The sequence below is a fragment of the Quercus robur genome, chromosome 5, assembly GCF_932294415.1.
Source record: "Quercus robur chromosome 5, dhQueRobu3.1, whole genome shotgun sequence".
NCBI classification, from domain to species: domain Eukaryota; kingdom Viridiplantae; phylum Streptophyta; class Magnoliopsida; order Fagales; family Fagaceae; genus Quercus; species Quercus robur.
In genome coordinates this window covers 16,505,918-16,578,006 of record NC_065538.1, presented here as the reverse complement: position 1 = coordinate 16,578,006, position 72,089 = coordinate 16,505,918, and the positions used below count along the sequence as shown (strand labels likewise).

The following is a 72,089-nucleotide window of genomic DNA, read 5'->3' as shown; positions in this document are numbered from 1 at the left end:
AAGTCAAAATAGAAGAAGCAGCATCTTTGTCATCACTGTGGAGCAACCAGACATACTTGACCTAATTCCTATAAGTGGCAAGCCACTCAATAGAGCAATAATATGATCTCATCAGGAAACCAGAATCAATTTCCATCCTCTTTTGCTCCTTTTGGAGATCTACTCAAAGCCCTTATGTTCCTTTCGAACTTGAACGGTTTCAATTCTTCCCCCTCATCACCGGATCAAGGGTTCGCCAAACAGAAAGGTTCTTCCAAAGTGTGGAAGAAAAAAGGCTCTTCCAAAGTGTGGAAGGAAAAAGGCTCTAAGTGATTCTGTCACTTTTCTCTCTCTCCCTCTATTTTTGCTTGCATTACTTGTGTGTTTTGCTTACTTGTTTTGAGTCAATCTAGTTTTATGCTTTACTTTGTTTAACAAGTTTTTGTTTGTTTGTTTTTTATTTTGCTTTATTTTTGTTTTTCATAAAAAAAAATTGAAAAAAAATCAGAAAAATACAAAAACAATGTGTGTTTTGTGTACATTGGTACTTATGTACCTTGGATGACCATTGAAACAAAGTTTTCTAAATATTGTATCTTTTGTAGCTTAGATGAACATCTTTATGCACAACTAAGCAAGTAAGCTTTGTGGCTCGTGTTTATGATGAGTAAGATTAAGTAGTCACTTGTACTTAACACTCGTATCACTCTTTTTGACGAGAAGTACTAGAAAATCATAAGAGAAAGGCATAAATAACCATCTCACCACTGTTGCCCACCAATCATGAAATGACATATGTATGCTTTGGCATAGCAAAAGTGCAATGTCAAAAACTTAACATCATTGGGTATTTCTTTCCTCTCTTTTTTATGCCCATGCATGATATTCTTTACAAAAGGAAATATGCAAAGAAAAATAAAAGCAAAAATAATCAAAATGCTTTATATATGATTGCAAGCATGTCTTCTAGGAGATGTGGGAGTTATAAGATGTACCTCGAAGGTGATAGTCCCCATCAAGCAGTTATGATTGTGTGTGAGTTAAAGTGATTTTCTCATATCTCAAATTGTCATAATATGTAGACACTTACGCAATCTTGTGATGTTTTTCACACACAAAACGCAATATTCTTTGCTACTTTTGATACATGTGTAGGTACAATGTAATTTGGCCATCACAAGGAATACATGTGTTAATGTATGCTCACTAAACAATCTTGACTTGTTTTTGAAATATAAAATTGGTTAGACTTGTTTAGTGTGTGTGTGTGTGTTTTTTTTTTTATCTAAATGCTTGACATTTTTTTGTTGAGAGATGTTTTTGAGAACTTAAAATGTTGTTTGGATCTTTGGTTGAGTAGCATGCTTGATTGCAATCATATATGTGTTTTTCTCTTCTTTGAAAAACTATTTTTAAGCAATCTCGACAGCTTCTCAATAGCTCTCAACATCTAGGCTATCTATCGAGTCTCTTGAACTTCCTTTCTTGATAGCTGTTATCGCAATTTCGATCCATCGAAGTTTTGGAGATTTTATCTCGATAGTTTCTCGACAGCTTCTCGATCCATCGAGGAAGTTTCTGTATGCTCGATAGATGCTCAATAGCTTCTTGATCCATCGAGGTTCTTTTGCCGTGGACACCCCTCAATAGATGCTCGATAGCTTTATATGTTGAAATTTAAATCTCGACACCTTTCGATACCTCTCGATGCATCGAGAATCGTAGATTTCTATATAAAGTGTCAGCGCGTTTTCTCACTCATTTCTCTTGATCTCTCTCGACTCTTTCAGACTCCTCACCTTCCCAAACACCTCTCTCTCACTCTAAACTTCTTTCCCACTCTTTTTTCGGCCTCAAGAGAGATTTCTTTCACTGGTAAGATCTCTTTTCTCTCATCTTATCATGCATTTCATCTCTTTTGACCTAACTTTTGGGGTTTTTGGAAAAATTTTGGGGTTTTTAAAAATTGATGAAGTTTTTATGAAATTTTTGGGGTGGGTTTTGTTTAAATGATCATGCATTGTATCACATTTGCATTTTAACAATGTTTCATGCATTATAGATGTGTGTTTATTATGTTGAAAGCATGTGTACTGGTAGGATTGAATTGGGTTGAGCCCATGATGTTTTTAATGTTGCATGTCACATGTTCATGCATACGTACCAATATTGTTTCTATCTTATTGATATTAAACTGTTTGGTGCTTTTTTGCGTGTTTCTCTCTCTCTCTTTCTCTTTCTTTTGGTTAGTAGCTCTATGACACCTAAACGAAAATCTGCTCCGTCCTGGAACCCTCTTTGTTCTAGGGCATCTACTTCTATTGATCCTACCTCCTCACATGTCAGGTTCCGTGATGATAAAGCCCGTAAGGACGTTTCAGAGAAATTTTCTCGATGAGGCATTCATTTGGAACACCAAGTCATTCTATCGGACTTTTCTAATACTGACCTTACCACTATCATCTACAGTAAGGGTTGGGAGTCACTATGTGGCATTCTGATCACTTGTCCCTCCGTGATCATACAGGAGTTTTACATGAACATGCATGAATTTGATTACTCTATACCTCATTTCTTCACTCATGTTCGGGGTACGCGCATTGTAGTCACTCCGGATCTTATATCCAAGGTGCTACATGTACCAAGGGTAGCGCATCTTGACTACCCTGGCAGTGATCAACTTAGGACTATGTCCAAAGACAAACTCTCGTCTCTCTTCTATGAGACACCATCATCTTGGGGTGACCATCAAAACACCCCTTGCACGGGCTTTGCAAAAGGTCCGTGGTTCCTTAAGATGGTGATGACATTTGTTCTTTATCCCATGTCTCATGATAACTCCATTACTAAGCCTCATGCTCGATTTTTGTTGTCCCTCATTGAAAGGATTACCATAGACTTTCCCTTTCACTTCATACTCTCCCTTATAAATGTCTATAGCGATACAACGATCCATGATAAGCTTATCTTTCCTTCGGCTATCACGCGGATCATTCGCCACTTCTCTGTCTCCAATCTTGAGTCAAATCACTTCTTTGTCACAGGTGCCATTGATGCGACGAACGTTAGACAAAGCGAGGCCCAACTTTAATCGAAGCAACCATGGACCGAGATGGTGGCTCCTCTGGCCTCTTTCACTCCATCCACATTTGCTCCTCTAGCCTCGAGGTGGTCATGGCGCAGCTTCAGTGCATGGATGCTCGCCTTGACACACTCAGTGATGAGTTGTGTTAGGTGAACACCTATGTCGGTCGTATTGCACGATGGCAGGCTCGCCTTGGTGGCTTCATGGCGTCTCCCTCTCCTTCTCCAGAGGCTTTAAAGGACGAGGATGATGATGGTGACTCCAACGATGATGAGGATGCTGAGGATGAAATGCTAGCTCTTCCGGTGACGACGAGATGACTGCTTGAGTTACTTACCCTTTGTCATTCGTGACAAAAAGGGGAAGTAGTTTTGGGTATGAGAGTAGTCATGTACTTAGGAGGAGAGTTAGTATAGGAGATATCTTTGTTAGGGGGAGTGTTTTTCTTTTTGAGGGATGTAGTGAGAACCTTTTGTATCTTTTCTTTTCTTTTCTTTTTTTATAAATTGTTTTTACATTGTGATAGCAAACCTTGTATTCTTCTTGATATATATATATTGAGATTGTTATTACATTCTTTCACCTGTCTCTACATGTGCTGTTTCTTTTCTCTCTTTATGCACATGCTTCTTATTATTTGTATTCAATTTTTAAATTTCTGTTTCACACTAAGATGCCGTGATGAGTTTTGTTTAAAAGTGTTTCAGAAATACAAGTTGTCAAAGTCTTCCATACCATGAACTCTCTTCTTGCAAATTTTTTTAAGAGTTTGTGTTAGGATAGATTTTATTGTATTTAACAAGTGAGTATGAGTTGAGTGATTTATGACTTCTCTCATATGTTCATTTGTTTGTAGTGGTTTTGTCATAGATTACTAAAGGGGGAGATTGTTAGGACATATATGAATCATGTTAGGAACATATGTCAATATAGAATTGGTTAATCCTTTGACAAAACACACTTTACTTGTAATTGGGTAGATCTAGGATGTGTTTAATATTTGAAGGAACAAGATTTCAAGTCCAAGTGTTAGAGTCATGCAAATCTATCCAAGAATCAAGTGAAGAAGTGCTAGATTTTAAAGCTCGACAGCTAGCTCGACAGATAGCATCTATTGAGGTTTAAAAGGCTATGTAAGCCCAATGCTCGACAGTTGCTCGATAGATAAGCTATCTACGAGATTTATGAAAATCAGATTTTCAATTCTGATTTCACACCAATCCATGTATACATGTTTAGGTTTTTTTTTTTTTTTTTTTTTTTTTTTTTTTTTTTTTTTTTTTTTTTTTTTTTTTTTTTTTTTTTTTTTTTTTCTCACAACCCTAAACATATATAAGGATTATCTTAGGAGCCGTCAAAGGTTGTGCAAATGTGAGGCAAAGTTTGTTCTTGCAAATTGTGACCAGAGTCAAAATTTGCCCTAGTTCATCTTTCTCTTGAAAAAGCTGCTGTGTTTATATGTCGTTGGATTTTGTGACCAAGAAGCTTTGTGATTTTCATCGTGTTGATGAACTGAAGAACTTTGCAGTCAACATCTTTGTCAAGTTGGTGAGTAAGCCACGTACTGGGATCCACGCATCGATTGGTTAGTCACGTATTAGGAGCCGTGCATTAAAAATGAGAGATTATCACTATAGAACAAGTCCAATTGGGTATTGGGGTAAGGGTTCAACTGTAGGTTAATATAAGGTACTAGGGATTCCTTTACTTATAACCGCTTGTTATGATAATAGTGAATTCTCAGAAGTGGTGACCTTAAAATCACCCGGAGAGGTTTTTGCCTTGGAGGTTTTCCTCATTCGTAAACAAATGATCGTGTCAACTTTATTTTTCATTGCATATTAACTTAGTTGGTGATTTGTCCTAGTTCATCTTTCTCTTGAAGAAGCTATTGCGTTTGTACGCTGTTAGGTTTTGTGACCAAGGAGTTTCATGATTTTCATCGTGTTGATGAACTGAAGAACTTTGCAGCCAACATTTTGCTTAAGTTGGTGAGTAAGCCGCATACTGGGATTCGTGCATCGATTGGTTAGTCACATACTGGGAGTCGTGCATTGAAAAGGAGAGATTGTCACTACAAAACAAGTCCAATTGGGTATTGGGGTAAGAGTTCAACTGTAGATTAGTATAAGGTACCGGGATTCCTTTATTTTTAACCGCTTGTTGTGATAATAGTGAATTCTTAGGAGTGGTGACCTTAAAATCACCCGGTGGGATTTTTGCCTTGGAGGTTTTCCCAACTCGTAAACAAATCACCGTGTCAACTTTATTTTCCACTGCATGTTAATTTAGTTGGTGATTTGTTTGTGCTACCATACGTTTTGCATGTTAATTGAATTAATTAATTAACTTGGCTAAATCAATTAGTTAATTTATCACAAGGGGTCAATACATTCTTTGCCTATCATTATGACATGCCATTAATTTTAAATTGGTTATAATTATAACTAGTCGCTAACCCGTGCTATGCACGGGAAACTTCAAGAAATTTATTTTAATATATTATATGTTTTTTTTTTTTTTGCCTCTATTAAGCACTAATAAATAAAAATTGTATATTTGAACAAATAAATCAAGGTTTATAATAACAATTTCCACATTAAAATTGCAATAATATAATATCAAAAACTTACATACAAATAAATACAAAAATAATTTGTTTATGCTTATATGCTCCCACTTCTCATGGCTGGAAATCTTCATTATTGTATACAATTGTATCTTTGTATGATGTAACATAAAGTTAGAGCAACATAAAGTTGTTTTCAGGCCCCCGGCAGTGTTCTTTCTTTTCCATGGTACCCTAGATCTCCCAAAAGTGCAACTTATATGCCTTGAAAAAGAAAATAACTTATTAACTTCCTTGACAATAACAAAGACCACCACATGAAAATGTCCACTTAATAGAATAAGAATCATATTATTTAGTTTCACTAATCCACCATTGAATTTCGTAACTCACATTAAAGATAACACCAAAGACTTTAAATCATATATAGTCCATCGTTTCCATCATGAAAATCAAAAGATATGAGCATGTGGTTTGAAAATCATCATCTAAAGCATTGCATTGTCAAATAAGAAAAAGAATATATCAAGCATTGAACACACACTTAAAATGGAATGTAAAAACCTGGTCCTTTTTTAACTTGATAAGTGTAGCTCTTTTATCTAACTTCAACATTAAAATTTGCAAAATAGGAATTTAATATTTTTTAAAAAAAATTATATCCCTGAAATTATTATTTAATGGGCAAAGAGAAAGCAAAGATTTAAAAAAATGCTTTCACATCTATCTTCGACATTAGTCTTTTCTACCATCCACACAAAGTCAATCACAAAGCTATCATGCATGAAAATGTTTGTGGAGTGGTGTCACACCATTGGCATAAATGATATGCATTTCAAAGTGTTTTGATTATTCAACCTTCCATCAAACCCCATCTATTCTATAGATCATCATGTACAATTCAAATTCCCATTCTCACTACTTTAAAGTAGCATCACATCAACAATAACAATATTAAAAAGTTAGGTGATATGATTATGAATCTTTAGTACTCTTCTCAAATACTACCAATATGCATGAGTATTCATTCATCTGATAAATAATTTAATATGCATATGAGTAATCAAGTTAGTATGTGGAAACTTAATATGACATTTTTAATTTGGTACGTGCAAACATGTAAATATGACATTTCAAGTTTAATTTGCATTCAGCAGCGTGTGATTGTAGAATCCTTAAAAGTGATGTGCACAACTTTTCTTTTTCATTTTTCTTTTCCAGCTAAATGTGCATTACCATTGTAGAATTTTTGCAAAGTATATTAGAAGATACTGTAAAACTGGAGGAAAAAAAAAACCAAAAAGAAATTGAAAGAAGTTGGAAACACACAACTAAAAAGAACGGTCAATTTGATAAATCACTCATTATATATTTATAAATTCATGATCAACTGTCTATTAATTGTAGATATCAAGAAGCCAACTCTATCTCAAACTGACAAGTTTGTCTTTGTGTGTTTAAGATTAGAGATAGTCCAATTGTACCCTTATGGCCTGCACAATCCTGATGAGTAATGCCTACTTAAAATCCAAAAAACTCAACTTCAATTTCTTTACAATTAAACCTAATAGTAATCAAGTAATTGAATAGCTTTGAGACAAAGTATACCTGTAACTAACAGTCTCAAAACTTGTAAAACATAAATCACATCAGAATATACCTAATTAATTATACAAAATGATCCACGATTAATGAATGCACATAATATCAAAAACAACAATGAGGACAGAACCTCTGTGTGGATGATCTGGAAATCCAATGGAAGGAGTCACTGCAATCCATATCAATAAAAGAAATTTGAAAATTTAATACCCAGAAGATAGAAAGTCAAGAACAAAATAACCATGAATCAAAGTTGAAACCAACCAACTGATAAAACAAATAAAATAGCTATATAAAGATTCTTGAATCCCAAACACACTAAATAAAAACCCAAAATTATTTATAATTTGAATCCTACAATTTCTCACTGACCAAACAAAAATCATTATTATTATTAAAAACCAAAGCAATAACACAAAAAGAGAGAGATGGGATGGAACATAAATTTGAACATCTTCTTTGAGCTACATGTTTTATGTTAATTTAAAATTTCTAAGATTCCTTGAATTTCATATGAAAAGTTGCTAGTCTCACATCAAGGAATTTACCAAAGCAATAACACAAAAAGAGAGAGATGGGATGGAACATAAATTTGAACATCTTCTTTGAGCTACATGTTTTATGTTAATTTAAAATTTCTAAGATTCCTTGAATTTCATATGAAAAGTTGCTAGTCTCACATCAAGGAATTTACCAAAGCAATAACACAAAAAGAGAGAGATGGGATGGAACATAAATTTGAACATCTTCTTTGAGCTACATGTTTTATGTTAATTTAAAATTTCTAAGATTCCTTGAATTTCATATGGAAAGTTGCTAGTCTCACATCAATGAATTTAGTATTTTGAACATAATGTTGTAATAATGTACTGAAAATAGAAATCATGAAAATGAAGATAACTCACCATGCACAATTAGCTAACATTACAGCAACCTTATTTAGCTTGGCTGGAATGAAATTGAATTTCCACTAATACAATCCTGGCAATAGAGTATAAAATATTAAAATATCAGCAACTAAAAAGTTCATAACTTTAAAATTTGGAGTTAGAAGATTGCATAGCAAAGATCAGTTGCTAAAAATAAAAATGCCAACCAAGAAGAAACTTAAGAGGGAGATCATCATTGAGCCGCCCCTCTTTTAATGAGCTAAACTTTGAACATGACTTCTACCTTATGTGCAAAAGGGCTTTTACAAAGTATAAAATAATTATAAACTTGAGAAGGATCTTAAAAATAAAAAATATGAATGAAAATACAAGCAAAAACACCTCAAACACCTCATATGCACTATGCAGAATCCCATATGCAGAATCCCACTGCAGACATAGCATCAAACACCTTACAGGCACTATTATAGACTCTTTTTATCATTTTGTCAAATAAAGCAAAAACTGATATTTAAATTGCCACAATTAAAAGCACAACCACCATTCCAAATTTGAGAGATAAGTAGGATAATTAATCGATATTTAGAGTTACCCATGACTGGATTAGACTTCATTGTTTCAACAGGGTATATCAATAGTTAAAAAAGATGTTATGTCTCTATTGAGAATAATCTAAAATGTCACTGTTATACACGCACAAACTGCTATTCAGCAATCCCTTTGCTAAACTTTAAAGGATCAAATCTTGGCAAAGTAGAAAGCAAAATTTGAATATTTTGTTGGAGAGAAAAACAGAAAGGAGAAGATTCTAGGAAGGATGGTAACTTGGAAAATTAGTTCCAAATACTGATGCTACAGTCAAATATTATAAAGATCAGTCATAAAAGAACACAACTCTTGCGACATCAAAAGACAAATAGTTTCTATTTGGGGGAGCTATCCCTATGATGTTCATGATTGGGAAATTAAAACAACTATTCGATGACACCAAATCCATACTATATATAATCCTTTTCTACTTGGGTTGTGAGGAAAATTCACTGTACCATTCAATTAAACATCTTCAGAAAACAACGGTGAAAAAAAGGGGCAAGCTTTTTCATCATATATAGCAAATTTAATAAAACAATTTGTCAACAGCAACATAAATCTATAATATAAAGAGCTAGAATTTCCCAATTCAATATAATTGAAGAAAGAAAACCTTGGATTTGAAGTGCAACCGCTGGTCAGCCTTGCAAGCCGTCAAGAATTCTAGCTTTTTCATCATTGTACCAGTTTCCTTTCCTTGGTTTGTCAGATGGAGAGTAAGGTGAGCTCTAAGAGGTAAAGATGATGGGTCAATCGTTTCCCAACATATCCGACCGGCTTTTCCTTCTTTCTCATCCTAAGTTTTGGATTTTGATTTTGGATTTTTGGGGGAAGGAGAAGGTTTTGATATTTGGAGAGAGAGGGTTTCTGAGGAGAGAGAGGAATGGTTGTATATGTTGCCCATGGTTTTGCTTTTGCCGTGGTTTTGATTAGAATTTAGGTTTCTAGTTTTTTGTTTTATCGGGCTTTAGGAAAAAAATAATCAAAATTTTTTGTTTTTCTTTTTGGTTTTGCTTTTGCCGTGGTTTTGATTAGAATTTAGATTTTTAGTTTTTTGTATTATCGGGATTTAGGAAAAAAATAATCAGAATTTTTGTTTTTTTTTTTTTTAAATAATGCTAACGTGGAAAATTGTGGGAGCTTAAAAAGCTTCGGTTTTATATATATATAGACTAATTGGAATCAATTGTTCATAATCACATATAGTTGAACTTAATTTATGATAGTGCATCTCGGTTGTTAAAACTTGATTTGATGATAACTTTCAATTTGATGGCCCATTTAAGGCTTATGACCAATCAATTTGATCGTTACAACATCAAGATCATTTCGGTAAAAAAAAATTAAGGGTTTAATGGTAATAATTAAGATACCTATTTTCAAGGTAAAATTACTCTTTTACCCTTCATGTGAGGTTAAATGCAGGTTGTAAAATGAGGTGCCAACAACTTGATGCTAACTTGCTTGCACATTGATCGACATGTTGTCAGAATTGCTCATTGCGTTGTTGCAAAGTTTGGACAAAGTTTACTCCCACCTAATTGGATTTCATCCCTCCTTCGGAGCTGGAAAGACTAGTTTATGTTAATAGTTTTAAAGTTAGCTTGTATCAAATTGCTTTTATCCTTGTTTTTCTTTTCATTGTTCTCTTTTGAAAGTTCAATAAGTGTATAAAATACCTTGAACGTTTAGACCCCCAATTTACAAATTACCAATTCAAGCTTAATATCAAAAAATTAATGCGCAAAAAATGAATGTAAGCTTAATACAGAATTGATAAACAATCTAAACCAAATAAATTCACATCCACAACAAAAATTAAATGGAAAAGATTAAGGGAAGAGAGATGCAAACACAAGGACAACACTCGATGTGTTATCGAAGAGGAAACCGAAGCCCTAGGCGTAAAACCTCTACGTCGCCCTCTAAGCGGTAAACAATCCACTAAAGAATGTAGTTGGGATACATGAACAGTAAAAGACCCTCTAAGCCTAATCTACCCAATGTACCTAAGCCCTCCAAGCTCCTACTCCAACGAGGTTACACCGAACCTATTTCTTCTTTAGCTTGCCGAATTCCGCTACTTGACCATAGCATCTACCAATATGAAATTGATCCCTTCTTAATTGCTTCCCAAACACCAAATGGCCTCCTCACAGATATGGGTATGGTGAGAAAAGGTTTTGGTAATGTACCTCTCAAGGATTTGACAATGGAGAGGAAAAGAGTAGAGGAATTTGAAGAGTCTCTATATGAAGATTGTGGATGAATCAATCTTGTTTTTCTCTAGGGTTTCTCTCTCAAAATTCTCTCTGGAAGCTCTCTCAAAATCGTGGGTATAAGGGTATATATATAGTAGGGTGAGAAGGAATGTGAAAAGTCAGTTTTTCCCAAATAGGGTGTTCTAGCGACTTGACCTCGCAACTGGGTTGAGTCGCGAGTTCAAGCCGCGAGCTAACGACCTGGCCAGCCTAGGACTTTTGTCCTGTAGTGCAACAATTGGCACGACTCTTCAGCTTTTGGCATGCTTGGCACGTGTGCAACCTTCTGGCGGCTTGCAAGCCGTGAGCCACTCACGAGATCCAGTCGCGAGTCCCTGCTTTTTTGCACAATCTTGAGCATTTTTCACACTCTCTCACACACACTACCCTTACATGATTCCCACCTAAATACAGGGTTACTAATTGCTAAAATACAAGAAAATTTGGCACGGAATAAATCCAACAAGATTGTTGATAAAATTCAACCTTACAATCTCCCCCTTTGGCTATTCCATGACAAAACCCTAAAACAAACTCTAGACTTAATATGTGAGTTGGGAACAGTTGAACAAAACTCACTCACACCTAACTCTAGAATCTGATAAGCTCTTGAATCATATGAACAAGTAACTCCTGAAACACAACACAATTTGATCATTGTATGCAGAAAACTTGTAAGGCGTATGAGGCAAGCACAATGCGATCAGGTAAAATGGAATGAGAAATAAACCGTGGCTTAACCAAACAGGCAATCACTATAAAATAGTGACCACAATGCTCATTCACACTTGGAACGAATATCCGGACATTCAAATTAATAAGCTTAAAACAAATCACTTGCATTCCCAACACTCAACCAATGCACAATACTTAAAGTATATGCATCTAGGAACAAAATCCTACTAGGGCACAAGAGTGAAAATACTTAAAGAAAATGCATAACATTTAGCTAGAAGTATAGGCAATAGAACATAAAGGCTGCATAGCATGGTACAGACCATAAAAGCCTACAAATTTATGAAAACAAACTCTAAAAGCTTACAAAAGCAACATGGGCACAAACAAAAGAAATACTAAATAACAACTTTAAATATTAAGAAACTAAAGTATCATAAGTGTTTTAAAACATATCCATGAGTTTAAAACCAAAACAATAAACTAAATGTTTAGACACATCAAACCCATAAACTATAATAAACATAAAGTAAAACCAAAACATAAACAGCTCCCCCTTAAAATGACACTCCCCTTCAAGAGCTGTCCCTCAAAAGTTCTCCCCCATTTTGACCGGAATGGCTAAAGGGTCACTGCTGGGTGCTGAAGCTGTCAAACTTGGCTGAAAGTATGTTGAGTTGATCCTGAACAACTGCCATCCTGTCAGTATGCTCATTCTGGACCTTTCTAAGTCCATCAATCCTCTTTAGAATGATCTAGAATGCATCAGGAGGTACCTCTGATGAGGTTGAAGCTCCGCTCCTCTTGCCACGGCTTCTGGGTGTTGAAGCTTGTCCTATAGTCACTGTCTCAGTCTCCATTTGGTCACCTTCATCTTGATCACCTACCTCTTCATCACCTGGAAGACAAACTTGAATCCTGATGATGGTTAGCTTGTTGATGGCTGAAGGTGTAGGCATGGGGCTGATATCTTGAGGGATTTCAATACCCTTTGCTCTGAAAATCCTCATAAGAAGGCTAGGAAAGATCAGCTTGGGCCTAGAGGTGGTTTTAGTCTCATCCACAATAGTGTCAAAGATGTGAGAGCTGATGTCAATGAAGATTTTCTCCTTAAGTTCCATGAGGAAGATAGCTCTGGCATTGTTGATTGTAGTCAGCTTCCTCATAGGATACAGATTGAACATCATAATGGTGGTTAGACACCTCATGTCAGCTGGAAATGCGGTAGTATTGAGGCATCTCCCTTCTCGTTGTCTACCAATGCAAGTTTAGATAGTTTCTATAGAAAGCATTCTGTCCTTGTAGTTGGTGAAGTCAAAGTCCGCTAATCCTTCAAGCCCTAGCACCTCATCAATATCATGGGCATCTATGGTGAATTCCTTTCTTCTAACCCAACAACTCAACTCATCCTCCCTTATCACAGCATTTGCATAGAATTCTCTAATTAAAGGCTCACAGACAACAGGTAGGTCATTCAGTAATTTATCCCATCCTCTGCCCTCAAAGCAACTTGGAATGAAGGTGTCCCTCAAATCCCCTAAGTCAACAAATCTTTCCTGAATACTGGTACCCCTCAAGAAAGAATCCCTATATCTATCAAAGTGTTGAACCGACCTAAATAGGTTATGGTCCATTTTCAACCTTTTGTCAGCTTTTTTAGCGGGAGTCTTCTTCTTTGTAGGAGAAGGTGCCATCTGTGAACAAGCAGAAAAGGCCACAATATAGAGCACAATAGAGGAATACTCAGAACATTAGTAACACGTTATTGTCAAAAATATAGCACCAAAGCACTTAATTAAGACACAGTTCAGAGACAGGTGTAGAATAAGAAAGTTCAAAGCAGTGAGAAATAGAACAACCTATTTACACAACAACTCAAACACAAACATTCTAGGTCACAATTCCAAACACCAAATGTATCACCACTACTCAGATGAATTGAAACAAGGAGTACCACATAAAAAAAAAATGTCTATGAGACATATCTAAATGATTATGATATGATCAAACCAACATAGAGCAAATAATATCCTCAAGACAATAGCAGCATTCATGAGAATAAAAAACTATAGCAACAAGCAGACAAGACACTATAACCCAACAAACAGAACTTAACCAAATTGAAACAAAAATACTCCAAACAGAGAATATCACAAAAACAATATCATATGACAATGTGACTAAAAAAAACATGGGTATGAGATAAACCAAACAACATAGAACAGATAATAACCTCTAATAGTGAAGAGAAACATGAAAGAGCCAGATATAGCAACCTAGCCTAAACAAGATCAATCAAGCCCAAACACTCAAACTCAACAAACAGGAACCCATCCCATAGACAAAACCACAGATATCACAAAATTCAGTAACGAATCACAAATCCAAGAAAATAAAGCTGAAAACACGAAATATGTAGTGAAAGAGAGAAAACCCATACCTTTTTCTTGAAGATTTGAGAAAGAAATGATTTAGAATGGAAGTTCTTTGGAGAGTGACACGGTGAGTTTAAGAGTTTTTCAGAAAAGGAAGAAGATGAACAGTCAGAAATGTTCAAGGGAAAACCGAAAAGGTTTAAAAACTGACCAAGTTTGCCCAAAACATGCGATTTTCGCGACTGGGACAAGTCGTATGCAAGTCGCCAAGACCACCCGCTAGAACACTAAAAAGAAAACTTTGATAAACAATCTAAACCAAATAAATTCACATCCACAGCAGAAATTAAATGGAAAAGATTAAGGGAAGAGAGATGCAAACATAAGGACAACACTTGATCTGTTATCGAAGAGGAAACCGAAGCCCTCGGCGTAAAACCTCTCCGCCGCCCTCCAAGCGGTAAACAATCCACTAAAGAATGTAGTTGGGATACATGAATAGTAGAAGACCCTCCAAGCCTAATATACCCAGTGTACCTAAGCCCTCCAAGCTCCTACTCCAACGAGGTTACGCTGAATCTATTTCTTCTTTAGCTTGCCAGATTTCGCTACTTGACCATAGCATCTACCAATATGAAATTGGTTCCTTCTTAACTGCTTCCCAAACACCAAATGGCCTCCTCACAGATATGGGTATGGTGAGAAAAGGTTTTGGTAATGTACCTCTCAAGGATTTGACAATGGAGAGGAAGAGAGTAGAGGAATTTGAAGAGTCTCTATATGAAGATTGTGGATGAATCAATCTTGTTTTTCTCTAGGGTTTCTCTCTCAAAATTCTCTCTAGAAGCTCTCTCAAAATCGTGGGTATAAGGGTATATATATAGTAGGGTGAGAAGGAATGTGAAAAGTCAGTTTTTCCCAAACAGGGTGTTCTGGCGACTTGACCTCGCGACTAGGTTGAGTTGCAAGTTCAAGCCGCGAGCTAATGGCCTAACCAGCCTGGGACTTTTGTCCTGTAGTGCAACAGCTAGCGCGACTCTTTAGCTTTTGGCATGCTTGGCACGTGTGCAACCTTCTGGCGACTTGCAAGCCGCGAGCCACCCGCGAGATCCAGTCGCAAGTCCTTGCTTCTTTGCACAATCTTGAGCATTTCTTCAGACTCTCTCACACACTACCCTTACATGATTCCCACCTAAATGCAGGGTTACTAATTGCTAAAATACAAGCAAATTTGGCACGGAATAAAGCCAACAAGATGGTTGATAAAATTCAACCTTACATCTTTTGAAAAAAAAAAAAAGGAAAAAAAATTCGTTCCTATTTCTTTTTAGAAGATTTCTCCTAAAAAAGTATGACAGTATGATTCTCGTGGAATTAAAATTGCTATTTTTAATTCAAAACATATAGCTTAATGAGGTGATACTTAAAATAAGTGGTTTCTTTGCAAAATTGGCTTCCATTGGGATATAAGGAGTTAGTGACTTAGTGCATATTAGAATTTTTAGGGTTTTAGGCGATCACAAAATTAATCAAATTTTAAATAGATAATTACTTATTTAAGTATGCTTTTGATTAAAATGATTAACATATCAAACAAGCACAAATCACATAGATAACAAAAATGATGACCTAGCTGGAAAATCAATAAAACTATCCGTTTCACAATAAAAAAAACCTAGGGAAGATTTAATTTAAACAATCCTCAAGGCAATATATCCATTAATATAATTGATGTTTGTACTATAGGCTCTAAATCCACGAGCTCTTCTATTCATGACCATTGCACATATTCTCTCCTATTCGTGACTCTGAGATCTCCACTCAAAGATTTGATCAAAAACTGTAGTTAACTGACTGCAACAACTTTTCTTTTTAATCAAATCTGATGTTTGCATGTAGTGATCTAGTTTTAGCTTCAAAATGGTTTGGAAAAACTCTAAATCTGTGTACATTGTACTAAACATTAACCTATTGTATCTTCAAAAACGTGCTCTAGGGTTTGTATTTATATGTATTTAAGATCCATTAAAACCCTAAATCAAATGGCTAATAAAAGAAGTTGAGAATCAATTCTGCCCGAGTCTCGATTGGTTTAGACATGCAGTTTGACTGGTCGAAGTAAGTGGATTTCAACCTGTTGAGCTTCAATCGAATTGCAATATTCCAATTGTCTCTTTTTTGCAATCTTGAGTCTTCATGTAGTCTGAACTTGATTTGTCTTATTCCAAGGATTAATCCAACACTAATCAACTAGACAAACTAAGTGTGAGAGTGCCCTTTTCTGTGACACTCAGGCCCAAGGATCCCGGGCCTAAATAAAAGGTTTGGTGAACCGGGCCTTGACTCACCGCAGTTAACAAGCTGTTTAAGAATCAAGTGAAATACAGGGGATGCTCTTGACAATAAAAAAATGACAAGCAAGGATATTCATATTGAAGAATGCCAAAAAAAACAACAAGGTAAATTCAAAAGGAAAGAAGCAGGATTAGCAAAGTGGTACAAAATTAATGCTAAGGGGATCCTGGGATTAATGAGGCATATTTCATTAATACGTTGTCTGTTAAGTTACAGAAAGCTCACTAGGACGTGATACAAGGTTCAATCAAGCTCAAAAATTATAGTCTTGAATGGCTATTTCAGCCTTCAAAACTTGCAAAGTTTGATTCTCTTTGAATCCGAGTATGTGCAATAGTGGCTTTTACAGGATACCGGGAAGCAATATTCGTTTTTCCCTTAGTGTTTTCTTTCTCTTCACCACAGATTTACTGATAGTTTTTCTCTAGAAAATCTCTTCTTTTTTCTCTCTTTTTCCCTGCCTTTTTTCTTCGCAACCCATCCCTTCCTTTTATAATGGAGTTCTAGTCTTCCCGGGGAATCGTTGGTTCCCCTGTTTTGCCTTCTTGTGAACAGAGCCATGTTTCGTGCCTATCACTCGGTAAGTCCCATTTCCCGTTTTTCTCATTCTTTCCTTCTTTCAGCTCTGATTCTTTTGAAAGTCCCTGGTTAGCCACCTTCTTTGGGATGTGCTGAGGTATGCCCTTCTCGGCATCACCGTTTTGGCAGTTCCACTTTTCCCTCTTTTTTCCCATCTGGGCGGAATCCTGTTCTGCCAACTTTAAAGCCGCTTATTATCATTCCTTTTTTTTTGTGTTTCTCTGTTCTGGTTCCTTGAGGTTTTTTTCTGTCTATGCCATGAGAGGTCGCTGGGTTTTACTGGCGCTCGTGTTTTGTTACTTCGTTTCTTATTTTCTTCTTCTGTCTTTTTCTTTCGAGTTGTCCTAGTCTTCCTTTAACTTTGTGCCTGAAAGGATCCGCGCCTCTTGATGTTTGCTGAGGATCCTGACTTCTTATCCCCTACCGTGGTTCTCTTTTTTTTTTTTTTTTTGGATGCTTCTTTTTCTGGGCTTCAAGTCTCCTGGGCCCTTTTTATTCCTTCGTGGTTCCCCTGCATCTGTTGCTTTTGACTTAGCTTGATTTTTTCCTTTTGGGCCTGACTCATTCCTTTGGGCCTCCTTCACTATGATCCTTTTTAGACCTCAACATTTAGCCCCCCGAGCTCGTGGGTTGCCTGAAGCCCACGCGTGAGTAATTCAGGTTTTCTAAGATTTTCGTAGGATCTCCCCCTTTTTAACTTCTCCTGGGTTCCCTTCTTTTTACTTAGGATCCCGGCCTTTTTCTGCTGCTTTTGGTCACCCTTTTTTTTTGTGTGTTGTGTTCCCTTATTTTTGCAGTTTCCTCTTTGCACGGGACGTGGCAGTTGAGGTAAAATTCCTCTACCCACTTTTCTCGTTTCCCGTTACTTCTCATTAATAACTGTTAATTAATCCCTTCTTCAAATTAAATTTTTTGGCAACTGGCACATCTTTTCATACACTGCCTTCCCCAACTGCTATTTGCGCATTTATTGTAGCCGTTTCACCTTATCACTTTGCTTCTCTGAGTCTTTCATTCTTGGGTTTCTCCTTCTTTTTCTTTTCTTCTCTGTTATTCCGGTCTCCCCCCTTTTTGCACTTTCAATCTCTTCTCTTCTCATTGTTCGTGTTGTTCCAATGGCTTCTTCTTCTTCCCAAAAGAGGAGAGAGCGTACCCCCAGTCCTTCTAAGGGTGAAGGTTCTTCTGGTTCTGCTCCGAGTGATTCTCGCGAGGCTACTGAACGTCCGGCCTTCCCTTTACGGGATCCTTGGTACTCTCCCAGTCCATTTTTCCCTCATGTATCTCATGGCGAGGCTCCTCTGTCTCCTCATGCTTGGATGTTTTCTGGCCAAGCGGGTTTCGCCGGTTCTGCCCAGGTTCCAGACCCTGGAGAGATCTTCGACCTTCAGATTAGACAAGGAATTCGAGAAGCGGTGCCTATTTTCTTTGATTTTGTCCCGGGAAAAATCCAAGGCTGGCCCATCTGGGTAGACAAGGAGCTGTTTGATGCTGAGTTTGTGGGTCGCTTGAAGCGTGCTGGTATCCTAAAGGCAGTAGCTATTTCCAGAAACCTTAAGGGTTTCAGAGACGCCAAAGGGCTCAGGCATTTGGTACGTCGTTGGTGCCCTTCCTTTCATACTTTTTTCTTTTCTGTTGGTGAATTGACGATTACCTTGGAGGATGTGGTTAATAACTTCCTCCTCCCGGTATTTGGTGACGAGAGTCCCTTTGATATTAACCTTTCTGGGGAGGATCTTGTGGTGGAAGATAAACTGTTTGGCCATTTTGGTGGTCGTGCTTCCTCTCCTGGTGGTAAGCCGACTAGAATGGGGAGATGGGTGATGACCCTTTCTCGTGAGAAGAATAAGGAAGTGAGGTGGGCTGGTTTTCTGGCTTTTTGGCTTAGCAAGTTCTTGTTCAGTGAGTTCCCAGGGTATAGAGTTAAGTCTTCCTTTTTTCCATTAGTGATCAAGTTGGCTCGAGGTACTCAATATCCTTTGGCCCCTCTGTTTTTGGTTCATGTTTACTCTCAATTGGACCAATTTCATGGAGATGAGACCGAGGGTGACTCTTGTTATGTAATTACCTCATCTCTTTATTGTATTTGAAATTTGTGAAGGATAAATTCCAAGGATCCCCTGACATAGTGAAGGGTCTTTGTGGCAATTCGACTAATGCTTTTCCCATTATTTTCCGTTGGATTAGCTTAAAAGGTGGTGGCCTGAATCTTGTGGAGTTATTTGATTAAGCAGGGAACTTACATTGGAGATCCCCTCGCGAGTTTGGCCCTGGTTTTGCGTGTGATTCTGCATTGTCTTCTTTTTTATCTTCTACAGGTAATACTTTCGATTTGTGCCGTGGTGATGAGGGCAGTCTGGCTTATCTTGCCTGCATTAGCCCCTCTTGGCTTCTTGTGCCTTCTTTGAGTGGCCCAAAATATACCCATTATTCAGCACACCGGGTGCTCCGGCAATTCGGTTTTGACCAGGACGTTCCTCCAGTTTTTAAGGACGTGGTGCCGTCCCTTCCTTCTTTGGATCCTTTCTTGAGGCTGTAGGCCTTTTCTTATTGGTCACGGAGGAGCCCCCAATTTGAGGTGCCCAACTCCCAGAGAGGAGTCTTTGCTTTTAGTGGCTATACTAGTTATTGGAGAAGAGTACAAAAGTCTTTCATTGACTATGTTGGCTCTGGTTTAGTTTGGGAAACCCCGAATCTTGGTATTGCTTCTGCTCCGACATTCAATAGGCGTTTATCCCTTCCTACAGTTGGAATTGTTTCTGCTGCCGTAAGCAGCAAGGTTGGGTTCGCAGAGTGGCATGCCTCCAGGGGAGGTTGGGTGACTTATGCACAGGATTTTCCTGAGACTTGGCTGGGTTGCAGTTTCATCATTGGCACTTCCTCTGGAGTACCTATCAAGAAAGGTGCAGTGGAGACAATAGGTGCTGCCACTGCTTCGAGTAAAGGTAAGGATGTCAAGCCGGAAAAAATGAAAGCTGTTGATGTTGAGGAAAGCACAGAGGGTGTGAAGATAGGTCCTGAGACGAAAAGAAGAAAAACTGGGAAATCTCAAACACACTTGGCATCCCAGGAAGGCAAGGATGTCGGGCAACCTTTGGCTTCAAGGACCCGGAAGAAGACCAAGGTAGAGTCTTCTTTTTCCCAGGTTCTTGTGACTACTTCAGTCCATGGTTCTTTTGGATCCTTTGGTTTTGTATCCCAACCCCCTTTAGGACCCTCTAGGCGTACTCATAGTAAGCAAAAGACTTCCAGAGAATCTGTAGAGAGAGAGAGAGAGAGATGGGCCAGACTTCTTTCCTTCTTCTCTTTTTTTTTTTTTTTTTTTTTTTTTTTTTTTTTTTTTTTTTTTTTTACTTGTTCACATTGTTGCACTTATTTCCTCTTTGCTGACGAGTGGTGGTTTCCTTTGCAGTCCAAGCGTAAGTCTGACTACAAGAAGGGCAAAAGCCAATCTTCTGGTGACGACGTGGTATGTGTGTGTGTGTGTTTTTTTTTTTTTTTTTTTTTTTCATGTTTTCTCCCTTTTTGCTCTGGCACTGTGTTGTTAGCATTACCCTGTTGTTTTCAATTAACACTGCTTCTTTCTCCCCTTTTTTCTTTAGGTGGAGGTGTCTCCTCCCATGACCGGCAAGACTTTGGGAGAAGAAACTGTTACAGCTTTTTCTGTTGCTTTTCCTATTGTGGGGGAGGAGCCCCCCAATGGTGGTCTGGGTGAGGAAACCGGGCAACCGATGCAGGGTTCCCAAGATTCTCAGGATCCTGAAGCCTTTAAGATCCCTGCATCTCAAAGTCCCCATCTTGAGCGCACTCCTAGTCCCATCAGGACTGTGTTTCCTCAAACATTGTCAGATAAAGGTGCTTTGGGAGACACTCCTTTATCCAAACAAACAGGTGAGCCATGTTTCCCTTGAAATAGCGTTACATCTCTATTTTCTTTTCCAGTTTTTTTTTTTTTGAGTTCCTTCTTTTCTTTCTCCTCTTAGGTCAAGCCAGTGAGAAGTCTACTCCCAGTGTTGCCTCTTCCTTAGAATCAGAAAGCTCAGAAGGTGAGTGCGAGCTGCTCCCATTGTGTTTCCTTTTCCTTTCTTTCCTTCCCTTCGTCCTTCCCTTTTTTTTTATATAGCGAAGCCCCCTGCATCTCTTCCTTCCTTTAGCCATTTTGCCATTGGTTCTTCACCATTTCTTCAACTTGCCTTATGTTCTTTCCCAGAATCTTTGGGGAAATCAGGGGATCAGGAAGAAGAGGCTCTGCCTCAAGAAGCCGGTACTGGTTTGTTCTTCTCTCTCCTTTTTTTTTTTAAGACTAAATCTGTTCTTCCTTTTCTTTTTTCTTTTTTGAATATTGATACAGGCTTTAAAGATTCTGAGCCTGTTATCCCTGAAGGAATTGTGAGATCCGTTCGAATTGTTGATCTTCAGCCAGAGCAAAAGGCTGCAAGTCCTCGAGTCTCTGCAAGTGGTGACACAGCGATGGGGGACGCCTCGGGAGTGGCTGTCTCAGATCTTGATTCAAGGCTTTCCTCCTTCCTAGCTCGCTTTGACCTCTTGGAGTTTTACAGTCTTTCTGCCAGCCATTTCCATGCTTTTGGGTCTTCTTATGGCAGCTTCCTGCACTTCTCTGTTCCTGTTGAAGGCCTGCCGCTGTTAGAGAGTCTGCTCAAGAGTCACGGGGATTTTACCAATGGCTTCAGGGGAGGCATTTTTCTGGGTAATATTTTGATGGAGTTGCTATGTGCTGTACTGGTTTCCCTGAGGAATTCTTCCGTAGATTCTTTGTCTGAAGAAAAGCTTCTGGAGTGGAGAGGGGTGGTCCAAGACCTTCTGGAGGCCAAGTTCAATTTGTCTTTTTTGTTGGATCACTTGCGTCTGTTGGCTCATATGATGTTTCAGAGGCAATCATCCAAGAGTATAGACATCGAGATAGCTGCTGTTGAGGAAGCTTTGACTCGTGCTCACAAGGTTTTACAAGATTTGAAGGTCAAGCGGCAGAGGATCCTTTCTACTTCGACTGTGCTTGTTATTCCTCCGGATGCCTCCCTATTGGCCGGCCTCATTCCTTAGCTTACTTTAGATTTATATAAACAATTTGGGGTTGTATAAGTTTTGTTTTTTGAACATTGCTTTCCTCTTTTTTTTTTTTTTTTTTTTTTTTTTTTGTGTGTTTCAAAACTGCTTCTAATTTCTTAGTATATGAATCTGCCTTTCTCTTTGATATATTGCCTTTTCTTTCCTCTTTTTTTTGATATATGACTTTTCTCTTTTCTTTCCTGAGTCCTGGACCATATTTCCCACAGGCTTCACTGTAAGTTCTGGTCCAGGTACCCGGTGATCTATTGTGCAAGTACTGAACTGGGTACACTGGTATCTTTTCCTATATATATATTTTTGAGATACGGTCCCAGTTCATGACCTTTGACAGGTTCCCCTCTTTTGTCAAGTGATAGGCTAGGTATCTTGGGTATTTTACTTTTACCTGTGATCCTAGACCTATGCACTTGGAACTGTCTGTGGGGTATCTGAAATTATCTGTGAGGTGAATCCTGGGCCATATGTAAAAGGGTATTACATACCTTTTTCTTTTTTTTTTTACTCAGGTATCCTTCCTTAAACCTATCTAAACTTAGACTTTGCAGTGTTTAAAGAAAGACTTAAATATTGAAAAAGGAACTTCATTAAAATATGGTCATCTTTTAAGGAACAAAGAAAATCATTTAGTGCAATATTGACCACAAAGTGTCAATCTATCATAGGTTCCTGAACAAAATCATTTTAGACCAGAATTCATGACAAAGGCTGAACGAAATAAAAAGACAAAAATAAAAACACTTAGCAGATTGTGAAGCTGGTAAAAGGATCCTGATGTGCCGGGATCCCCTCGTCCTTATGCATAGTATTGTTTCAGCCATTTCCCGTTTATGAGTTCTGTCAGGACTGTCCTATCTTCCTTGGTAAGGTAATAATACCCGCTCTCATGAGCTGCACTAATGATGTAGGGTCCTTCCCACTTTGTGGTGAACTTGGAAGGCCCTAGCAGGTTCCTTCTCACGTGTTCCGTCATCCTTAGTACCAATTTCCCTTCAGTGAACATTCTTGGGCGTACTGCTTGTACATATGCTCTAGTCATTCTTTGCTGGTACCTCTGGCTTCTTTTCCTGGCCAGCTCTCTTTCTTCTTCTACCCCTTCCAGATCTGCTAGCCTCCTTTCATTGTTTGTGTCCTCACTTTCTCCTTGGTTTTCCTCCAGAACTACCCTTGGTGTAGGAATGACTAACTCCACGGGGCTGATGGCTTCTGTTCCATAGACTAGGGAGAATGAGGAGAATCCTGTGGCTGTCTTTACAGAGCTCCTACATGCCCAAAGTACATCTGCCAGATGATCACTCCATTTCCCTCCATACTCATGCTTCATTTTCTTAAGGATCTTTAACATTACCCTATTAGTAGCTTCAGTTGGCCGTTTCTTTGTGGGTAGTATGGGGTAGATCTCTCATGCTTGATGTGGTATGCTTCAGTTAACCCCTTCATGTCTTTGTTTATGAATGGGGTTCCGTTGTCACTGATCAATCTTCTAGGGATCCCGAACCTTGTAATGATGTGGTTTCGAATGAAATTTGCTACGGCTGCTCCAGTGGCTTTTTTCAAAGGGATGGCCTCTACCCATTTTGTAAAGTACTCAGTGGCTGCCAGGATCCATATGTAACAGTTGGATGGAGGGTTTATAGGCCCTATGAGATTAAGCCCCCAAGTGTGAAAAGGCCATGGTGTCGTCATATCTTGTAGAACATTTGGGTGAGTGTGAATTGCATTTCCCAGGACTTGGCAAGCATGACATGTTTTGACCAGCTCCTCAGAGTCCCTTTTCATCGTTGGCCAGTAATATCCCAACAACAGTAATTGCTTATACAGCCTTCTCTTCCCCGGGTGACTTCCACAATCTCCAGAATGTACTTCCTGACTTCCACGGTATCCCTTTTTGAATAAGATGTCGTTTTGTAGGAAATATCTGCCCACTAGCTTCTTGAGCTTGTGGGCTAGTGTTCTGTCGGTTGGCAGGATCCCCTGAGCCAGGTATCCTTGAGTGTTCTGCTTACATAATATACAAACTGCTCATTCCCTTAGTCGTCTTCTTGTGCCAGCAAAGCTCCTATTGCCTGGGAGTTTGATGCTAAGTATAGCAGCAGAGGTCGCCCACGTACTGGTGCTTGGAGGGTGGGCAAATGATTCATGATGCCCTGACTTCTTTGAAAAACTTCCTGCTGCTCCATTCCCCAGGTAAATTCATTCCCCTTTTTCAACAGTTTGGATAGACCGGCTGTAGCTGAGGCCAAACCAGGCACAAATCTCCTAATATAGGAGACCCTTCCCAGGAAGCTTTTGAGTTCCCTAACAGTAGTTGGTCTTCTCATTGTGGCAATAGTTGTGGCCTTGGCTGGATCCACACTTATGCCTTTGTGATGTACCAGAAACCCAAGGAACTTTCTAGCAGACACTCCAAAGGCGCATTTCATGGGGTTCATACGTAACTTATACTTCCTGCATCTTTCAAAGACTTGCTTAAGTACTTGGAAATGTCCTGTTCTGGTCTTTGACTTGACCACAATGTCATCTACGTAATCTTCCATCTCCTCATGCATCATGTCATGGAAAATGGCTGTCATGGTCCGCTGATACGTAGCCCCCGCATTTTTGAGGCCAAAGGGCATTACAGTGTAGTAAAAGTTCCCAATTGGAGTTCTGAATGCCGTCTTCTCTGCATCTTTGGCAGCCATGTGGATTTTGTTGTACCCACTATACCCATCTATAAATGAGAACATTGAGCTTCCTGCAGCTGAATCTACAAGGAGGTCAATATTGGGAAAGGGGAATTCATCTTTAGGGCATGTCTTATTCAAGTTGCGAAAGTCCACACAGCAACGGATCTGACCATTTTTCTTCTTCACAGGTACAATGTTCGAAAGCCATTTTGGGTGTTGGATGGGTTTGATAAAACCAGCTGTTAGCAATTTTTTGACCTCTTGAACTATTTGAGTTTCTACCTCAGTGTGGAAGACCCTAACCGGTTGAACTACTGGCCTCATCCCTGGGTCCACATTAAGAGAATGAACTACCAATCCTGGGTCTAAACCAGGCATCTCATCATAGGTCCATGCGAACACATCTCTGTATTTTTGAAGTAAGGTTACCAGTTGTTCCCTTTCTTGCACCACCAATTGACTGCTAATGAAGATAGGCTTTCGGGATCCCGGTTCGGTTCCTAAATCTATTTCCTTTAATTCTTCCTCAGGCTGAATCTGGGCCTCCTTAACTGGTTCTTTTGGAATTTCTTCTTGGGCCATCATGTAGCTTTGTGGTCCGGGACCTTCTTGCATAATGCATTCGGGTCCCGCGTACCTTCACAAACGGTAGATTAGCCTCCCTCCGGGTTCCCGCACCACCACACATTCTCGGAATCCTGAAGAGCTGGGCTCCCTTTTATCTTTTTCTTTCTAGAAGGTTCCTCAGGTCATGGGTGCCCCTCCCTCCTTCTTCTTCTTCTAGGATGGGTGCCCCTGGGGTCCCCGGGGCGGGGCTCTCAGCATCTGGCTCCAATTCATCATAGAACATCGTTTCTGCAAAGTTCACTTCTCCCTGGCTGAAAGGATTATGGTTGGCAAGGATCCTTATGGGCCTCCCATTTAGTCTCCCTTTAATGCATTGATGGAACGTGGATGGAATAAGGCGATGTTTATGAAGCCACGGGTGTCTCAGCAACACATGATAAGAAACTTCTGCATTAATCACATGAAACCTTGTCAGGGCTACTATTGGCCCTACCTTTAAGGCTAGCTACATGTATCCTTCTGTTGATTCCACCGATCCTCCAAATCCTGTTAGTTCCATGGGAGCCCCCAGGACCCTTCTGTAAACTAAGCCCACAGCTTCCAGGGTACTCAAGGTTATGAGATTGAGCGATGCCCCCGTGTCCACCAGTGCTCTTCTGACTTGAACGCCGTTTATGGTGGCCATTAGATAAAGGGGTCTACGGTGGTCTGGGTGCTCAATCTCCATGTCTTCATCAGTGAAGGCTATTGCATTGGTTGTCTCCAGGAAAGCTCGACTAGCATGTGACTCTGCTGTAAAGCATTCAATCCCTGAATCTGCTGCTATGCTCATGAGAGACTCTGTGGCCACTCTTTTTGCTTCTGGTCCGAATCCTAATTGATTGAATAGTGACCTGAACTTAGGATTCTTCTGGAGGGTCTTGACTGTGCTCGGGTGGAAGGATCCTTCAGATTCTCCTGCTTCTGTCGGGTTCCCATGTATTACTACTGCTATCACCCCTTTCTCTTTGTGGCTAGGCAAGGGGTTCCTCTGCACTTCTGACTCCTTCTGGGTGAGTTCCAGGGTTCCTTTCCTCAACTTTTTGTGGAAGAGTCTGCGAAGGGTCCAGCAATCCTTGGTGGAGTGCTTGACATAATTATGGATTCTGCAAAATAAAGGGTTCTTCCTCTCTTCTTCAGTTGGTGGCCTGGACACAGTGAATGGCCTAACAACCCCATCTCCGATCCATTTGTCTAAGACATGGCTTAACTCTTCAGCTATACATGGGATCACCGATGGTTCCTCGAACACCTTCCCATCTGGTCTCTTCCTTTTCTCTCCTACTGATGCTGTCATAGCTTGGGACATGGGCAGCCTTTTTGTCCTCATGGTTTGCGCCGTCCTTCTGGTTCTCTGTAGCAGGTCAGCAAACTGCGTGATACATAGATTTTCAAGGTTGAGCATGTAATCAAAAAGCATGTTGGCTACACAGGTTTCCACGAGCTCCTTTTCTTCGTGGTCCCCATAGCAGTCTAGGGACACATCTTCAAATCTTTTAATGAACTGGACGAGATCCTCTCCAGGTCTCTACCTCACCATTTGCAGGTTCTGGAAAGTGATATTGTCTTCACCAGGATAATATTTGGTGTAGAATTTTTCCATCATCTCATCCCAAGTTTTGATGGACCCGGGTCTCAGCGTGGTGTACCAAGTGTATGCCCTATCCACTAAGGACTTGGCGAATTCCCTTAGACATAATTCTCTGTCTCCTGCATAGGGGCCCATAGTGTGGATAAACCTACTCACATGTTCCACAGCACTTCCATTTCTTCCATCGAAAGGATGGAACTTTGGGGGTTCGTACCCCTTAGGGTATGGTTTGCCAAGAAGTTCTGGAGGGAACAGGGGATCCCGAGAGAATTGCTTGGGGATCCCTGAGAGTTTTTCCCTTTCTTGCTCCAGGAGGGCATTGACATCTGCCAGTGTTAAGTATTGAGGGTTGGCTCTTCCTCCCACTGCTGACCCTCCTTCTGGATGCGTTCCATCTTGGTGACCAGTAGGGGGAACATTGTCTCTGATTTCCTGTGTCCTGCCTTCTTTGAGAAGACGAATTTCTTGCTCCAGATCCTTCAACATTGCTGTCATCCTGGCCATGAGGTCTGGTTCCTGCCTTGTGTGTCTTTGTTCGGACACAACCTCCTATTCTACCAGGGATATCCCACCTCCTTGCCTGGAAGCTACCTCGTTTTCTCCTACGGGCTCAGAGGCCGTAGGTGGCACATTAGCTCCTTTGCTGTTTCTTTGTCTTGGAGGCATACTCTGTGAGGGGATTGCTTCTTCCCTCTTCTTTGCCCAGTCCCCAGTGAAGTCGCCAAAATGTGAGAGTGCCATTTTCTGTGACACTCAGGCCCAAGGATCCCGGGCCTAAATAAAAGGTTTGGTGAACCGGGCATTGACTCACCGCAGCTAACAAGCTGTTTAAGAATCAAGTGATATACAGGGGATGCTCCTGACAATAAAAAAAATGACAAGCAAGGATATTCGTATTGAAGAATGCCAAAAAAAACAACAAGGTAAATTCAAAAGGAAAGGAGCAGGATTAGCAAAGTGGTACAAAATTAATGCTAAGGGGATCCTGGGATTAATGAGGCATATTTCATTAATACGTTATCTGTTAAGTTACAGAAAGCTCACTAGGACGTGATACAAGGTTCAATCAAGCTCAAAAATTACAGTATTGAGTGGCTATTTCAGCCTTCAAAACTTGCAAAGTTTGATTCTCTTTGAATCCGAGTATGTGCAATAGTGGCTTTTACAGGATACCGGGAAGCAATATTTGTTTTTCCCTTAGTGTTTTCTTTCTCTTCACCACAGATTTACTGGTAGTTTTTCTCTAGAAAATCTCTTCTTTTTTCTCTCTTTTTCCCTGCCTTTTTTCTTTGCAACCCATCCCTTCCTTTTATAATGGAGTTCTGGTCTTCCCGGGGAACCGTTGGTTCCCCTGTTTTGCCTTCTTGTGAACAGAGCCATGTTCCGTGCCTATCACTCGGTAAGTCCCATTTCCCGTTTTTCTCATTCTTTCCTTCTTTCAGCTCTGATTCTTTTGAAAGTCCCTGGTTGGCCACCTTCTTTGGGATGTGCTGAGGTATGCCCTTCTCGGCATCACCATTTTGGCAGTTCCACTTTTCCCTCTTTTTTCCCATCTGGGCGGAATCCTGTTCTGCCAACTTGAAAGCCGCTTGTTATTATTCTTTTTTTGTGTTTCTCTGTTCTGGTTCCCCGAGGTTTTTTTCTGTCTGTGCCATGAGAGGTCGCTGGGTTTTACTGGCGCTCGTGTTTTGTTACTTTGTTTCTTATTTTCTTCTTCTGTCTTTTTCTTTCGAGTTGTCCTAGTCTTCCTTTGACTTTGTGCCTGAAAGGATCCGCGCCTCTTGATGTTTGCTGAGGATCCTGACTTCTTATCCCCTGCCGTGGTTTTCTTTTTTTTTTCTTCTGGATGCTTCTTCGTCTGGGCTTCAAGTCTCCTGGGCCCTTTTTATTCTTTCGTGGTTCCCCTACATCTGCTGCTTTGGACTTAGCTTGATTTTTTCCTTTTGGGCCTGACTCATTCCTTTGGGCCTCCTTCACTATGATCCTTTTTAGACCTCAACACTAAGTTATAAAATGTTACACACTTACATTTGTTTATGATTGCCAATCTAAAAATATAGACTACAAAAATTATGGTTAAATGATACCAAGTTCAATTACTAAATGTCTCCAAAACTTAAACTATTAAGAAATGATAAAAATTTATTTATTTAACCATAATTCCAACACCGCACTTATAATTCTAGCACATTTTCCATGCACATTGCATAGTTTATTGTACTCACGACTTCTCGGCAAATGCTTATGTTTCCACATAAATAATGATAATGATAATAATGAGAGTCAAACTCATTCACAGTACAAATATATGCATTGTCCTTCGAAAACTATAGAAGTAGTACATTATAACACCACTCACGCTTAACTTTTTGAAATACAATTGTAATGCTATACATGAATCTGACCAAATCGAAGGTTAGGCAGTAAGGGTAAAGAAGGGAAATCACTTGTTCTAAAAAGTAAAAACCAACACTGAAGACCAAAAATGGAACTCCAGGCCACAACTTGTTTGATAACTACCAAGCAATGGGAACAAAAACTAGCTTACATACAGTAATGATCTGGATCCTGCAGTGCATTTCTTGGCTCAAGTTCTTCAAATTTATTGGAAATATGGTTTGACCTAGTCAATAATGTCCAAAATTTTTTGTTTTGGAAAATTTCTATTTTGTTCCTTAAAGTTTCATAAATTTCAATTAAATCGAAAAAATTTAAAAAGTGTGGAAAGCTTTACATGTTGAACCAAAAAAATAAAATAAAAATTTAACATTGAACATGAAAATTTTACATGTTGGCTGTTGCTAGCTTTGTTGGTTGATGCATGTAGACTTGATTTGCATGCTATTGTATAGGTCTCCATCTCCAAAAATTATCTTATGCATTTGTCCTAAAGAAAGGCACGCTTTATAGGACAGGAAGCATAAGATACCGTCCCCTCAACCTCATAGTTGCAACTTTTTATTTATTTTTAGTTTAGTCTCATTGTTGCAACTTGCAAATTGGTCTTATAAACCCCACATATGGATTTTATAGCATTGGCCATTGGCAGACTGCCACCTACACCTGCACCATCAGTGGGTCAAATTAAATTGCATAGGCTCATTATTGCACGTCAATTGGGCCTCTTTGGAAGCTAGGTGGTTGTGGGTCTATTTCACCATTACTCGCTGATCCAGGTCAGTATAGAGATAAGGCCATAATAACTAATAAGGCCCGTAATTGTCACTAAGCTGTACTGTAGGTGGACGCCATAGGAGTAGTTTTTATAGTCCTTTTTGAGAAGTCATACGTAAATAAATAAATTAAAAAATTAAAAGAAAAAAATTTGTCAACAAATGCACACTAACATTTCTTTCTTACCAAATTAAGAGCCCGTTTAGATTGAGGACGAGTGAAGGGGAGTAAAGTAGAGTTGGCTGAAAGTATGCTAATTTTGAATTAATTCTACTCTACTCTCCCTTATTCTCTCTCAATCCAAACGGACCATAAAGTATATTTAAAAGGTTTCGATTTGATCCTCCATATTTAAGTACATTTTCAAATTGATTTTCTTGTTCATCTTTTCTCAGTGTCAAGTGAGTGCCTAGTCATACAACACATCACCCGAATACTAAAGGAAAAGAAACAATGCCATGTTAAGGGAGGAAAAAAAGAAAAAAGAAAGACTTGGTCAACAAGAGTGATTTTCGAATCACAAGAGCATACTCGATCTCAAATGCCCAATATAATGCAACATTTACAATTCAATGTCATAACAACAATACTTCTTTTTTTTTTTACATATCATATTATAATTTATATTTTTTCTATAAATTAATTAATGAGACTGACTATGAGAATGATGTGAGTGGAAGGAGTATTTCTCCTAAATTATTGGATATATATATATATATATATGTGTGTGTGTGTGTGAATACTAGCCAAGAATTTAGTTTGGGGTTAGAAGTAAAATTAGAAGACAAAGTTATAATAAAAAATTGTTCCTCAAAATGTTAGTTAATATAAGTAAAAAAGAAATTAATTAAAAGATTAAATAAAATTTTAATTGTGATACAAATTTAAAATAAATATAAAATGTATTTATGTTAATTGTATAACATAAATATACAAATTAACATAAATTTGTTGGAGCAGTTTTTTTTATGAGAAATGCTATGTCTACAACATTTCTACAACATTTTTACAACAAATCCTAAGTGGCAAGTTGTTACTGGTTGTTTTTGTTGGGGCAAAAAAGTAATTTTAGTGTTAGTTTTAAATTTGAACCAATAACAACTAACCACCCATGATTTGTTGTAAAAATGTTGTAGACGTAGCATCTCTTTTTTTTTATATTTAAATATCGCTTAAATAATACTCACGTAATCGATTTCTTATATATATATATATATATATATTTAATCTATTCCTTTCGTATTTTGTGATATAAAGTTGTTGATTATTATTTTTATTCAAATTTGGCAAATATTTCTTTTTCCATGTAAAATATGATTAATCCAATATCTCTTTCATTAATTTATGATTAAAATATATTAAACAAAGAGATAAGTGAATAAAGGAGAGCTTAATTTGAGGGCATAAAGTAACTAGAAAAAATGTTTCACATATTAGTGAACCAACAACAAACAGAAAACTACCCCCAAAAAAAAAAAAAAAAAAAAACCATTTAAGCAAAAGTTAAAGAGCTTTGTATGTCAACCGACATATTTTATGTTTCTAGAGGGAATGTTTACATATGAAATCTTCCCCTCCCATTAAAAACATTGCCCAAAAAAAAAAAAGAAAAAAAAAGAAAGATATTTAGGGACTAGGTTGGGGTACCGGGTCCATCACTCCATGTGACAAACGTCCAAACAAACTTGACCGGCAAATAAATCATGAACGAGTGATCCACCTTACAACACATAAGTACAAAGACAAACGTTTTAAATCAAACATAAGACAATCGTTAAAGTAAACATTAATAAAAGTAAGTGATCCCATTTCAAAAAAAAAAGACACAGACAATTACAAGGAGTCAGCTCTGAATTCTTGTAAAACCATGATATCACACTGTTTTAAGATGACCATTTTCATTTTCACGTGTGAATGACAAATTTCATTGAACAACAATATTGGCTTGAATGAGTTCAACTGCTTTTCCATAATACAGATGCAATAAATTTGGAAGATTCAACGCAATGCAACGTACGGCTGGTACGACGGATAAAGTGTAAATGTCAAAGCTTGAAGCAGGAGCAATTGATTTATAGCCTCTTCCATGTTCTTCTTTAGCTGCTCAACAACCAGTGCAAAAGACTCAATGATTTACTGGATACATCTTTTCCATATATCTTCACTAACACAATATCTCATTCTATTTCTCCACGGTAGATGGGTGGGGTATTTGGAAACAAATGGTCTCCGGATTCAATGATGTGGTTAACTTTTGCATCGGTGTCTGCCTTGTGGGCAATTACTGTAAGTTCAGCTAATTTGGTTTCAGAGAGGGAGTTTAGTAATTACAAACATGGTAGAAGGAAACTAGACGACATAGGAGGTAAGTCACTTCTTCCACTGATTGAAGTAGCCAGATATTTGATTTTGAGACGTGGGGTCTGCCTATTTTAGTGTCTTTCTTCTAACTGAATAGCTCTGCTTGCATTTCTGTTGAAACCAAAAAATTTGATCATAGCCCTTAAAATTTTATAGCTAGCAGATTAATATACTTGTACCTACTTTGAGTTCCAAACTTTGACATAGTTGATATATTTGATCTGCTTAACATACGCACGCATGCGCACGCACACACAGAAGGTTATTCTAAAATTTTTGCTGGCTTATAGGTTCCATAAGCATTGATTGTGGGATTCTGGATGATTATAAATACACTGATGACAAAACTGAGATAGAATACATTTCCGACAAAGATTTCATCGACTCTGGAGAGAATAGGAACATATCTTCTAAGTTCAATCATGAAACCCTTCAAAAATATCTATGGAATGTGAGAAGTTTTCCTCTGGGAAACAGGAGTTGCTACACCATAAGACCTCACGAAGGCAAAGATACTACCTACTTCATCAGAGCCACCTTCATGTATGGGAATTATGATGAGCAGGACAAGTTGCCAGAATTTGATCTATATAATGGAGTTAATATTTGGGACAAAGTAAAGTTTGACAATGAATCTCATATTGTCATCAAGGAGATTATACATTTCTCTTTGATGGATCACATAAATGTTTGTCTCTTAAATACTGGCTCAGGAACTCCTTTCATATCAGCCCTAGAGCTGAGGCATTTTCATAATTCAAGTTATAGAATCCCACCTACAAAATCCTTGGTTCTGTACAGGCGTTTTGATGTTGGTTCAACAACTGGTCAAGTAATCCGGTGAGTTATTTCTTGTGGTTATTCAGATTAGTTTTCTATTGTCTCAAGCTACCCCTATCAATAGGCCAGACATTGATGACAATATTCAAGTCTAATCTAATTATCTAAATAAAATTACTATTTTCATAGAGCAGTGTTTCATTTGAAATAAGAACTATACCAAGGCAAGAAAAGTAGGATATAATAGGAGACTATTCTACAGGGCTTTTATAAATGTTGAAGAATTTATTTGACTCTTAAACCATTTTGAGAAGTGGATCTATCATAGTGATTAAGCCAGGATGGATAAGATATAGGATAATTTGGTACCATTACTTGAAATCTTGAAGTACTTTCATTTAATTTAGACTCTTATTCATGGTATATTCTGTCCATCCCATTGGATGCTCCGGTTTAGGGCTGAGTTCCAAGTTTTTGTTTGCAAGGATGATTAGATAATATGTTCTTTTGCAGTAACATCTTCCATTAGTACATGATATATTTTTTAATGCCTCAGGTACAAAGATGATGCTTATGATCGAATGTGGTTTCCTTATAACTTTCCTCAATCAATACCATTCGATACCTCCTCTGCTGTTGATAGTGTGAATCATTCTGAATATAAACTGCCATCAATGGTCATGAACGCGGCAGTCAGACCAATGAATAATGACTCCCTTGATTTTGAAGTGGATACTAATGATCCCACTTTAGAATTTTACATATATCTGCACTTTGCCGAACTTGAAATCATCCAAGAGAACGAACAAAGAGAATTCAACATTAATCTAAATGGTAACTCCTGGAAGGAATCTGTTGTTCCTCTCTACCTGTCCTCAACTACTATAAATAGTAGCACGCCAGTGAGGGGACCCAAGCTCAAGTTTTCTATTTATAAGACGGAAAATTCCACCCTCCCTCCTATTCTCAATGCAATGGAGGTTTACATATTTAAAGATTTCTTACAGGCACCAACAGACCAAGAAGATGGTATGTTGTTCTTACACCAAATTTGTTGTCAATCAATTGAGATGCAACTTTACTATGTCTCCTCTTTTTGTCGTTCTAATATTTTTATTGGAATGAGATAAAATTTTGATTCAGTTTGAGAATAATGTTGGTGTATATTAGTTAATGCCATCATGGACATTAAAGTGAGCAATGGGGTTACTAAAATCTGGCAAGGAGATCCATGTCTGCCACGACCTGCGTGGGATGGCCTGAATTGCAAAGACAATGGTTATGAGCCCCCTATAATCATCTCCTTGTGAGTGTCTGTTAAACCCAATTAATAAGTCATCTAGATATCTAATGATATACATTACTAGCCTAATTGAGCCTTTTAAATTTAATTGCAGGAATCTAGACTCAAGTGGATTGACAGGAAAGATATCTCCTTCAATGGCTAGGTTTAAATCATTAGAGTACCTGTGAGTATTATTCAATAGCAGCTTTCAATCTTTACACAAATGATGGCATTTGCCATTTGAGCATTTTTGACACGATTAGCAAACTATTTTGTCAACCCAATGTCACTCCATGAGAATCAATACTTCTCAATCATTCATAGATATAAAGTTTTATAAAGCATATCTTAACTTAATGTTCAAAATATCTAATCAAACAAATCCAATGCATCATTTCTCAGGGACTTATCAAACAATAGCTTAACAGGACCACTACCAGAATTTTTGTCACAAATGCCAAACTTAACAACCCTGTAAGTGGTTTTGCCCTTGATGTTAATGTCCCATACTAAAAATTTGAAATAAACCATCTAACTCAAACAATTCTTTGCAGGAATTTGTCAGGAAACAAACTCTCTGGTTCAGTTCCTTCTGCTCTCCTAGAAAGATCAAATAATGGTTTTCTGTCATTGAGGTTTGTTTTTACTCAAAAATCATGAATTTATATGATTCGTGATTTGGTAATGTGCATAATATTCAATGTTTTTCATTACGCCTTTTGTTTATTTAATTTTGTTATAGATTTAACTTCCATCTTTTATAATTTCATAGTGTGGATGGAAATCCAGACCTTTGTGTGATGGCTCCATGCAAAAAGGAGAAAAAGAATTTTGTTGTCCCGTTAATTGCAGCCACTGTCTCAGCTCTAGTTGTCTTAACTATGCTAGTTGTTTGTTGGCGCTGCAAAAGAAAACAAGGTATACGTGGTACAAAGTTTCTTTATTGTGATCTAGATCACTTAATAATAAACACTATCAATACAGAAATCATTTTGTTATTATTTTTGAGATACTATCACATTTAGAAGAATAAAAATGAAATTTTCTTTAAAATCCCTTGAATTACTTGAGCATACCATAATTGGAGATTATGATGGTCTTATTAGCTGCAAAGCAACTTCCAAGTACTCACCAAGGAGGCAGGCCACTGAAGTCAGACAATCGACAATTCACATACTCTGAGGTTGTAAGTATAACCAATAACTTTCAGAAAATTGTTGGGAAAGGGGGATTTGGAACGGTATACCATGGATGCCTAAGTGATGGCATGCAAGTTGCAGTCAAAATGCTCTCTCCATCATCAACTGATGGCTCAACGCAATTTCTCACAGAGGTATGCTATTCTACACCCAAGAACTTTAATTGTTACCAAAATATGTTCAATTAAAGTATTTATGTATCTATGATTGAGTGTCATTTTGAATTGCAGGCTCAGCTCCTGATGCGGGTTCATCATAGAAACTTAACTTCCTTTGTTGGATACTGCAATGAGGGTACAAATTTTGGGATCATCTATGAGTACATGGCGTATGGGAACTTAGAAGAGCATCTATCAGGTACTAAATGATTTACTTCTTGACCGACATTCCATTTGTAAAAAATAACTTAAAAATACCGGACTTCTGGTTTGTTATGTTATGGCTGCAGGTAAAACAAGAGACGCTTTGAGTTGGAAAGAGAGACTTCAGATTGCAGTTGATGCGGCACAAGGTCAGCTGGCAGAATTGCTCTTAATAAAGTTAACTTCTAGTTTGGTTCATACGTTGTAACTAAGATGTGCCAAACTTATACGTGTAGGCCTAGAGTACTTGCATCATGGTTGCAAACCACCTATAATTCACAGAGATGTGAAGACAGCCAACATTTTAGTGAATGAAAAACTGCAGGCCAAGATAGCTGATTTTGGTTTCTCAAAATTCTTCACTGAAGGTCAAACTCATTTATCCACTGCTATTGTTGGCACGATGGGTTACCTTGATCCAGAGTAAGTCTTTGTGGTTCAGTATACTTCCATTCAATTCATTTTTCGGTTTAAGTTTTCTTCAACACATTCTGACTGACTGAAATTTAGCATCTAGATTAATGGTATTAGAGTTGTCTTCTATGCAGATACTACACTTCCAACAGGTTAACTGAGAGAAGTGATGTGTACAGCTTTGGAATTGTACTTTTGGAGCTGATCACAGGCAAGAGAGCAATAATAAAAAGCCATAACAAGGATAACACTAATATTGTTGATTGGGTTAGCCCCCTTCTTGCTAGAGGGGATATAAGAAATATCATTGATCCGAGAATGCCTGGAAATTTTGACACAAATTCGGTTTGGAAGGCAATAGAGACAGCAATAGCATGTGTGCCATTAATTTCCATCCAAAGGCCAAGCATGAGCCATGTGGTGATTGAATTGAAGGAGTGCTTGGAGATGGAAAAGGCTCATGAACAAGATTGTGGTCCAATGACGAAATCATTCAACGACACATTTGAAGTGAACCCTTTGGGCCTTGAGATGGATATGGTTCCCCAGGCAAGGTAGTACGTACTAGGTAGCCAATTGCTGGTTTTGAGTATAATACAAACGATCCAAGTTGTTGATTGTAAATATAATGATCGCTTATTTTTCATTTGAGAAAGAAAACAATAAGTTAAGAAAATCTATAAATCTTTGGTATATGTCTTTCATCTTTGTACTTGTCAGCTAAGTTTAGTCGGTAAACATATTAATTAAGAGGTTTGAAAAACCCAATCAAGACCAAGAAAGAGAAGGCTTTATACACAGAGAGAGCTAACTTCTGGTCTTACAAACTTGTGAGAAAATTCAAACGTGAAAGAAAATCTGGAATGAGACTAAGAAGAATCTAGAAAAGCTCAGAGTGCTCTAATACCATGTGAGAATTTGATGAAAATTGCATTGTATTAACCAAATGAAAAAACTGTACAAGCAGAGGTATTTATACAAGCTTGAAGTGTAACTGACTTCCTAACTAACCCCAAATTATACAGATTTATTCCCTCCAAAACTAACGATATGAAATACACCTATCAGCTACTTACACGTGTCCATAAATATCACTACTGTTTACTACCACTAAACTACGAGTAGCATAAGGAACTACAAGACAGAACTATAGGTCGTTTATACAGAACCAATAACTGGTTCTTTGTGCTTGTCCTGCTCAGATTGCAACTTGTAGCTTGAAGCTTATCCTTCTGATAACTTCCAACGAGGACTATTCATTGCCAAACTAAAAAGAAAATTATTTTTTAATGTGGTAAACTGTCCATCTACTCTCTCATCCATTCACTCTCCCTCTGTCCCCCTTGCTTTTTCACTTGTTCTCTCTCTCTCATTATTGTGTCCTCACCGTCGATTATCAATGTCCTCATCATCGAATCGTTGCTCTCAGCGGCGTTGGTGGCTTGTTGAGGTTGCAGAGGTCGTCATATGGCTGGGTTATTGAGATGGGTCTGTGTTTTTGGTGGGTCGTTGGTGTTTTTTGTCGTTGAGGCATTTGGTTTGTGTTTTGATTGAGGAATTTGTGTTTTTGGTGGTAGTAGTGGTGTATTTTTGGATGCAAGGTGGGTTTGTGTCATGAAGGAGAAGGTGGATTTGTGTTTGGTGGTAGCAGCAGCGCTTTTGTGAAGGAGAACATGGTGTTGGGTGGGGAAGAGGATAAAAATAAAATTTATTTATTTATTTATTTTTGGAGAGAGAAAAAAATAGTATTTAAATAGAGTAGAGAAATAATTATTGAGTCTGATATATATATATATATATATGTATGTATGTGTGTGTGTGTTTGTTTGTTAAAGTAGTAAAAGTAAAGTTTTTTAGATTAGTTTAACTAAAATTTTGTTTAGACTGAATGCTCATGGTAACTCATTCGGAAAAACAAATATAAGAGCAAAATAATCATGTATCTTTTTCCATTTGTGTGACGTATCCACAGCCATTTGAAGTTTTTTTTATTCGACACTCGTATTGGTAACTGCAACCAAAATGTATTGATTTATTAGTTGGTGTTTTTTTTTTGGGAAGACAACTTGGTTTTACAATCAGACCAGAGTGTACATCGGGTAAAATATATCCAAACCAAAAAATTATTTCAATATCATAATTAAAATTGAGTTATAAAATATCGAAAAATGCTAAAAAGTTTACAAATTTTATTATACATCATTTACCAAATAACGTGCTATATAATGAAGTTGGGTGAATTTCTAAAAACAATCCAAACACGCAAAATTAATGCTAAAGTCTGAAAAAAAAAATTGTAATTGGTGATACATTAGTTTTTAAAATTTATTTAGTAAAATGTGTAATATCATTAACATCACTCTAAAATATATAGTAAAAATAAAAGAATCAAATTTGTTTTAAGTTACATGGAAAATGCACATCCTAGAAATCTGATATATTATATATTATCAAAACCAAATATTAAAATATATTATAGAATAATTTAAAATAAATATATTAATGACTAACGCATTTAGTTACACAATTTTTTTCGTATGATTAATAATTTTGAAATGTCATTATTAAATTTTTAATTTTAATGAAAAATACTAACAAAATGTTTAATATGTTACCAAAACAAATACGTAGAGGTTAATTGTTCAAATTAAAATCCCAAATACCAAATTGAAACTCATATTAAAATTCCAAAGGTGATGTTTATAAAAATCCTTTAAAAAAAAAAATACTTACAGACTTTTGTTCACACAAATTTGCTGTGTAGGTCATCAAAATAACTAAAGATTTAATAGTCTAGCTCATGGAGACCCATTCTTAAGTTTGATCATAAAAAGCACAACTATGATAACTAGTGGTGGTGGAGTAACATATAAAATCCACTGTTTTGAAACCCAGATTGGAGGTTTGATTGGAAAAATCGGGAACCGGGATGAAAATCGGTTTTTTAAGCATAGAGAACCGGAATTATTGTTAATTCCGTGAACCCCTTAAACCGGGGTTGGAACGTACAGTTCACGCAAAACTGGTGGCATGAACCATGCGGTCCAACCCTGGTTCAATTTTTTTTAAATAAAAACAACTTAACACAATTCTATTCTACTTAATTAAATTATCCATCTCTTACAAGGAATTAAAAAATTTATAATTAAAATCCTTCAAAGATATTAAACTTTACTTCAAAAATTAATCATAAATTTTAATGCTTTCATGGTTATTATTTTATTTTATTAACTTTCTTATTTAATTATTAAATATATGCTTGAAAATCATTAAATTTCCCTCACATATATAGATATATTAGTCAATTTTTCTAGTTTTATAAATTTAATATCTATATTTAGGCTTTAATTAATTATTAAATTAATTATGATGTCATCATAGTTCGACCTCGGTTCAACCTCAGTTCAACCTCTAAAACCTTGAACCTCTCTCTTTTACGGTTCAATAAACGGTCCGAGTTTCAAAACCATAATAAAATCTAGGGTATATAACTGCACCAACAATTTTTTTTTTATTTAAATAAAAGCTATATATTAAACATTATTATAAAGTTTTGAATTCTTTTTTTATAACTATAATCACTAAATAAATATGGGTTTTACATATATCTCACTTGCATTTCCTTTGCGTTTAACAAAGGACTATGCTTCACATATAAAAAAATAGTGTGACAAATATAGATAAAAGATTGCAAAACAATTTTAAAAACTGACAAAGAAAGAGGTCTGCCTTGAATTGTATACCAATGACTTTATGTAGAAGTTGTATTACTCAAAAGTCAAAAGTGTTGAACACATATAGGATTTGTATAGTACAAGTTATTTTTTAGATTTTTAAATATGGGATTGTTTAAAAAGTTGTACTTAGAAAAAAAATTTTGAAATTTAAATACGTAATATTTGAAAAAAAGTATGGTTTGATAATGTGTCACCAAACAGACTTGTAAGTTCTCGTTTCAGTCGAATTCACTCACCCAAAAAAAAAAAAAGGGTTTTAAGGAAATTTTGGTTATTATTATTATAGTTTTTTTGTTATCTCAATTTGAATTTTGGGCTCTATTTTAATTGTCAATATTGTACTAATGAATTTATTGTTTTGTTTTGTTTTGTTTGTTTTTTTAAAAAATAAAATAAAATAAAATAAATTTGGTGTTGGATAAATGTTAGTAAGAAAAAAATGAGGGCTAAAAGTTTATTTAATTCACTTTTAATTAATAAAACAATCAGATTGGGCTTATGTTCTGCCTTGTGGACTGATAGAAACCAGAAAAAAAAAATAAATAAATAAATTCTTGTGATGCCCACGCATACTAGTATGAAATGCCTAGCCCGCTGACTCACCAGCTGTAGATGGCTGTGGCCTGTGGTTTGACCTAATTCATGTTGTAATGACCATTTCTTAATGAGGTGATACGACTGATACATTAAAACTAGAGGGTACTTTGTTTGAAAACGGCCTTGGATGGGTAAGGTTTATAGGCAAATTCTAGTATACCAAAATTTGTCTAAATTTGGCTATATTAAAAATATTGTGTCTGGATTGAGTAAGAAGCTACTAAAAGGGGACAAGGTTACGAGTTAAGTCAAAGATAATGAGTTAATAATCTTTTGTTCATATCTTTTACACCATATTAAATTTATAAATGAACTTGTTTGTCAGAAAACAGATATTTGGGCTTTCAAAATAAATAGAAATTTAACCCAATATGTAATTAATTGAAATGAGTGAGATGCGTCCATTTGAAGTTGGCACAACTTTGTGTACTCTGAAATTTCAATGGATTGAATCTCAATTTGCTTGACTGAAATCACATGAATTGTAAACCAATTTGTTGAATAGCCATGGCTATTCAATTTCAACATACTGTTCTCTATAGAGAACAAATCCTTGCTACAGAGTGACAGTAAGAGGCCGCATACAAGAGTAGATCTAATAGCCAAATCCCCTTGAGCCAAAGAGATCTCTCAATTCTTCTCCTTTGAGTGTTTCTCCTTGTGAGATATTTTTTAGAATTCCTCTGAGATTTTCTCGCCTTGAGCTGATATTAAAACATTGTAAATGTTCATCCAAACTGTACAAACTCTTAACCTCCGTTAGAAAGTCTAGGACTGAGATTGGGTCGGGTCGGGTCGGGTTTATTGTGACCCGAAACCCGACCCGATAGAGAATCGGGTTTGGTTGCCTGAAACCCGACCCGACCCATAAAATCGGGTCTGAAATTGGGTCGGTTTTCCGGGTCTCGGGTCGGGTCTCGGGGTTTTTTTTTTTTTTTTTTTTTTTTTTTTTTTTTTTTCAGGAGCCTTTATACTAAATGTTATTATATTCTTTTTTTTTTTCTCTACTGCTTGTTTTCCAGAGCCTTTATACTAAATGTTACTATATTCTTTTTTACAATAATAATCTCTCATTAAAAAAAAAAAAAATTCCAATATCAAATCATTAAAAAAAAAAAAAAAAAAGCTTTCTCAAAAAAAAAATCATACTATTTAACTATTTGAACCTGCTATTAACAATAGAAAATAAAAGCTAAAATCTCCTCAGCAAGCCACATTTAACAGTTCTCAAATCCTCAATAGTTCCCAATATTCTCTCATATGCAACTTTCAACAGAACCAACAATAGCACTCCCACCAAAGAAAGAACTAGTCAGCCTTGTTTTCACTGTTTATAAGATCCAATACCCAACAAATCCCAGATAAAGCATTGAAAAACTCTATGTACAACTTCATTAACTCAACTTTTGACCAAACAATTAATGTGGAAATCGCATCACCTAAATTAAAGAATGAAAAACTTGCTAAGATATCTCCAGATCATTGAACATCAGAATTACAAGCTAAAGTAATTACAAAAGAGCTTCCATTTCCAAACTCCAAGTGAAAGTTGCTCCAATATTTTCCATCTACAGCACCAAGGGGGAAAAATCAATAATAAACAAGTCATTTAACAGAAGTCAAATTTCTAAGATATACTCATATCCCATTCAACATAACTTAGATCAAAACACAGGATCTAATATTTTAGCTGCAATGAGCTGCCCAAGTCAAGCCAAAGTCCTCATTTAACACCAGAAGAACCGCAAAAATCAATTAAGTAGATGACAAAGCCTAATATTTTAATCCTTTTGAATCTAATCACAGGATCCTACATAAAATTTCTTAACAATCACACCATAGAATAATCATCATAAACTTGAGGAAAAGTTAACAAAGTCATCTAATCGGATACCTTAAGTGCAGTAACAAGTTTTTCAGGTTCAATGAGTGCAATTTTCAACGAGAAAGCACAAAAGCGTTTCTTTGTATCACAATTGGCAAGTTTTTGGAGAAACCCATTCATGAAATTGAACCCATTAAAAGAAGCTAACATCAAGTAGTACAAATGCCCCAAAACTCCAAAACGTTTTCTCTTTTCCTTCAGGTTTTTCTTGGCAACCAAAAAATTCACAAATTTGTAACTCCAACACCTAGAAAAAGAATGAATAAATAAAGCAATACTAGTTAGTCTATAACAAAATTAAAACAGAACCCCAGAAAAAGTTAAGACAAAAGGCTCAGAAACCCAGAAAGTGAAAACAAAACAGAAAACCAGAGAAACAAGAAGGAAGCAGAAAAGAAAAAGAAGTTTGAGAAAGAACACGTGTGCAGAGACAAGAAGTCCAGGTAGTTACGAGTCACAATGACCAACTAATCCTATTCCTATATCATAGATGATCAAGCAACTAACCAATGATAAACAACAACAAAAACCCACATACCCCATCAGATCAGAGTTCAAACTGAATAGAAAAACACAATAAAAAAAAATTAAAAACAAAGAAAACCCATTAAAATTATAAGAAATTAAGAACGACCCAGATCAAGAAACATGATCATAAATCAAAAATCATTTTTAAAAAATGACAAAAACCCAGAAACAGAAGCAAACCCAGTTCCTAAAAACTGAAACAGAAGCAAACCCAGAAAGCACAAACACACAGATAAAAATATTAGACACACACAAACACAATAACGCTATCACACACACACAAACACAACAACACGGGAAGGATGACTTACACAGAGATAACTGAGGCCCTGAGGGAGGCGGAGAGCTGAGGGAGGCGGAGAGAGAACCACAACAGACAACAGAGTAGGGTTTGATTCAAAAGAAAAAATCGGGTTCAGACTAGTATTTTTATCTGACCCGACGACCGACCCGATACCGACCCGAACCCGAAAATAACCCGAAAATAAGACCCGAAACCCGACCCGATTATTCTCAGATCCACCCAAACCCTTCCGGGTCGGGTCGGGGTCGGGTCGGGTCGGGTCGGGTTTTCGGGTGGGCCGGGTCCTTGCTCAGTCCTAAGAAAGTCCATTGATAGAAAACCTCTAGAGAGTTATTTGGTGTGTCGAAGTTCTAGAATCATTGTAAATGAGCTTTGTTCAGGGAGAAAGTTCATGTACAAGAATTCGCTTGTTCTCAAGTGACTGTCATTGGGTTGGTAAGAGAAGTCCATTTATTGAGCTTACATAGAGAGTTTAGGACTGCAAACATGTTTTGTAAATATAAGTGACTATAATTGTTTCTTCTCTAAGTGGTTATAGCTTTTATTATTATTATTATTATTTATATTTGATAATTGAAAATTGTGGTTTGGACTATCCATTTGTATAAACAAAATGTGTTACATTATTTAATAACTGCTTAATCATTTTGGGTCTAAATCCAGATTTTCAAAATTGGAATAAATAGAGCCTGACTAATTGTCACGTACCCTAATGCATTTTGCATACATATTTCATGGTAGATGGTACTCACCCATCAATCCATAATAAAAAATAAATTCATTCACAATAAAAATTGTGTATTATAAGCTATAGAAGAAGTACGTCCCCCTCGTACTTAATTGAAAAAAAAAATCTAATCATGAAATAAGTATATAAGAAGTTTTTGAAATACGAATGTAATTAATACTGCATATTTGACATAGAAGATAGAACATAATGCATAGAAGGAAGTACTTACCACAAACAAACAGAAAATTCTTTAACAACTACCTAGCAAGGGCAGCAATATCTGATTCAAGCTCTAAAGAGGTCGTCATGAGTTTTTGTTTTAGAGACAAGAGGTCGTTATGAGTTGATTGTTTGAAATTGTCTTATTGCCCCCAGTCACCATCCTTTGGCTTCTTCCATGAACCATCTCCAGAGCCAAACATTCCTTTAACTCTGTACATACTTCACACATATCCGACCTTTGGATTGTCACTGGTGCTATGCATGACATGGCTATCTCCAGAGCTTTCCAGGCAGAATTGATATCAAATTGTCCATGTAACCTTGGATCAATAATGTTCCGAATATCTCCACTTTCAATTATAGGATGAACCCAATCAACTATGTGTGTGTTTTCTTCAGGTCCTCTTATTATTGCCGGATGGCCAGTGATTAGCTCAAATAGAACAATACCGTAGCTATAAATATCAGTTTTCTTGTTAAAGTTTCCAGATTTTTGAAATCTGTATGTAAAACACAAGTCATTAGCATTTTTTAACAATCCCAAAACTATGTAGATATTTTTTTCATTCTCTTAGATCTAGTCAACTAGCTACATTATATAGTTGAATGACTAATATTGTTGAATTCTACGTTACCTATGTAATAGTTGTTGGCAAGCAAACCTTTAAACAACCCCGTTTAGGCCAAGAGCCTTGTAGTTTAATTGATATTTCATGGTATTTTTAATGAAGATGTCCAATGTTCAACCCCCCTTCCCTATTATAATTACTATTAAATTATAGGCTAAAATGCAAAATTTACCCTCTAAGTTTCTTCAAAATTCATTTTAATCTTCTAACTTTGTTTTCGTTCATTTCTGCAAACTTTTGTAAAAATTTTTATTAAAAAATATGGAAAATATTTTCAATCATTTATTGAATTTTTATTAATTTAAAAATTTTGAAGAAAAATTTAAAAAATTGTAAAATTAACCATAACATATAACAAAAGTCGATGGAAAAGCCTTAATTGAATAAACTTGAAAGTTATAAGATTGAAATGAACAAAAATAAAGTTAGAAGATAGAAATGAATTTTGGTGAAACATAAAGGGTGAGTTTTGCATTTTAGTGTAAATTAAAAAAAAATAAAAATAAAAAACAACTCCAACTAGTGAAGTGAGGTGTGAGTTAGAATTTTAATAGAATAATTTCTTGTAATAATGCACATAATATCATGAAAATTACCAGTTCAATTAAGACTTAAGGATACTCGGTATATTTCTACTCCACCAAAAGAAATCTATTACATCAGGTCAATACAACAAAATTAGACACAATATCACATATACAAGTTAAAAGCCCTTGCAACTTAAAAGTGGTAAATTATTCCAATAACTTATAATTATTGGTTGCAATTTAAACTTTAATATTTTACTGCATTAGGAAAATTTATTGCAATAACTTAAAAAGAAAAAAAAAAAAAAACATTGCAATACCAATTATTTTACAATCTATTTCAATGACAAACATGAAGCGAGATAACTTGATATCAATTATTTTACAACTAATTGCAATGACAAATCTGAAACAACTTGATATCAATTGTTTTTTTTCATGGGCCTTTTGCTTGTCAAAAAGGTCACATTTTTAGTTGAGGGAGTGGTAGCGTTGCCTACCCATATAAGTTGGCCACCAGCCCACTGTAGCATTGGCTTTGGCTGGAATTTTAATTTTTTACTTTTTAGGCTCTTTTGCCACTTGGAGATTTCATTTGATTTAGGCGAAAACATCATTTGGGTCCCTATGTTTTGGGATCACAGTTAATTTATTCCCTATATTTTCTTAGGGATATTATAAAAGTAATAATAGAAGAACAAGGCTAACACAAAAGACAAACAGAATATAAATAACTTTGAGGCACAATATTGTTTTCCTTAGACAATATTTGCTCCCCCACACTATTGTTGCTAAAGAGTTATTACAAAATTGTCCCTAGAATACAACCAAGATGATGGGTTCTACAGATAACAATTTTGGAGAATGACCACAGGATTTCTTGTGTTTCTCTTTAACTTACTATTTTGTAGAGAGTTAAAATGTTTCATAAAACCGTTCACAATGCTTGAATAACCTCTTCAACCTTTCCGAATAGTCGTTAGAAAAATTCTGCAAAAAATTCAGTTTTTGTGTTTCGATCAGTCGAGAGGTCATTTCGATCGATCGAACAAGAATCGAATAGCGATCGAATCATCCAGAAACTCCAAGATTTTTTCTTTATCATTTCGATTGATCGAGCCAAATCTTCGATCGATTGAAAATGCCTAACTTTGAATTTTCACTTTATGAAACAATATTCTTCAAACTCAAACATCATTATTTCAACCTATCCATGTATATACCTATATATACAACAATCCCCTGCTAGGTTGTAATAATATATGTCTCACTTGATTGATATTCTATCATGCATAATGGAAGGTGTCTTTCAACTTAAACCTCCATTTAGTGTAATTGCTCAAGAAATCGACAGAGTTAATGGTGGCTTGATGCTTAAACCAAAAATCTTATGTGTTGAAATCGGAAACAACACACACATGAGATCATCCACAACACATATAGAAATCTACTTTTGTTAGCACTATTATGGCCTTGTGCTCTTATCGGTTTAGTGAACATTTACAAGAGAAAACCCTTTACTCTTGCTAGAAGTGGCACCACTTCTATGTTCACAAAGGTGAAGTTCCTTCTTATGTCCCTGTTACACAGAAATTTATACTTTATGAACTTCATTAAGAGTATAAAACTCATCCTCAATTACGTCATAACAGTCTGCACTAATCCATCATGAATTAGACAAAAAAAATTAGTGCTCTTAATAACCATGTATCAATAGCTTGTTGTTACCCTTTAAACCTCTTTAGATTAAATTAATTTGAGGTTGGGTTTCCAGTATTGGTGATTCTCTTAAAATAAGGGTTTTAGTCCCATTTCAATGGATGTTACCCCAACCAAATTCTATTAATTGTCTTATGTAATCATGTCTTAGACCTATATGTCTAGACTTTCCATTATACATTTTACTGTATGCTCTGCCTAAGATGGCTTCAATATCGCAGTACATCGAAATGACTGATATTGGTTATGGCCACAACTCTATGTCTAATAACATATTTCTTAGCTATTTCGCTTCCTTGCCTGCTACCACCAAGGCTATAAATTTTGATTCCATGGTGGAGTGAGAAATACACGTTTGTTTCTTTGATGCTCAAGAGATGGCACCCCTACCAAAAGTGAATATCCAACCAGACATGGATTCATTATCACTTACACTGGTAATCCAACTAGCATTTGAATAACCTTCCAACACAACTAGAAATTCAGAATAAAAGAGTCTCAAACTTATGGTTTTCTTTAAATAACCAAGAACTCTACCAATTGCTTTCCAGTGATCCACACTTGGATTACTTGTGAATCTAGAAAGTTTGCCCATTGAAAACGATATGTCTGGTCTTATACAATGCATAGCATACATCATGCTACCAATAGCACTAGCATACTCGAGCTGTGCAATTGCTCTTCCAGTGTTTTCATCCAACTTTATGCCCCAATCGAAATGTGTATTTTCTTCCTTTATATTAAGATGTTCAAATCTTTGAAGTACCTTCTCAACATAATGAGATTGACACAATGAAAATCCTTCACTATATCTTTTAATTTTGATTTCCAAAATAGTATCTACTTCGTTTAAATCTTTTAGTTAAAACATAGAAGATAGATACTTTTTAGTTTCACATACACCTTTCATATTTGCACCAAATATGAGCATATCATCCACATACAGGCATACAATGACTCCATATTCCTTTGTGAGTTTGGATTACATACATTTGTCGGAACTATTATGCACAAAGCCATCCGACAAAATTGCTAAGTCAAACTTTTCATGCCATTGTTTTGGAGCTTGTTTCAAGCCATACAAAGACTTAACTAACTTGCAAACTTTCTTTTCATTTTTAGGAAGTACAAAACCTTTAGGTTGTTCCATGTAAACTTCCTCATCAAGATCACCATTTAGGAAAGTTGTCTTAACATCCATTTGATGTGCAATCAACTTATATATAGATGCAAGAGCTAACAACACACAAATAGACGTGATCCTAGCCACCAGTGCATAGGTATCAAAATAGTCTACTCCTTCCCTTTGTTTAAAGCCTTTTACCACTAACCTTGCTTTAAAGGTTTGTATTGATCCATATTTATTATACTTTCTTCTAAATACCCATTTACAACCAATTGATTTTGAACCAGTAGGTAGATTCGCTAGGACCCAAATATTATTGGATAATATTGAGTCCAACTCATCATTCATAACTTCGTTCCAGAAAGCTGAATCTCTAGAAGCCATAGCTTCTTCATATGTTTTAGGATCATCCTCTGTGTTAAACACTATAGGTATTTTATTTAGGACCACTTGTCGATTTCCTTCAACAAAGTGCAATTGAGCTTGATAAGAAACGAAATATGGACCAAAGTCCTTTACCTTTCTTATCCTTTGACTCTTTCTTTGTTCACTTAGTGAACCACTTTCAATTCTTTTAGTACCACCCAAAGTAGTATTAGGATTAGAGTCACCTTGTTTTGTTTGAGTAGGTATCAAAGCATCCATGGAATTTTTACTGAGTTCATCCTTAATAAACTCTACATCTCTTGATTCCACCACTATATTAGAGCTTAAGTCTAATAATCTATATGCTTTTGAATTTTCAGCATAACCTACAACTTTTCATAGCTCTTGGTCCTAACTTTGTTCTTTTTGGATCAACCACTCTATAAAAGGCTAAACACCCCCACACTTTGACATAATCAAGGTTTGGTTTCCTTCCATTCCATAACTCACATGGAGATACTTTAATCTTTTTGGAAGGTATTCTATTGTACACATGACATGCTGTAAGCAATGCCTCTCCCCATAAATTAAATGGGAGCTCTGCACTTAAGATCATGGCATTTACCATATCTACAAGAGTCCTATTTTTCCTTTCAGCCAAACCATTTTGTTGGGGTGTATAAGGGGCTGAACTTTGGTGTATTATACCATATTCCTCACAAAACGTAGAAAAATCATTAAGAAAATATTCACCACCTCTATCACTTCGTAGGATCTTTATTTTCCTATCCTTTTGATTTTCTAATTCAGTTTTATAACGTTTGAACATGTCAAAAGATTCATCTTTATTTCTCATTAAATACACAAATGTAAATCTAGAGAAATCATCAATAAATGTAATGAAGTATCTTTTACCTCCTCTAGTAATACACCATTCAATTCACATACATCAGAATGTACAAGTTCAAGCATAATAGAATTTCTATCAGACTTAGAAAAAGGTTTCTTTGTCATCTTTGCTTGAATACAAATCTCACATTTCTTTTCATCATAATGCTCTATGCTTTGACATAAACTTCAAGTATTTGAAATTTAAATGTCCTAATCTAGCATGCCACAAATATGAAGAATCAACAAAATAAGCACAACTAGAAACTTCTTTATTAATAATACTTAGTTTGTATATGCCATCAGTAGCATATCCCTTTCCTAGAAAAATCTCATTCTTAGGCAAGATTAACTTGTCCAATTCAAGTATAGCTTTTATACCACTCTTACATAACAAATTGGCAAACACAAGATCCTTCTTGATATCGGGTACATGAAAAACATTGGTCAAGATCAGCATCTTGTCGGAACCCATTTTCACTTCAATGGTGCCCTTTCCAAGAACCTTTACTTTATTGTGGTTGCCCATCAACACTTGTTATTCTATGGAAGACTTATCATAAGTCCTGAATTGTTCTTTGTTGTTGCACACATGCATTTTTGCACTCGAATCGAACCACCAATCAAAAGGATTTGCAATCACAGCCATATGAATTTCAGTAATCATATCAATATGTATGCCACTTACCATAGCAACAATGTCCTCAATGACATTCGTTTCAATGACATTGCCTTCTTCATCTTTTTTCTTTTTCTTTAAGAGTTTACATGTCCGAATATAATGACATTTCTTTCTACAATGGAAACAAGCTCGGTTCTTCTTGTCCTATTTGGGATTATTGGAGTTGTTCTTCTTGAAGCCACTCCAAATTTTGTTCACTTTCAAGTACTTATTGGTCTTACTCGAACTCCCACTTTGAACATTGCTCACATTGTTCACATTCACTTTAGAATCGATGTTAGTCGCATCTCTAACCTAACTTTCCTCTTCAATTCAAAGATGTTGTCCAAATTGTTTTAAAGTGAGATCTTTCGACATATGTAGAAACTTCTTCCTAAAATTATTCCAACTTGGTAGGAGTTTTGCAATGATTGCACCCATTTGGGATGATTCAGGAATATTGATTGACAAATCACAGAGTTTATTGACCAAAATTTGTAACTCATGTACTTGATCCAAAACTGAAATATTGTCAAGCATTTTATAATCAAAATACTTTTGAATAATAAACTTATTCGTACCTATTTTCTCAGTTTTGTACTTTGCCTCCAAAGCATTTGAAATCTCCTTCGGTGACTTCATTGATGGATAGAGATAATAAAGATGATCCGAAAGAGTATTGAAAATGTGCCCTCTGTATATCAATTCATCTTCCTCTCGTTTCTTTCTTTGTGCATTTATCTCATCAGTGTCTTCATCTCTCATAATAGGAAAAGGAATCAAATTCAGGTCCAAGACATAAAAGAGTTTGAGTGCAGTAAGTAGGAATTTCATTGTCTTTTCATTGAGAGAAATTGGTTCCATCAAAGCGATCCAATTTCACTAACTCATGATTCAACATTTTCAACGCTGAAACATCATTTGTTCCTTCCATCGTAGCAAATATTGTCTAAGATTCTTGGGGATATTATACAAAGTAATAATGGAAGAATAAGGTTAACAAAAAAGATAAATAGAAAATAAATAACTTGGAGGCACAATATTGTCTTCCTTAGACAATATTTGCTCCCCACACTATTATTGCTAAAGAATTATCCCAAATTTGTCCCCAAGATACAACAAAGATGTTAGGTTCTATAGATAGCAATTCTGGAGAATGACCACAAGATTTCTTGTGTTTCTCTTTTACTATTTTTCAAGTGAACATAAACCTTTATTTATACCCATAGGGTTATATTTCATCAAAAGGCATCTATGGAGAGTTAAAATGTTTTATAAAACCATTCGCAAGGCTTGAAACCTCTTCAACATTTCCGAACAGTCATCAGAAAAATTCTGTAGAAAATTTAGTTTTTGTGTTTCGATCAATTGAACAGGAATTGAATAGAGATCGAACCATTTAAAAACTCCAGGATTTTTTCTTTACCATTTCAATCGATCGAGCCAAAGTTTTAATCTATCGAAAATGCCTAACTTTGAATTTTCATTTAGAAAATTTCAGAACTTGAATTTTCATTTTATGAAACAATATTCTCCAAACTCAAACATCATTATTACAACCTATCCATGTATATATCTATATATACAACATATTTTAGTAGCAGTTAATTTGGTCATGTTATTTTCAATTTACAATCAATTTGATCTATACTATTAATTTTCTAACGGAAAATACTTATTTGGCAAACAAATTGCATAATTGGCATAATTGAAGGTGACATGGCATAGCCACGTCAACTAAAAATCCCACCAAATCCACTTTAGAAACAATTGACGGAATTAACTAATTCTCACCATTACTCATTTGACCCCTTTTACCTTCTCTCTCCAAAATCAATCACTGCCTTTTCCTCTCTTCTTCTCACTTTCATCTCTCCCTCCACCTGTGCTGCCCAGAAATTCATCTTCCCTATAGCAAACGATGTGGTATTTTCCAACAACCTAGATTCCTTTAAATCTTGATCACACCATCTGGGTGAAGTAGCTTTTTAGTATTTGTACTCCAATTGGGCAAATTGAAAAAGAAGTGATCTTATTTATTATATTTTTTCAGTGGATTTGGTAGGGGTATCTCTCTACAGGTGATGGTTTCCAATGTAATTTCGTGGAAACTTCTGTTTGAATAACTTGCAATTGATTCCCCGGAAGGCAACATCATCTTGCTAAATAAACCCATAGCCCCAAATCTATAACCCATAATCCTGTTACACAAACCAGACCAATTAACAACTAATTGGTAAGAGTCTATTATTAGAAAAAAAAAAAAAAAAAAAAAAAAAAAAAAAAACTAATTGGTAAGAGGATTCTTTTGTAGCTCTTGCAAGAGTAGTGAAGATTTGATTTTTCAATAAAAGCCCTGCTAATTTTCTTCCTTTGTAGCTCTTCATCTTTCGTTCCTCTCCAAACCCAGATCCATGTCGTCCTCGATATTTTTGCCACCGACCACCACCGTCACAAACATCGTTGGAGACACTTTTGAGACCAAAAAAGAAAGAAAGAAAGATTAAGTTTCGCTACTGGAAATATCGTGTCGTTTGGTGTGGGGAAGGGGATGAAGAATTTCTAGGCAACGAAGGTAAAGGAAGAGATGAAAGTGAGAAGTGAGAAGAGAGGAAAAAGGCAGTGGTTGATTAAGGAGAGAGAAGGTGAAAGGGTGGTTCAAATGAGAAACAGAGAGAATAGTTAATTCTAACAATTTTTTCTAAAGTAGATCTGACCTGTATTTTTAGTTGACGTGGTTGTGCCAGGTCGCCTTCAACTAATGCTAATTATGTAATCCCTTTGCCATATTTTCATTTTCTGTTAATAAATTAATGACATGGATCAAATTAATTGTAAATTGAAAATAACAAAGATTAAATTGGTTATTATTAAAATGTAGGGATTAAATTGATTGTGACCTTAAAACATAGGGACTCAAATAGTGTTTTTGTCTACTATTTATTGAAATCACGTTAACTCAAAGAAGTTTGAGTTTTTTTTTTTTTTTGACCATTATACTAGAGTTATGCTACTGGACTGACGATGTGACATGCTCTTAACATTTTATTATAGAAAAAAATGTTACGATTAATTAAAAAAGATTTTTTTTTTTTTTTTTTTGAGAAAGAGAGAGAGAGAGAGAGAGAGAGTTGGAGCACTGAAATTGCTCTAAGGATTTCATTTCAATGCTAGTAATCAATTTTTCATGCCTTTAATTGTAATATAGAGATGGGCTCATAACTTGGCCCATTAGACGTTTATTTTGAATAGAGAAGGTCTATTCCACGCTCTTCTTCAGAGTGCAGTCCAACTAGCATACGGTAGAGATGGCCAACACAAAAATTTTCATAAAATATTTCACAAATGTTAAGATCATTAAGTTTTTAATGGTAGATAATAAAGTAATATCAGTAATAGGTTTAAATAAGGACCAATAAAAACCTGCAAATTTAACTATTGTAAAAATTTTGTGTCTATAAAATTATTCTATAATCACCCATCAGGCCATCACCACCAAAAAAGGGCCACCTAGCCAAGCCACATAGCTAATGAAGCCTTATCTATATTGGCTTCTTTTTCTTGGGAATTAATTTCAAAAGCGAGAAATGTGACGCAAAACGTAAAGTGTAGAAAAAATGGGTTAGTATTTGTTCTAGATAAAAGCAAAGACATATTTTACATCCACAAATATAAACTCTCCAATTTACTAAAAATAAAGAAAATTTCAATTTTATGGAGAGTGAATTATTCATTTTTATTTTACAGCCTATTTAGAAGCTTCAAAACTTAAAACAAAATCATTTAACAAATTCAATTCTTGTGGTACCACGAAAACTTTGTTTTAAGGGATTGAAAATCGGCAATTTAGTCTTTTCATGCGGTGCTACGTATGCAAAAGGTCACGTGAGTTACACATGATCTTCTTTTCCGTCCAAGTTAATAGACAAAATATCTTTGGAATGTGAAAAGTTTTCCTCAAGGAAACAAGAGTTGCTAAACCATAAGACCTCTAGAAGCTAGGCAAAGATACTACCTACATCACCAAACCCTCCTTCATGTATGGTAATTATGCTGAGCAAAAGCAATAGCTAGAATTTTATCCATATGTTCGAATTAATCTTTGGGACACCATAAAGTTTGACAACAAATCTCCTTTTGTCATCAAGGAGAATATACATTTTTCATTGGGGCATAACTTTTTCTCTTGAACGTTCGTGAACTAGCTCACACTTGACTTTCCATTTTTAGGTAACTTTTCTAATTTTGTTTTAGTAATTAGAAGGTAGCATTACCTCTATGAATTACTCGTTTGAGGTGCGTGCCTTTGTCATTACTCATCAAAGTTTCTCCAATTTTTTTTTTTTTTTTTTAATAACTTAGAAAAAGGATGCAACTAGGAATGAGCTATTTGAGGACTGGCCAGTTCAACCAAGAAGAACCGAAAAAGTCTCGATCTAGTCTTGACGAAGAATTCTACTGTAGTTTCTCTTTATCTAAGAAAGCTCTTGCTTATCCTAGAACAGTAGAATAGTTCTGTCCCTTCTTGTAGAAGGCATGTTTTGTTTTGTTTTTTTTTTTTTTTTTGGTTCCCCCCCCCCCCCCCCCTCTTAAAATAACAAGGTTATTTTAAGGGTTGTTGGTTGTTTTTTTCTTCATGGGGTGGGGAAATACTTTAGTTTTTCTTTTGCAGCACTTTTTTCGAGATTTTATCCTAGGTCTTTTCAATTCATCTGGTGGATTTACGCATCCATATAGTATTAATAAACTATCAATCAAGAAAAATACCCAAAAATCATTGTTTTTTAATATATTAAGAGACAATCTACTAACAAAAACAAAAGACACGAAACACTATTGTTTCTTTATACAGTTATCTATGAAAAGGGAACTCGACGCTCTTTCAAATCTTCAAAATCAACTACTATTGAATCCAAACTAAATGTCGAAACTATATCCTTTTCAATGTATAACATCAAAGAGTCATTCAAAAAATCATTTTCCATTTTGTTTCGAAGGTCAGTTTTGACAACTTTCATAGTTGAAAATGCTCACTCTGTAGTAGCAGTAGAAACTAGAAGAGTAAGCACAAGTCTCACCATTCTATAAACAAGTTTGTAGTGTTCTGAATTTCCAGTTCTCACTAACCATTGAGATAACTCAGATAAACTTTTCAATTTTTTGAACTCTGGATCTTGTACTACATTATGCTCAAAATGATAAAGCTCCTTCTCCAACACTTGTTTGTCATAATCTGTGAAATCTTGTGGATAGAAATTCTTTACCAACAAACAAAGATCACTAATTCTGAAAGATTTTAATGCCTCTCAAGGTTCTAAAGCTGAGCTAAGCCTAAGTAACTCCATTGCATCTTCATTAAACCGATAATTTAGTTCCTGTAGTTGAGAATCTATTGTAGCATAAAAAATTTTTAATTGATAATGATGCTCATTGTAACGTTCTCTTGTTGATTACGAGCTCGACCTCGCCTCTCAACATATCGAGCATTCATATCCAAGACATCAGTGCAATGCTTCTCACAAAATGATATCACAGTGGTGAGCAAGCCATCCCATCCATTATCTCTAAATTTTTGGATGAGTGCTTTAGTAGATGAAACTAAATACATGGCATTTCAAATGTCTTGAGATTGGCTTTGCAAAGCTTGACAAAGTTTATCAGTGATCTCCATAGTTCCTTTCTCAAGATGCAAGATGAAGACAAATTCAAATGAAGTTAAACCATCATAAGCTGACTCTCCTTCTGCTCGATATTCTCTATCAATTGCATCATCAATTATATTTTGTAAAACTTCAATAGTTGAAGTAAACATCCTTAATAAGCTAGAAACTGATCTAAAATGTGAACTCCAACGTGTTTCTACAGGTTGTTGTAAAGTGCCAATTTGATTAAGTCCACTTCTAGTCTCAAGCTCTTCAAGATCAATCAAACGTGCTATTTCATTAGCATTGGCAACTTTCAATTGCTCATTGCGCTTGCATGAAGCATTAACAATTTTGATCAGAAAAAGCAATGTAAGAAAAAAATGACTAATGGGAACAACTTGTTTTGATGCTTTTACTAATGCCAATTGTAAGCGATGTGCAAAACAATGGATGTAGTAAACATATGAGCAATCATTCAAAATCAAAGCTTGTAATCCATTCCACATACCTCGCATGTTGCTTGCTCCACCATATCCTTGCCCTCGAATATTTTGTATATCTAAGCAATATTGAGATAACAAAGAATATATCCCTTTCTTTAGAGTCAAAGTCGCAGTGTCAACAGCATGAATAAGCCCAAAAAAACTTTCTTTCACAAAGCCTTCTGCATCAACATATCTAAAAACCATAGCCATTTGCTCTTTCATGGACTCATCACGAGCTTCATCAACCATTATGCAAAACTTTACATCACCAATTTCTTCCCGAATGGCCTTCTTCACTTTGGCTGAGAAAACATGTAGAATTTCCTTTTGAATCCTAGGTGATGTGTAGGTTGCATTTTTTGGAGCTTTTTCTATTATTTCGCCAACCTTCTCATTCCAAAAAGTCACAATATCCACTGATTCATAAAAGTTCCCACGATTTAATGAGCTAAAACTTTCATCTCAACCTTTAAAAGCTATAACTTGAAAGGCAAGATATCGAACAATAAAAATTGTGACCTTTAATTGCAACCGTGAAAGTTCAAAAACGTGTACAAAAACACTTTTGAACGTTTAGACCCCCAAAAACCAATTTAATCAACACACGCAATATGTTAAACAACTAGTGTGCGGAAACTTAACATATGCTATAACATGGAATTGATTAAACAACTATCTAAGTCACAACAAAATAAACCACAGCAGATAATGTAAAGGCAGAGATAGAGAGGAAGGAAGATGCAAACACAGCGATAACACCAGATATGTTATCGAAAAGGAAACCGAAGACCTTGGCGAAAAACCTCTCCGCCGCCCTCCAAGCGGTAATCAATCCACTAGAAAATACAGTTGGGATACAAGGACAGCAATAGACCCTCCAAGCCTAATCTACCCAATGCACCTAAGCCCTCCAAGCTTCTTGCTCCAACGAGGTTGCGCCGAACCTTTTTCTTTTCTAGCTTTCCGGATTCCGCTACTACACCGTAGCATCAACCAATGAATATTGGCTCCTTCCTAACTGCTTCCCAGAACTCCAAACGTCTGTCTCACAGGGATGATAATGGTGAGAACCAGGTTTGGTATAAAGGCCTCTCAAGGTTTTGACAATGGAGAGGAAGAGAGTGAGGGATTTTGATAAGACTCTAAGGTAGAGATTGTGGGTGAAACAATCTGGTTTTTCTTTAGGATTTCTCTCTCAAAATTCTCTCTGGAAGCTCTCTTTCAATCGTGGGTTAAAAGGGTATTTATACTGAAGTGGAGTGGAATGCGAAACGTCAGGTTTTTCCAAAACAGGGGTGGCTCGCGGCTTGACCTCGCGGCTTGACTAAGTCGCGAGTTCCAGTCGCGAGTTAACCGTATGGCCAGTTGTCCTATTTTGTCCTGTAGTGCTCCAGCTAGCATGACTGTTCATCTTCCAGCATGCTTGGCACGTGTGCATCTTCTGGCGGGTTGAAGCCGCGAGTCCAGCCGCGAGTCCCAGCCGCGACACTCTGTTTTCTTGCACACTCTTGAGCAATCTTCACACTATCTCACTCACTACCCTTACAACAATCCCACCTAAATACAGGGTTACTAAATGCTGAATTACAAGCAAATTTGGCACGGAATAAAGCCAATTAGATGGTTGAATAAATTCAACCTTACAATCTCCCCCTTTGGCTATTCCGTGACAAAACCCTAAAATAGACTCTAGACTTAACATGTGAGTTGGGAACAGTTGATCAAAACTCACTCACACCTAATTCTAGAAGCTGTGAAGCACTTGAATCATATGAACATAAACTCCTGAAACACAACAATACACCATGATCATTGTAAGCAGAAAATTATAAATGCATATGAAACAGGCAATATGAGATCAAGCAAAGATGGAGTTAATAAACAAACCATGGCTTGATCAACCAAGTGAATCACCACAAGGTAGTGATCACAGTGTTCATTCACACTTGGAATGAACACAAGGACATACAAGTTAACAAGCACAAAGCAAGACACTTGTATGTTCAACACTCAACCAATGCATAGCTCACATGACATATACATCTAGGAACAATCCTACAAGGGCACAAGAGTGACAGTACATAAACCAAAATGCATAACATTTAGATTAAAGTACTGATTTCAACATAGCATAAAGGCTGCACTTAAGCATGGTACATACCACAAGGCCTACAAACTATGCAAAAAACAAAAACCCTGAAAGCTTACAAAAGCATATGGGTACAAACCAACAAAAACCTGAATAACATCAACAACATATAATAAAGTTTAAACCAAGAGTATCAGTTTAGAGTTAGAAACATCTATACACCAAAACACAGTGTATCAAAACCAAAAGAACCATAAGTTTAGTAGATAAGACGAAAAACAAAAGTATGTGTGTGTGTGTACTCCCCCTATCACTATGCACACTTCCCTTTGAACTTTTCTCCCCCTTACTGAATGCTCTCCCCCTTTTTGTCACGAATAGCTAAAGACTCTCGTCCAGCTTCCGTTGAATCTCATCAAGCTGATTCTCCATAGTCTCGAGACGCATTTGGACATGGTTGTTTGTGGAGTAGAGAAGCGCCACAAGCTCATCAATGCGTTTCTGAATATGCTCAAGAACACTACCAACTCTGTCAGTATGAGAAGCAATTTGTGCTTGCGGAATATCAGCCGGTGAAGTATCAGGAACATCACGTGATGCAGATGTGGTATGTGCAGGTGTCTTTGAGTCAGGGGCAGATGTATCAAACGGAGAGATGTGAGCACGTCTTGGTGATTTGGAGGAGTGACTTCTGCTTGCTTGAAGAGTGAATAATGAAATGGGACGTTGACGAGTCAACATTTTACCATCTGCAGGAGGAGTAATGCCTGCATTAAGAATGAGTTTCATGACGAGACTGCAAAATGGAATGATTCCTCGAGCTGTAGATCGACACGCGGTCTTCCTCAAGTTGTAGTAGATGTGAGCACATATATCAATAGGGGCTCCAGTAATGAGATCACACAGAAATATAGCTCTCCCAAGATTGATGAATGTAGTGTTGGACAGTGGGTAGAGATTGGTGAACATGATCAACTTCAGTGTGGTCAGCTCAGATGCAAATTTTGCGGTGCTGATGGAAGTTCCTGCACTTGATACCTCATGATCGTGCCCTAGGATTTGTAAAATTTCCCCAACCTCTGGATTTCGTTCATCATAGGGAGTCAAATTCACATTCTGAGGTCTGGTGATGCCGAGAAGATTTGCGATGGAGTCTGGGGTAACACTAAACTCTGTTCCTCTGACCCAGAAAATGAGGATAGGTCCAAGATCAGATGCATTGGAGAAGCATTCCTTGACCAGCTCATCCATTGGATCATCAAAGTTTCCGAACAAGTTTGCCCAGTCTCGTTTCTCAAAGATTCGAGGGATGAAAGTAGTCCCTAAGGTGTTGAACTCTACTACCCGCTCCACTATAGTTGTTGACTTGTCAAACACATTTGAGTAGGCGTGTGAGTTCAGGGGAACTCTGAATCTATCCTCATTGGGATCTTGAGATGCTTGAGATGAATGACGAGTCCTTTTAGCAACTGGGGTTGCTGGTTCGTCAGAAACAATGTCTTTACCCCTGGAAGATCGACGAGACATCTGCAAGAGAACAGGCCAACAGAAAAGAACCAAGCAACAATATCCCACAAAAAAAATTGTCAACAAGATTCAGTATAAACAATATTTCAATATAAAAACCCAGACTGAATATAGTGCAGATCCAACCAATCCTTCCAACAAAACACAGAGGCATAAACTAATACGTGCATCAAACTTGGTGAAAGTGCACCAAGACAAAGAAAGACATCACAACTGTCATTGAGACAGGTTAACATGACCATGATATGCAATAAGAAACAGCATATGAACATTTAGAGCAGATAACATAAATCACTCCATCAGAGACATGAACATGGAAAAAAAAATTCAAACATGAAGAACCAAACATCCACACTGGAGCACGTGGTTGATAAACACACATTATGTTATCATATTCACTCAGTAACCAAAACCAAACACCAACATCAATAATCAGGCAAGAGTAATGAGTAAGTCACATAGACACCAAACCCATTTCAGAAAAGATTCTCAGATTCAATAATAAGCAAAAAACAAACCAATGAAAAACACATTGTGATTGCTCAGCAAGAAAACAGGTGAGAACAATATCAAACAAGACACTCCATACCCATTACACATAGAGATAAGTATAACGAATGCAATACCAGTCCAAACAGCAACAGAAATATGCAGGAAAAAGAAAATGAGATTGAGAAAACAAAACCCATACCTTTTCTTGATGATTTGGAGAAGAAACGAAGCACCAAAGGGTTTTGAAAAATGGATTCACGAAGAGTTTTGGGAGAAAACAGCAGTTTTAAGTGAAGATGAACAGTTACAAAAGTTCGAGGGAAAACTGAAGGAGGTTTAAAAACTGCTCCTGTTTCTGCAAAACACGCGATTTTCACGACTGGTTCAAGTCGCCATACAGTCGCCAGCTCAAGCCGCCAAAGCACTCAAGAGGAAAATTTTGAAAAATTTTTCTAAGTGTTTTTCGCGACTGGGAGGTCTACCCGCGAGTGAGTCGCGAGCTGAGCCGCGAAAATCTCTGAGTGAATCTCGCGACTGGACCTTCCACTCGCGAACAAGTCGCCAAAACTAACCAGCGAAGATGCGACTGAGGCACGCGACTTGACACACCCGCGACTGAGCCGCCAAAACAGGGCAAAACTGTATTTTTGAAATTTTCAGATTTTTCAGCAAAACACTTTCCAAAAACACCTAAAACACTCAAAAATCTTTTTGTGCTTGAGTTAACAAAGATTGAGCATGTGAAAACACATTTTATCAAGTACAATCACACAAATGAATATGGCATTTATCGAACATGAACTTGTGTGTTGTGTGTGGACATCAACAATGAAATAGTCATTTGTCTAATGTGAAGCTTCAATGATCAATTCAACCAAGGCATACACAATTAGCACTAGATCATGTGACCAATCTCAATTATAGAAATATGAATATATGACTTCCCACACAACTTGATAACATAACTCGGAGCCTTTCATTTGACTCCACTTTCAGCCATAACATTTGATCTTTTGAGGCAATCATCTCTCATTGTGAGAGGGATAGACAACACTTTTCTTTGAAGAACAGGCCTTTGGCCTTTTTGAAAGAAATTTCACTTTTGATATAAGGTCGCTTACCCTTTTTCCTAGTCAAATACTAGAATGTGCGACAGACTTTTGCAGCTCAATATCTCTTTTCATTTGGAGATTTACATTTAGTGAGCTCTTTTTAGCAAAAAACAATAAAAAAGTGGGAAGAGATATAGACACAAGTCTATGCATGTTTCAAGATCAACATAACCATTCACTAATCATTCATGACAAGTTCGAAGATCTATTTACAACAATCACATAGATTTCAAGATTTTTCCCATAGTGATATGAGTGCATGAAGACAAGCAATGCTCGAAAATGCACAAAGCCATTAGCACAAAGGTACAAGGCAAAACGAGTCTTAAGACAAAACTCAACAAAGTCGATCAAGCTTTTTGATTTTCAAATTTTTTTATGTAATTTTTTGGATTTTTGACTCAAGAAACAAAAAGATTGATAAAACACAATTAAGAAATATTCACAAGAAGAATAATCAAACAACCAAGAACAAACACAACAAGCATACCAAACATAGTCACAAAGCATAGGAAGTATTAATGCATGGACATGTTGTAATGCTTATGCATGAGTACCCCTTTTCACCCACACGTCACTTGCGTTTGGGGTGATTTCCTTAAAGGATTGGGTACGGGAGTTCGGGCTTTCAAACCTTCGTGAGAAGCTTTCCAAACAGTTGGTGAATGCACCAGTTATCTTCATCACGTCCATCATTCCGGGATCTCCATTTTGCTCTCTAGGTTGATCCCCTGCCCAAGTTCTTCTATCAATTCTTGGTCCTCCTGACCTTTGAGGAGTAGCACTGTTCTTTGCTCTCAGCTTTTGGAAATTTGGTCGAGTGTGCCCTTGAAGCCCGCAATAATGGCACACATACATTCCTCTAGGACCTTTTTGTGGTCGAGGACGTGACTTGGCACGAGACTCAGACCTGCCCACATACTGATTACGGTGATTTAGCATCCGTTGGTTCACCACATTTTTCTTCTCCTCCACCTCGAGCTTCACACTTGTAGAGTCAGCTACAACTGGATCTTTGGCTTTGACAAACTTCACTTCTTTGGTGACATTTCCAGTTGAACTACTTCCTCCGCTATATCCCAGTTCGGATTTGTCTGAGAAGCTCTTTTGAGAAGATATAACATCATCTAGCTTCTTGGTGGTGACCCTCTCTATTTTTGCATTTGCTTGAACAACCTCACTTTCAAGAAATCTCACTTTAGTGTAAGCTTCGGAGAGCTCACCATTCAAAGTTTCAATCTCGCATTTGGCCTCCCTATACCGGATTAGGAGACTTTTGTAGTCCTCCTCAGCCTTCTTCATCTTTCTCACAGCAGCCTTGGCCACCCTTGTGTATTCACCAGATTTCTCCAAAAGTGAGTTGTAATTTTCTTGAAGAGTAGCTGTGCTTTCTTCTTCTTCAGCTTCTGATTCTTCAACAATTCCTAGTGAGTCATCCTCACTATGTTCTCCAAGGTCTTGAACAAGCAAATTCAATTCATCCGAAGACTCATCATGAGCAATAGTCATGAAAACTGAGTAGTTCCCTTCTCCATCACAGCTTTCTTCAGATTCTGAGTCAGACGAATCTGAGTCACTCAGGGTCGTGGCATACACCTTGCCTTTCGACTTCAAGTAATTCGGACATTCCCTCTTAAAGTGTCCATGCCCGTTGCATTCAAAACAAGTGACACCTTGTGTGGATGGGGATTCTTTTCCATCTTTCCTGTTGAAATCCCTCTTCTCCCTTCCAGAATTTTGGAATTTTCTCTTATCATCAAATTTTCCATTGTTTTTGAATTTCAAAAACTTTCTGAAATTTTTAACAAGATAGGCTACATCTTTGTCCACCATATCTTCTCCTGACGAGCCTTGATCTTCCACCTTCTCATTAGTGGTCTTTAGAGCAAGGGATTTTCCCTTCCGTTGATTTGGCAGCGACATCTCATAGGTTTGTAGAGATCCAACCAGCTCCTGTACCTTGATGTCGTCAAGATCCTTGCTCTCTTCAATGGCTGTCACCTTAGCACGGAAACTTTCCGGCAATGATCGAAGGATCTTCCTTACAATCTTAGAGTCCTCCATCTTCTCCCCCAAGTTAAACTTACTGACAACCACTTCATTCAACTTTCCATAGAAAGAGTCGAAAGACTCATCCTCACTCATCTTGAGCTCCTCAAACCGAGTGGTCAGCATTTGTAACTTGGTATCTTTCACCTTCTTCGTGCCTTCATAAGTTGTTTCCAGAATCTCCTATGCATCTTTGGCAATAGTAATGTGAGAAATCCTGTGAAATTCATCTGGAGACACACCACAGAAAATAGCATTTAGTGCTTTACTGTTAGCATTAGATGCAGCAAGTGCTGCCTTATCCCATGTGGATTTGGCTGCTTCAGGTTTGGTCCAACCCATCTCAACAGCATCCCACACGGATTCATCAATAGAGCATAAAAAAGCTCTCATACGAACCTTCCAAAATGCATAATTACTTCCATCAAAAAATGGAGGTGCATTAAGGGATTGAGACCTATCCATCTCAAAAGAAAGGGAGTCAAGGATCACACAATGGTAATGAAACCAAACAGCTGTGTACCCGCTCTGATACCAATTGAAAGTTCAAAAACGTGTACAAAAACACTTTTGAACGTTTAGACCCCCAAAAACCAATTTAATCAACACACGCAATATGTTAAACAACTAGTGTGCGGAAACTTAACATATGCTATAACATGGAATTGATTAAACAACTATCTAAGCCACAACAAAATAAACCACAGCAGATAATGTAAAGGCAGAGATAGAGAGGAAGGAAGATGCAAACACAGCGATAACACCAGATATGTTATCGAAGAGGAAACCGAAGACCTCGGCAAAAAACCTCTCCGCCGCCCTCCAAGCGGTAATCAATCCACTAGAAAATACAGTTGGGATACAAGGACATCAATAGACCCTCCAAGCCTAATCTACCCAATGCACCTAAGCCCTCCAAGCTTCTTGCTCCAACGAGGTTGCGCAGAACCTTTTTCTTTTCTAGCTTTCCGGATTCCGCTACTACACCGTAGCATCAACCAATGAATATTGGCTCCTTCCTAACTGCTTCCCAGAACTCCAAACGTCTGTCTCACAGGGATGATAATGGTGAGAACCAGGTTTGGTATAAAGGCCTCTCAAGGTTTTGACAATGGAGAGGAAGAGAGTGAGGGATTTTGATGAGACTCTAAGGTAGAGATTGTGGGTGAAACAATCTGGTTTTTCTTTAGGGTTTCTCTCTCAAAATTCTCTCTGGAAGCTCTCTTTCAATCGTGGGTTAAAAGGGTATTTATACTGAAGTGGAGTGGAATGCGAAACGTCAGGTTTTTCCAAAACAGGGGTGGCTCGCGGCTTGACCTCGCGGCTTGACTAAGTCGCGAGTTCCAGTCGCGAGTTAACCGTATGGCCAGTTGTCCTGTTTTGTCCTGTAGTGCTCCAGCTAGCATGACTGTTCATCTTCCAGCATGCTTGGCACGTGTGCATCTTCTGGCGGGTTGAAGCCGCGAGTCCAGCCGCGAGTCCCAGCCGCGACACTCTGTTTTCTTGCACACTCTTGAGCAATCTTCACACTATCTCACTCACTACCCTTACAACAATCCCACCTAAATACAGGGTTACTAAATGCTGAATTACAAGCAAATTTGGCACGGAATAAAGCCAATTAGATGGTTGAATAAATTCAACCTTACAAACCGATTATTTGCAATTTGTTCAGTAGTTAAATAATCAACTACCCTTTGCAAATACTGCGATTGGTTCATCAGATCCTTACACATTTGCTCAGTAACTCTATAAGTTGAGTTAGAATCTTTTCCTATATAACCTTGAAAATAACAATCTTTGCCCCCAACCTTTTTCCAATTTCTAAGTCCACCAACAATGAATGTATTTTGTCCCACAACCACATTTGGATTATGAAAGACAAAGCAGGGTAAACAATAAGCTGCATCTGTTGTAGGAGAATATTCAAGCCATTTTGAATTATTTCAATACCAAGAAGCTTGAAAGTTACGATTGCGCTTTCCACTTTTTTTGAATGTCTCTAAAGGAGGTTGGTGCGGACCTTTTTTAATGTAAGCCCGTCGAATTTCATCATGTTGATTAACATGATATTCCCATATTTGTTTGTGTGTTCCGGGATCATAATCCAAAGAATCAAGGTCAATTCTTTGAAATTGTGTTTGAGAGATTGGAATATCTGCATTTTCCGGAATTGGAACATCCACATTTTCTGGAATTGGAACATCCATATTTTCTAGAATTGGAACATCCACATTTTCTAGAATTGGAATAGCAACATTAGTTGTTGGCAATTCCACGTTGACTTCAGAAGAATTTGAAGTTGAACCTTTTCTTTTGAAAAAAATCAAGCATTGTAGTTGATTTTTTCATGATCTACAAATAAAATAAAAATCATATAAGAATCACCATTATTTTCTTAAATTTGTGTGACAATTTTTTATATTATATGATTTAATTTTTTCTTTTTGTCTTTGGTCTGCCTTTATTTATGTCTCTGTGTTGTCTCTTCCTTTATTTATGTCTTTTGTGTCTTTGTGTTGTCTTCATCTTTCTAATTCTGACCCACTAACCCAAATTCCCAATGAATCCCACTACAGACACTACTAACAAAAACTTTTCTTAACTTTACCGTTTTTTTTACGTCACTTGTCCGTTGCCCAACTCTAAAAACTATCTGACTATCTCTACAAACTCTACTCTCTCTATCTATCTATCTCTTTTATCTATATAATGCAAGAGTCATAAACATAGAGTGACAGAGTCACAAAGCCAAAAAGCCCAAAAAAAAAAAAAAAAAAAACCACAGGTAGCAGCCGTAGCACAAATTCAATTCACAATCACCAAATCAGTTCAGTTCATCACTCATCAGTAAAAACACAAACATGAAACACCACAATTCCATAAGGCACAAGCACAATTTCTTTGATTCTTAGATCACAAGGTATTGAAGGAAAAGATAAGAGTAAATACTTGTGAACTGTGAAGGCTCGAAGCTGGGCTGGCTAGGCAAATCGAGCAACGGCAACCGGATGGTGGCGGCGGCAAGTAGGTCTCGTTTCGCGTGGCGGCGTGGGTCTCACTCTCGCTGGCGTGGGTACTGCCGTATTGGACTAGGTTTCACACTCGCTCTCTGTCTCTCTCCATCACGGCGACACGAGCCTCTGAATCTGATCAAGATGGGTCTCTGTACTTTCTATCTCTATCTCGCAGCTCTCGCCTCTCACTTTCCTTTCTTTTCTTTTCTTTTTTCCTTTGTTTTTTGCTTTCTCCGTTTGGTTTTGGACTGCTGAGAGCTGAGTATTTTTTTTTTTTTTTTTAGATTGACATGGGTCATTGGCTCTGTTCTGAGCTGGCCGAATGATGGGCTAGGGGAAGGGGTTCATGATTTTTGGGAGGGGGGCTGGAGCTAAAATCTCAGGGGGGGCCCAAGCCCTTTTTTTGGGGAAAATTTTACTTGCTAATTTATTTTTTATTTTTTGGCCCGGGCCCTCTTAGCCTTCTACATGGGTCCGTCCCTGGGAGTGAAGTTTTTCAGAAACAGAGTGCTGGACATACCAAAGTGCATGTTTCGGCACCAGTGGGGAACAAGAAAGCTGTCAGTTAAGGCCGTATTAATTATGGCAAAAATCATGGAAGGAAAGAACATATGTGCATTAGTAACGTTAGTGTCATTTATTTCCTGAGAGGTCTTGCCAGCTAGCGTCAATCCCGAATCCTAAGGTAACCCCAATTTTCCATTCACTCGCCTCATTTAACCAGCCAATTATTGGTGTTTCACACGTTTTACATTTATACGGAGGCGCCAATAATTTCCACAACAGACTTTTTACCCAGCCAAACCGTAATACCCTAGCACCATTAATCACAAAAAACTTCCCTAGTAAGCACCTCAGCCAATTATTAACCTACCCAAAAGCCGTTCAATAACTGGCATCCAATCTCACGTGACACACATGTGGTGTGTAAATCAGAAACAATCCCAGCACAGCAACGACGGACTAGGGGTTCTAAACAGGTTTCCGTGACCATGAATCTTTTAGTGTGGAATTGTCGGGGGTTGGGGAATCTCCGGACAGGGAAAGAGCTTGGAGAATTAATCCAAGCAAAAGACCCCGCTGTCATGTTTTTAGCCGAGATGTGGGTAGACGATGCAAGGTTAGAGACTGTACAGAGGAATATTGACTTCGAGCACAAGTGGTTAGTACCTAAAGAAGGACGAGGTGGGGTTATTGCACTATTTTGGAAAACCTCTGTTAACCTTGAAGTGGTAGATACGTCCAATTATTACACTGACACATTGATTGAGAAGGGTACAGATAATGAATGGAGATTTACAGGCTTCTATGAGGAACCATAAACTTCAAGAAGAGCGAAGCTTGGGACAGCCTTCGTTCTTTAAACCACCACTCTTAGATTCCGTGGTTGTGCACCAGAGATTTTAATGAAATCACTAGGCAAGATGAAAAGAAAGGAGGTGCAATTCGAAGCAATGGACAGATGCAACTTTTTAGAGATGTGATAGAGGAGTGTGGTTTTATGGACCTTGGCTTTGTGGGTTCTTGATTCACCTGGAGTAAGAACTTCATGGACGGGCATTCTTTATGGGAAAGACTTGACCGAGGCTTAGCAAACAATCCCTGGTTCATGAAATTTCCAGGTTCTATTGTAACTCATCTCAATTGTAATTCTTCAAATAATTTTCCGTTATTAATTAACCTTTCAGGATTTAAGCCACCACCATGTAGGCGCCCCTTTAGGTTTGAGGAAATGTGGTTATCAGATGAAAGATGTTTCGAAACTGTGGAAGCTTCATGGTCTTCGGTACATGATGGAACAAGTGATGAGTGCATCTTGAAGAAAATCGAAGCATGTGGAAAAGATTTAGCTTGGTGGAATAAGAACATCTTTGGGAATGTCAGGAAAGAGTTGGAAAAGAAGAAAGCTCAACTAGCTTAAGCCGAAAGGGAAGCAATTGTTAGTGGGGTGAACCATGAAGTTCGTGAGCTAAAGGAGCATATCAATGTACTTCTTGATAGGGAAGCAAGACTATGGTGTCAACATTCAAGAGTACTTTGGCTAAAAATGGTGATAGTAACACAAAATTCTTCTACTAACGAGCAAGTAAGAGACATAGGAGGAACCTGATCCATGGGATTAGGGAAGAAACAAATAATTGGCAGATCCATTTAGAGCCAATTGCCTTGGTGTTCATAAGGTACTATCAGGAGTTGTTTGCCACCTCAAAGCCGGACATACATATGGATATCATTGACCACATTCCAAGGGTAATAACAGAAGAGATGAATGCAGCACTCACGAGTTCATTCCTAGAATCCGAAGTGGTCACAACACTAAAACAAATGGCTCCATTGAAAGCTCCAGACCCTAATGGAATGCCGCCTTTGTTTTATCAACACTTTTGGGGTCTAGTGGATAATGATGTTACGAGCTCAGTTTTATCTTGGCTCAATTCAGGTACTCTCCCTCACCCCCTAAACCACACCTTTATCACCCTTATTCCTAAAACAAAAAACCCTGAATTGGTCTAAGAATTTCAACCCATTCGTTTATGCAATGTTCTCTACAAAATTTTCTCTAAAGTTCTAGCTAATAGACTCAAGAAAGTTTTACCCCTAATCATTACCGAACACCAATCTGCCTTCACAAAAAATAGACTCATCACTAATAACATTTTGGTGGCCTTTGAATCTTTGCATTGCATGAAAAACCAAGCAATGGATTGGGTTAATCATGGCTTGTGTCCAATTAGTGACATATTCGATACTAGTGAATGGAGAACCCCACGGTTTGATTCATCCTACTAGAGACATTCGACAAGGAGACCTTTTGTCTCCTTTTCTCTTCCTCCTTTGCATTGAAGGTCTAAATGGCCTCATACAACAGGCGGAAACTAGGGGGGATGTCAAAGGGTTCTCTTTATGTCGTAGGGGACCAAAACTAACCCATCTTTTATTTGCAGATGATAGCCTTATTTTTTGCAGGGCAACCCAAAGGGAGTGTGGACAGATTTTGAGCATCTTGGAAAGATATAAGAAAGCTTCGGGGCAAAAGGTCAACAAAAATAAAACAACAATTTTCTTCAACAAATCAACCATGGAGATCAATAAAAACGAGATCAAATCAGCCTTGGGATTACATGAGATTGAACATTGTGAGCAATATTTGGGCCTACCTTCTTTGGTTGGAAGAAGGAAGAAACAAAGCTTCAATCTCATTAAAGAAAAGATTTGGAGAAAATTACAAAGTTTGGAAGGAAAGCTTCTGTCTCAAGCGGGTCGTGAAGTATTGATTAAGGCTATCATTCAAGCCATCCCAACCTTTGCCATGGGGTGCTTCAAATTACCTGTGGGGCTTGGTCATGATATTGAAGCCTTGATCAAGAAATTCGGGTGGGGACAAAAGGGGGAGAGAAGGAAAATCCATTGGGTGAAATGGGAAGAATTGACTAAATCAAAACAAGGAGGTATGAGGTTCAGAGACTTGGCTTTGTTTAATAATTCCCTTTTGGTGAAGCAAGCTTGGCGGCTCTTGAAAAACCAAGATTCTCTATTTTATAAAGTATTTAAGGCTCGGTTTTTCTTGAAGTGTTCAATCATGGAAGCCAAAAATTCTTGAGGGGGATCATATGCATGGAGTAGTATTTTACATGGGAGGGATGTGTTAGAAAGGGGTTGTAGATGGAGAATAGGTTATGGGAAATCAGTGGGCATATGGGAGAGCAATTGGCTTCCAAGGAAACAAGCCCCGCAAGTTATTTCTCCAATATGTGAAACCTTGGCTGAGGCGAGAGTCAAAATTCTCATTGACAGTGAACTAAGGCAGTGGAATCACGGCATGGTGGAAGGTATTTTTGTTCGGGAGGAAGTGGAGTTAATTAAAAATCTGCCTTTGCCAACCGAGACTTGTGAGGACAGCCTATTTTGGCCTTTCACACACAATGGAGTGTATAATAGCAAATCCGGATATCGGTTTCTCCAGGTAGAGGGTGATCCCAATGTAGAGTCGGAATTGATTGCATCAGAAAAGACAATGTGGAAGGAGGTTCGGTCTCTACAAATCCCAAACAAAATGAGGAACCTGTTATGGAGAGCTTGTCAGAATTCACTGCCCACAAAACAGAACCTTGTTTGACGCACGATCATCGATGATCCTCTATGTGACAGATGTAAGATGGTGCCTGAAACGCCCCTTCACGCCCTCTGGTCATGCCGTGAACTGGATGTTGTATGGGCAGATGAGTCATTATGGGCTTATAGAAGAACCACGACATTCATTGATTTCAAAGAGCTGCTGTCTTGGATGATCAAAAGGCAACAGAATTTAGAGCTGTTCTCGGTCACGGTCTGGACAATATGGACACATCGGAACTGGGTCAGAGCTAATCAACCTTGGTGTAGCCCAAACCAGCTCGCAAACTTGGCCTTGGAACTCCTAACGGAATACCAGGCAGTGCTGCCATCTCCCTCACCACGGTCCACACCGGTCCGAGCTTGATGGAGAGCTCCTATCTTGGACATAGTTAAGATCAATTTTGATGGCGCACTATTCAGTAAGGAGCAAAAGTTAGGGATTGGTGCCGTAATTCGTGATGCACAGGGAGCGGTATTGGCTTCGCTGTCTAGGACCTTTAGTTGTGTATATTCTCCTTTTGAAGTTGAAGGTATGACTGCAGCATCGGCCTTACAGCTAGTGTCCGAACTGGGGTTTCAAGAGGTCACCTTGGAGGGTGATTGTCAAGTCCTCATGCATGCTCTCAAATATGATAGTCCCTTTTTGTCAACAGACGGTATAATTCTTGATGAAGTAAGATCAAAGGCTAGAAGTTTTAGTAAATTACACTTATCTCATGTTAAGAGAGAGGGTAATATGCTTGCTCATCCTTTAGCTCGTTTGGCTTTAAATGTTACAGATTATAGGGTGTGGACGGAGGATGTTCCACCATAGATTTATTATTTTGTTTTAGCAGACTTTGATGGTATTCATTGAATAAAAGACACTACTTTGATTCTCAAAAAATAGAAAAGAAAAAGGAATGAGCTATTTGCAGATTGTCTCAATCGATATCTTTACAAGATTTCTCAAGAGTTGGAAAAATTAAATAAAAATCAAATATACCTAGTATTAAACTTTTATATATGTGTGTGTTTTATTATTTTTAAATGCATCAATGCCTATGCAAGAAAAAGCTTACGGATAATAATGATTTGAATCCTACAATGAATTTCTTGGCTTTTCCTTTTTCAAATTTTTTGGTGATATAATTTAACCTAGTCAATAATGTCCA

The 72,089-nt window shown here is 37.2% G+C and overlaps 2 protein-coding genes and 2 long non-coding RNA genes across 4 annotated transcripts; 1 reads left to right on the top strand and 3 right to left on the bottom strand.

The window, feature by feature from the left end:
* Positions 1 to 7,256: 7,256 nt before the first annotated feature.
* On the bottom strand, positions 7,257 to 9,638 carry LOC126725300 (uncharacterized). The gene is made up of 3 exons (XR_007655403.1): positions 9,330 to 9,638; positions 8,141 to 8,216; positions 7,257 to 7,404 (listed from the first exon to the last, which is right to left on the bottom strand). It is a non-coding gene; the product is annotated as an uncharacterized LOC126725300 (long non-coding RNA).
* Positions 9,639 to 31,885: 22,247 nt separating this feature from the next.
* Positions 31,886 to 37,188, top strand: LOC126725280 (putative leucine-rich repeat receptor-like protein kinase At2g19210). Its single transcript, XM_050429841.1, has 13 exons — positions 31,886 to 32,448; positions 32,735 to 33,284; positions 33,781 to 34,253; positions 34,395 to 34,530; positions 34,622 to 34,693; positions 34,912 to 34,983; positions 35,064 to 35,144; positions 35,282 to 35,427; positions 35,616 to 35,842; positions 35,939 to 36,065; positions 36,157 to 36,219; positions 36,307 to 36,493; positions 36,619 to 37,188. Exons 1-13 carry the CDS (start codon positions 32,283 to 32,285, stop codon positions 37,040 to 37,042), a joined length of 2,724 nt encoding a protein of 907 aa, XP_050285798.1. The 5' UTR covers positions 31,886 to 32,282; the 3' UTR covers positions 37,043 to 37,188.
* A 4,846-nt stretch (positions 37,189 to 42,034) lies between these two features.
* On the bottom strand, positions 42,035 to 43,760 carry LOC126725299 (uncharacterized). The gene is made up of 2 exons (XR_007655402.1): positions 43,543 to 43,760; positions 42,035 to 42,386 (listed from the first exon to the last, which is right to left on the bottom strand). It is a non-coding gene; the product is annotated as an uncharacterized LOC126725299 (long non-coding RNA).
* Positions 43,761 to 56,017: 12,257 nt separating this feature from the next.
* LOC126727891 (uncharacterized) lies at positions 56,018 to 66,012 on the bottom strand. Its single transcript, XM_050433791.1, has 2 exons — positions 65,826 to 66,012; positions 56,018 to 56,949 (listed from the first exon to the last, which is right to left on the bottom strand). The coding sequence occupies exons 1-2, from the start codon at positions 66,010 to 66,012 to the stop codon at positions 56,018 to 56,020; spliced, it is 1,119 nt and encodes a 372-aa protein (XP_050289748.1).
* Between the last annotated feature and the right edge of the window lie 6,077 nt (positions 66,013 to 72,089).

Excerpts from the sequence above, each read along its gene's own strand:
- LOC126725280 (XM_050429841.1), top strand. The coding sequence starts at position 32,283 with ATGGGTGGGGTATTTGGAAACAAATGGTCTCCGGATTCAATGATGTGG. Across the intron at positions 35,428-35,615 it reads GCGCTGCAAAAGAAAACAAG|CTGCAAAGCAACTTCCAAGT; the intron begins GTATACGTGGTA and ends TGGTCTTATTAG. Across the intron at positions 35,843-35,938 it reads CAACGCAATTTCTCACAGAG|GCTCAGCTCCTGATGCGGGT; the intron begins GTATGCTATTCT and ends TTTGAATTGCAG.
- LOC126727891 (XM_050433791.1), bottom strand. The coding sequence starts at position 66,012 with ATGGATGTTCCAATTCCAGAAAATGTGGATGTTCCAATTCCGGAAAAT. Across the intron at positions 56,950-65,825 it reads ACGGGCTTACATTAAAAAAG|TGGATATTGTGACTTTTTGG; the intron begins GTCCGCACCAAC and ends TTTATGAATCAG.